This window comes from Scyliorhinus canicula, chromosome 3, assembly GCF_902713615.1.
Source record: "Scyliorhinus canicula chromosome 3, sScyCan1.1, whole genome shotgun sequence".
Lineage (NCBI taxonomy): Eukaryota > Metazoa > Chordata > Chondrichthyes > Carcharhiniformes > Scyliorhinidae > Scyliorhinus > Scyliorhinus canicula.
Window position 1 is genome coordinate 154,831,071 of NC_052148.1, and position 72,089 is coordinate 154,903,159.

Below are 72,089 nucleotides of genomic sequence, written 5' to 3' on the forward strand. Positions count from 1 at the left end.
ACAGTAACCCTTAAAGTTGCAGGTTGACACTGGAATGGTAAGTCCTGCCATTCTTATTCATTTTGTTAGTGATTTGGAAAGAGTAGGAATGCTGTTGCCAGCCATTGCTTGCCTCACGCCCTTGTATACGTTGAGACTCATAGCTGTAACCTGACTCACCCAAATTTGTGGTCCCTCTGTGGCTTGTGAGCTTACTTGTGGGCTGCGACTGAAGTCGCCTGTTAGTTGGTTACAACAGGTGAGGCCGGAGGACCAATTTACCATGATCCAGCTGTTGCTCTTATTAGGCCATGCGGCATTCACAGCATCAGGGTCACATTTGGGTACCCACTTGGCACCATCGCTGAAGTTCCTAACATGGACAGTGTCACCTGGTATGAACTGTCTGGCCTATTTACACCTGTCTGGGCAACAGCCTTGTTGCTCTTGACCGCGCCATATTTTCCCACTAATATTTGGAAAAGCCAGGCTGAGGCGGGTCCAATGTCTGCAGCCCATCAAAAGTTCAGCCGATGCTATGTCGGTCATGGCATGTGTACTGGTACTTTAACAAAATAAGAAAGTGGCCAGGTGTATGTTGAGAGAGCCCAAGGCCTTCTTTTTTAATCTGCTCTTTCGGCTAGCCCATTTGAAGCTGGGTGATACATCCCATGCAGACGTGCCTCACCCCGTTAGTCTTCATGAAACTCCCAAACTCTTCACCAGTGAATGATGTGTCGTTGTCAGCGACAAACACTTCTGGGATATAGTGTGTGCTAAATATGAGTCGCAGTTTCTCAATCGTTGCCCTTGAAGTCATGGACAACATCCTGTGGACCTTCAGCTATTCAGAATGCACATTGATAATGATGAGAAACATAGGGCGCGATTCTCCGCTCCCCACGCCACGTGGGAGAATCGCGGGAGGGCCCCCCGACTAATTTCACGACCCCCGGCGCCCTCCGCGATTCGTAAAAATCGCCGCTCGCTGTCCAACCCGGATGGGCCGAGCGGCCTGCCGTTCGCGACCGGTTCACGACGGCGGCAACCACACCTGGTCGCTGGCGTTGTGAAAACTCCGTGAAATGCCCGTTTGGGGCTTGTAGGGGGCCTGGTGGGGAATGAACACCACGACTGTGCTCGGGAGCGGACAGGCCCGCGATCGGTGCCCACCGATCGTCGGGCCGGCGTCTCAATCAGACGCACCTCCGCTGCCCCGCAAGATCAAGCCACCACATCTTGCGGGGCGGCTGAGGGGAAAGACGGCCACTGCGCATGCGCAGGTTCGAGCTGTCAGCCGTCGTGACGTCAGCCTCGCATGCGCGGGTTGGAGCCGTCCAACCTGCGCATGTGTGGCTGACGTCACATAGGCGCCGCCGTCGCGTCTCTCTCAGCGTGCCGCCCAGCGGCCGAGAGTTACGGAGCGCCACTCCTAGCCCCGCAGGGAGGGGAGAATAGGGGGTGAGGAGCGGCCTCCGAAGCTGTCGTGAAACTTGGCCGAGTTCACGACGGCCCTCCCGATTTTTCCTGGGAGCAGAGAATCACGCCCATAGAGCCTTGAAAATTGCCGACAAAATCAGCATGAGGCCGTACCCAACGATGTCCTGGGCACTCCCAGAACGAACTTTCCTGGGCGGAAAGGAGGCATAGTGGTTAGCACTTCTGATCCACAGCTCCAAGGTCCCGTGTTCAATTCCAGCTTTGGGTGACTGTGTGGAGTTTGCATTTTCTCCCCGTGCCTGTGTGGGTTTCCTCCGGATGGTCCGGTTTCCTCCCACAGTCCAAGGATGTGCAGGTTAGGTGGATTGGCCATGATAAATTGCCCTTAGTGACCAAGACATGAGGTAGGATTACTGGGTTACACGGATAGGATGGAGGTGTGGGCTTAACTAGGATGCTCTTTCCAAGGGCTAGTGCAGTCCCGATGGGCTGAATGGCCTCCTTCTGCACTTTAGGGATTCTGTGGATTCAATGAAGAGGTGCAGCAGGTGGGAGCTACTGTAGTTCCTGGCACACACAACATTGTTAGACCAGCGATCTGTTTTCCCATCCAGCCCAGGCGCCAGACATAGCTGCGGGCAAGCATTTTCATTTTGGATACACCCGGTTGTCTGTTATGAAGGTCCCTCTGTATGGGGTCCTGACCCTTGTACGGGACCACGGCACGAATCCCCCTGAGGAGGATGCCGTCTTCCACACTGAACTCAGATATTTGATGGTAAAAGCCTTCAACTCGCTGGGCAGTTTCTGATACTAGCCCCCCTGTAGTCTATATGGCAAACTTTAACAAAAAGGGGTCTGTTTGTGCCCACTCACGTACTTGGGCTACGGTAACTGGCAACCTATCCATGAAGTGCATCACTGCTACTACTTTGTAGGCTCTGGTGGACATTGGTGGTCTTGTCGGCAGTGGAAGTCTACTCAATACATCCACATTTATGATCAGCGGGTCTGGTCGTTGCTCCAACTATACTGGTAGGCCACAGTAAGATGGCCGACCTCTGGATTTTTGGCCGATACCGTGGGCGGAATGGCCTTATCTTCCTTATAGATTCCCAACAGTGGTTTGTGGGCCATCAACACCATGAACCGACGCCCATAGACGTACTGATAGAACGCCTTTCTCGATTTGCGCACAGTTAAGTTGTGTTCTGGAGGCTAATGCGAGCGGTCACCCCGACCGTTTTCCATACAATGTGACAAAATGGTGGTGATGTCATATACTTGGTCGTAGTGTGTTAGCAGGCCGGATGAAGTCAGCTGCCGTTTCACAGAGGGAGCACAAATCAATAGCAATTCAACTCCAGTGGGAGAACATAGGGCTAGATTCTACGCAGCCCCGCGTCAAAATCATCCAACTTCACGCTGAAACTGGGCCTACGCCGGTCCGGTGATTCTCCGGGACCCGAGAATCGGCGTGATCGCGGAGTACGCTGTGCAGCTGGGGGTCCATTGACTGTGGCCAGCCCAGCGATCCTCTGCTCTCGACCGGTTGAGTTCCCGACGGCGGGGAACTAACCTACTATTCCTGATCAGGAAACTCACATGGTGGCTGGGACTCAGTCCGCGGCCGCCCTGGTAAGGGGCGGGGGGATCTGCCACCGGATGAGGCCTTATAGGCGGCCAGGATTAATATCCACGCAGTCAGATCCGCAGGCGCGTGGCTGTTCGGCGGGGGGTCGAAGTTTTCAGTCTGCCTTCGCAGTCCGGGTCTGCCATGGAGCTCAGTGCGGCCGCTGGAGGCCGCCGGCATGCGCGTGCACGGACTCAAAACTGGGGGCACGAATCCGCAGCTAAAGCTGCATGAATTACTGGGTCCCTGCTAGGCCCCTGTAGAGCATTAATTTAGCTACTCCTTTTTGCAGGAATCTTCAGAGTAAAACTGCAGCTTTTTTCCGCTGGCATGGGGACACAGTCCCATTTTGGGCGAGTCCAGCCCATATACTCCCAAACCAGAGTGTTTTGCCTTGCATTCCTTTGACACCGGATTTCTGTGCAGTTCTCTCCTATTTGCACGTGAACTACCTGGGTCCCACTCTAGAATTACCCCAAACATTTCCACTTTTAATCTCTCTTTGTTCCTTTAAAAATCTTCAGAAGTCCTCTCTTTTCAATCAAACCTTTAGACCTCCCTTGTAATCTCTCCCTTCCTGCCTGCCATTTATTCTCTTTATGCCTATCTGTTAAACATCTTGGAATATTTCTTCCATCAAAAGTTTTATATAAAGGCAAGTTTTTGTTTGCTTACATATTTATTGAGTCAGTAATATAACTTTCAAAAACTTGTGAACACGTACACTATGGTCGGGATTCTCTGGTCTGCCAGATGCATTTTCCGGCACGGCTTGCCACCGCCGGCAGCGGGATTCTCCGTTCCTGCAGCTAGCCAATGGGTTTTCCCATTGTGGCCAACTCATGCGTCAGGAAATCCACGGACGTCGGTGCGCCGCCGCTAGAGCGAAGGATCTCGCTGACGGAGTATTCCGCTGCATGTCTTTAAAGCTCAGCTGCCTGCAATTATTCATTTTCCAACTGCTGGATGTGTATTCATGCTAAATATATAGTCTAAAACCTGCAAAAATAAAATAGGTATTGTTATTTCTATATTTCTAAATTTCCATGTCAGTTCATGTTGTAACCTCCAGTTGCGTTGGCAGAATTACTGATTTATTTTCTGTTGTGTATCATACCTCCTGTTATATATCAGAGTAATCCCATTGGCTGGTGTAATGTCGCGTGTTACGCAGTGACACCTTCAGAGAGTTTTGTGGGTTTTTGTGGAATTCACCGTTGTACCCTGTCTGAGCAGCATCTTGTTAATAAACCCCTTGCACTATGTTATACAAACTCAATGTGTGAAACTTCTGATTAATTCCCTTTGCGGCTACAACATAGAACATAACACTTAACCAACTTATCACTTATCACCAACAACCACTTATCTTACACTTTGATGATCCTTGGAAGGCAAAAATGAAATAATATGAAGATTAGGGATGATGGTTTGTGTGAGTCACTGAGCCACTGTCATTCAGCCATGAGTCACACATTATGGGCGCCATTAAAGATCTTGCTATTCAATGGCACTTTGCTGGATTTTTTGCCCTCGGCAAGGAACTGCCCATCGAGGCCACACTTCGGTCATTTCCTGCACTGTGTAGGAAGACTACTCACGAATCCAGGCTCCATTTTTAAAGGCAACTCTGATCTTTCAACCCCCCTCCCCCCTCAGCAACCCCACCATGGTCTCTGGACCCCCTACTTAACCCAACCCACCTCTTCTGGAGTCCTCAAACACCCCCTTACCCCACCTCTTATGGGCAAGGCCCTCAGGGGTCCGATCCCTGGAATGGGAAACATGGCACCTGGGTGCCTTGGCACTGCCAGTCTGCCACCCTGGCATTGCCACTTGTACACCCTGGCAATGCCAGGCTGGCACTGCCAGGGTGCCTGGTGGCAGAGCCAATGTGCCAAAATGCCAGCAGCAGTGCCAGATTGCCACCCTGCCGAATGCCCGACCACCCAGGCGTGTCCAATGGCCTGGGAGATCCACACAGGTGCTATTACGACTGGTCCATATTTGTGTTGACCAGTACTAAATGGCGTTTGGTTGAGATCTCCCAGGCGCAGCCAATGAATCCCAGGCCCTGGGAGAATCTAGTGAACGTGTACTTAAATAAGCTTATTGGTTATTTAAATATGCATTCCTGGATCTTGCCCAGTGAGAGCGAGATTCAGATCGCATTGCCTCACGAGATTCAACAGAATCCTGCGAGAAGTTTTGGAGCGTTCCAAATCTTGCAAGAGGCCTCTCGTGAGATTCAACGGCCTCATCCCAACACCACATTGGGCACGACAAGGCCGCTGAATTGTGCCCCATGAAACTTGAATTAACCTTTGTATTGCTGGCAGTTCCAGTGGCATTTAAAGGTCTCATGGACATTTTTTTGCAGTTTTCAGATGATCACTGTGTATTGATACAAACGCTAATTATGTTAAAAGCTACAAACATCAAGTGTACTTTATTTATTGTAATATTAACCTTGTATCATAAAAGCAAATACTTCAATGTAATTTTATTTAAATTGCTTGTTCATGATAAATTCTGACTCATCTTTTGCTGTAGATTTATAACCCTTGGGGACAGAGTTCCTGATTTTTAAAAGGTTTAAAAAGATACAGTTTTCATGAAAAGCCACAAAACCAAAGATCAGCACCTTCACCCTATAAATGCCACTCATACTTAAATCCAGGTCTCACAGATAAGGACATGAAACACTGCATTCACATTCTGGTCACTTCTGCGGGCATTTGGCTCCATCCTCAATCATAAAATAACCTCCCCAAACTGGCCGGTGACCAACCTCTCTGAAATTTTGCTCAAGTCACTTCTGAATGATACATTTAAACATAAACACATCAGAGAGTTAATTCTGTATGCAATGCTCCAGCAATTAAACCGTGCTCTGAGGGAGCAGCATTGTAACCTTGATTCTCTAAGCTGTGATATCCGCTCGGAGAGCCCAACACTGGGAGTGCAAAATCTTGGAAATAGCCCTTACAACAACATCTTGTAAACTCTGTAAATATGAGACTCGTTTACCCTGCAAAATGAAACCACATTCATATTACTGAAACACTTTTACACTTATAAAACTGCTTCAATCAATGCTTATTGTGTGGTATATTTAGATTTCCTTGCTGTTAATATTGTCTCTCCCCATTACATTAAGTTCACTTGAGTTATAATGGATATGTGTGAATATACAGGGAGGACTACATAAGCTGGTATTATGTAGGTAAATGTGAAGTTCAAAGGTTGGTGTGGGACAAATGGGTTCAATTTCATTGGACATTCGCACCGATACTGGGGAAGGAGGGAAGCTGTTCCGATGGGATGGTCTTCACCTGAATCAAGCTGGGACCAGAGCCCTGGCGAATCACCCTGTAGATGGGCTTTAACCTAAATAGTTGTTGTGGAGGGGGGGGTTCAGTTGCATGGAAAATTAGAAAATCACAGTTAAAGGGGAAGGCCAAAGTGCAGGTTCATGATAAGGACTTTAAACTAGCTAAAAGGTCAAGGGCTCAGGAGAGATTAGTACAGTTTCCAAAACATGTAATAGAACAGAGAGTATAGAAAGCGGCAGGAATCTAACTTCAGGCAGAGCAAAAATGGGAACAACTATGAGAAGAGAGGCAGTCAACACAGGACTGAGGGTGTTGTAGCTAAATGTGCGCAATATACGGAACAAGGTAAATGAGCTTGTTGCGCACATTAAATTGACCAGTACGATGTTGTGTGCATCACAGAGATGTGGCTGCAAGGGGATCAGGCTGGGATCTAAATATCCAAGAATATGTGTCCTATCGAAAGGACAGACAGATGGCAAACGGGGCGGGGTTGCATTATTCGTAAGAAATGAACTTAAATCGATAGCAAGAAGTGATATAAGTTCAGAAGGCATAGAATCATGTGGGTAGAGTTAAGGAATCGCAACGGAAAAAGTACCCTGATGGGAGTTATGTACAGGCCCCCTAGCCGTAGTCAGTATGTGGGTCAGAAAATAAATCAGGAGATAGAAAAGGCACATAAGAACATAAATGCTACAATAATCATGAGGGACTTCAATATGCAGATGGACTGGGAAAATCAGGTTGGTAGCAGATCCCAAGAAAAGGAATCTGTGGAATGTCTACAAGATGATTTATTGGAACAGCTTGTGGTAAAGGCCACTCGGGAGCAAGCAATTCTGGATTTGGTGATGTGTAGAGGTAGATTTGATTACGGGACTTAAGGTGAAGGAACCCTTAGGAAGCAGTGACACAATATGATAGAATTTACCCTGCAGTTTGAGAGGGAGAAGCTGCAATCAGATGTAACGGTACTACAATTAAATAAGGGTAACGACAAAGACATGAGGGAGGAGCTGGCTAGAGTTGATTGGAAGGAGAGCCTAGCAGGGAAGACAGTGGAACAGCAATGCCAGGTGTTTTTGAGGATTATTCGGGAGGCACAACAGAAATTCATCCTAAGGAGGAGGAAACATGTTAAGGGAAGGACAAGACATCCATGGCTGACAAGGCAAGTCAAGGACAGCATAAAAGCAAAGGAAGAAACATACAATGTGGCGAGTATTAGTGGGATCCAGAGGATTGGGAAACCTTTATAAGCGAGCAGAGGACAACTAAAAAAGTAATAAGGGGTAGAAGAAGAAATATGAGTGGAAGCTAGCTAGGAATATAGAAGATTGCAAGAGTTTATTTCGATATATAAAATGTATAAAATACATTGGAAAATGAGGCTGGAAAAGTAATAGGGAACAGAGAAATGGCTGAGGAACTGAATAGGTACTTTGCATCAGTCTTCAGAGTGGAAGACACCAGTGGCATACCAAAACTTTAAGAGTGTCAGGGGCAGAAATGAGTGTAGCAGTCATCATGAATGAGGTGTTTGGGAAACCGAAAGGCCTGGAGGTGGATAAATCACCCGTACCGGATGGACTACACCCCAGGGTTCTAAAAGAGATACCTGAGGAGATTGTGGAGGCATTGGTGCTGATCTTTCTGGAGGCAGGGCTTGTTCCAGAGAATTGGAAAATGGCTCATGTAACACCCTTGTTTAAAAAGGGAGTGGGTGCAGAAGACAGGAAATCATAGGCGGGTTAGCCTGACTTCGGTTGTTGGTAAGATTTTAGGTCTATTATTAAGCTTGGGATTAAAGAGTATTTAGGAGTGCATGGTAAAATAGGACTGAGTCAGCACGGATTCGTCAAGGGGAGGTCTTGCCTGACAAATCCGTTAGAATTCTTTGAGGAGGTAATGACGAACTTAGATAAAGCAGAGCCAGTGGATGTGACCTATTTGGATTTCCAGAAGGCCTTTGACAAGGCTAAATAAGATAAGAGCCCATGGCGTTAGGGGCAAGGTACTGGATAGATGATTGGCTGACTGGCAGAAGGCAGACAGTTGGGATAAATGGGTTATTTTCAGGATGGCAGCCGGTGACTAGCGGTGTGCCTCAGGGGTCAGTGTTGGGTCAACAGTTAATCACAATGTGCATTAATGATCTGGAAGAAGGAACTGAGGCCATTCCTGCTAAGGTTGCAGATGATACAAAGATATGTAGAGGGACAGATTGTGTTGAAGAAGCAGGGAGGCTGCAGAAGGACTTGGACAGGCTAGGAGAGTGGGCAAAGAAGTGGCAGATGGAATACAATGTGGAAAAGTGTGAGGTTATGCACTTTGTTTGGAAGAATAGAGGCATAGACTCTTTTCTAAATGGGAAAAGGCTTTGGAAATCAGAAGCACAAGGGGACTTAGGAGTCCTAGTTCAGGATTCTCTTTAGGTTAATATGCGGGTTCAGTTGCAGTTGCAGTTAGCAAGGTAAATGCAATGTTAGGGCTAGAATACAAGACAATAGTTGTACTTTTGAGGCTGTATATGGCTCTGGTCAGACACTATTAGGAGTATTGTGAGCAGTTTGGGGCCCTGTATCTAAGGAAGGATGTGCTGGCCTTGGAGAGGCCTTGGAGAGGGCCCAGAGGTTCACAAGAATGATTCCCGGAATAAAGGACTTGTCATTTGAGGAGCAGTTGAGGACTCTGGGTCTGTACTCAATGGAGTTTAGAAGGATGAGGGGGGATCTTCTGGAAACTTATAGAATACTGAGCGGCTCAGATAAAGTGAATTTGGAGAGGATGTTTCTACTTGTAGGAAAAACTAAAACCCGAGGACACAGCCTCAGACTGAAAGGATGCCCCTTTAAAACTGGGATGAGGAGGAATTTCTTCAGCCAGAGAGTGGTGAATCTGTTGAACTCTTTGCTGCAGAAGGCTGTGGTGGTCAAATTAACTGTCTTTAAGACAGAGATAGATAGGTTGTTGATTAATAAGGGGATCAGGGGTTATGGGGAGAAGGCAGGAGAATGGGGATGAATGGTGGAGCAGACTCAATGGGCCGAATGGCCTAATTCGGCTCCTATGTCTTATGGTCCTATGGTATTGTGAAATGGTGTGAGATTCCAAACCCATATACTCTGCCATCCAAAGACCTCCTGGACATATGTAACAAATTGTCTCTGTCTGCCCCGCTCCAGTCCATCTACTTTGGAAACTCTCATCCATATTTTGTCATTTCCAGACTCAATTTTTCCAATGTTCTCTTATCCAGTTTCTTATTTTCCATACTCCATAAACTTGAACTCATCAAAAATTCTGAAGTCTATACCCTGCCCTGCACCATGTCCTGTTCCCCACCATCACTCTATGCTTCCACACCTACATTCGTTCCTGTTCACCGACACCTAAAATTTAAAATGCTCATCCCTATGTTGAAATCCTTCTTTTGCCTCACCTCTTGTTAATTCTTTCTCCTCCAGCCCTACAACTCTCTGCATTTCTTCAACTCCTGCACAACCCTACTCCTTTTACCTCACCATCGGTTTCCGTGGCTTCAACCATTCGGATCTTAAAGCTTGAAAATGTGCTCCCTAAACCTCCCATTTCCCTCTCTCGATCCCCTTCTCCTCCTGTAAAACCACCCTCTTTCTGCAAACTTTTACTCAGCCCCATCTATATCCTTTTTTTGCCTCAATGTCTATTTTTGTCTTATTTCAGCTCTGTGAAGCAGCTTGATGTTTCCCTAAACGAAAGATAAAACATAATTGTTGTTTCTGCCTTTTACCACTTCCTGTGGTTAGGCCAAAAATGGTGAACTACACCATAATGACATCATAAACCTTGTGACAAGAACCACCAATTCAATTATGAGGTGTCTTGGTGTCGTCACTGGTACCGACATCGTTCTGTTTACTTCCTTGGACTGCTTCTGAGAAATCTTGTTCGTCCATAACAAATTGTTAGAAATTAAAGCTGAAATTTTATGTCAACAGGCGGTGTTGCAGAGGCGGAACCAGAAATGGATGGCGAAGGCTCTCCCACTCTGATCGCTGTTGACGACTCTGCTTCCAGGGTTGGACTTCCAGGTTGTCGCCGTGCCATTACCTGCCACTGCTGGAGGTGCTGGCACTATATGGCACCAGGGGCTGGTTTAGCTCACCAGGCTAAATCGCTGGCTTTTAAAGCAGACCAAGCAGGCCAGCAGCACGGTTCGATTCCCGTACCAGCCTCCCCGGACAGGCGCCGGAATGTGGCGACTAGGGGCTTTTCACAGTAACTTCATTGAAGCCTACTCGTGACAATAAGCGATTTTCATTTTCATTTCATTTTCATATGTAAAGGGCCACCAGCACTCTAGCTCTGATTCAGGCAGAGGCCAGCAGGAAGCCTGCAGTGTGAGATCAACTTCTCTCATTTGAGACTAGCCCCGTTTCAATCTGAGATCACCCCCTCTTCAGACTGGCTGAAGAATCTCCATCAGCTTCATACTAACAGTTGTAAAATAGCCAGACAACTGTGATTACATTAGAACCCATTTGTTTAAAAAAAAATTTAGAGTGCCCAATTAATTTTTTCCAATTAAGGGGCAATTTAGCATGGCCAATCCACCTACCCTGCACATCTTTTGGGTTGTGGAGGCGAAACCCACGCAAACACAGGGAGAATGTGCAAACACCACACGGACAGTGACCCAGAGCCGTGATCGAACCTGGGACCTCGGTGCCGTGAGGCAGCAATGTTAACCACTGTGCTGCCCGTAGAACCCATTTGTGGACATGGCATCAGCAAGATTGCGGGTTGTCCCACATTTCAGTGAAACCTCCCTGCAGATTCTCCTATGGACTCCGAGAACAGGAAAAGGAGACCTCCCTGCTTAATCATGCAAGCAAGCCTGATGGGAGGCTGCAGAAGGGGTTAGCTGTAGAGGGTGGATTGCTGAAGGTTGCTGATTGTAGTACTACAAAGGGGTCAAAATGTTCCATGCTCTGTCCAGGTTAGTAATAGACCTCAGTCCCCTTTGTGTGTCAGAAAAGGGGTACGTGTGATGGTGCAAATACTTGGGTGGGAAAGCCCATCATGTTGGGAAAGGACTGACAGCAGTTCAGTCACACTCGCATGAGCAGCTGTCGGAGGGTGTGATAGCCAAGGCCACTAACAATCAGAGAATTGTGGGAGGCCAGGCCCATGCTGAGCCCCAGGCTGAAGCCACACCACTGGAGTAATGCATGCGTTGCAGATGCTGGAAGTTTAGTAGGAGGGGAATGAAGATATGGTTGGGCTCCCAGAGGATATCCATGCTCTGGTTCGAACAATGGAGGAGCCTATCCAGGTCACGGGTGCTGTGATCGCCATCTTGTTGGCACACGTGCAGTCTCCTCCATTGAGAAATTAGTGACTCTCATGGACACTACATCCATCCATCAGTGGATGCCGGAGATGAATGCTGACTCACATGCCATGGCCTTGTTTATGAGCTCAATAAGATATTGAAAAAGCGAGAGGGGTCAAGGTGCCTGAAGTCTCCCCCAGCTCCTTGTATATATCTGATCAGCATGGAAGTACAAATGTGTCATACGAGAAAGGAAAAGTGGCTGCCTTCTGCTTCTCCTAGTGTGGACAGTAGCTCCTCAGCCCCTCTGCCGGTGACATATTGCTGCAATGTCAGAAGAGCATCCTGTACCCATGCAGGACACCCTCAGCATTGCAAGGGTTTTCCAGATTTCAGGAAACCAGAAGAACCTCCGCCAATCCAAGCCAAAAGGCAGCAAGGTCAGCAGTCTGCTTCCACCAAAGCCTGTAGCGAATGGGGAGGATCCCACAGGAGCACCTGTAAGGAATTGAAGAAAACACATTTGATGCATTTGAGCGTGTGCGCTCATCACTTCCACTTTGCAGAACAGGTGCTAATGGACTTGGGATCTGTGTTCCAGCAGGAGTGAGTGGCTTTAAAGGCTTGGGTTGTGGATCTTTATGTGGCTGGATGGCTGAGGCGCGAAGGGTCAGCTAAAGCGAATTGGTATAAGCTCCTCCTGGTTCTGGCTCCCTTACTTTCATCATTATCAGACGGTGCTTTGTATTCCATTATGTCTTCAGCAGCCAGGGCCTCCCCCACTTTGCAGTGCTAAGTTGTGGAAAGCACAGCAGACTACCACAATCTGGGCAATCCTTACTGTGAGGGGCATATTGAAGAGCACCACACCCAATCAGTCCTGGTACCAGAATCCAAATTTGAAGAGAGGGGAGGTCTGCTTGATGGTGACTTTGGTTAGAGCATGGCTTACGTTTTGGCGCTCCAATTTCTGTCCTTGTGTTCTTTACTGCTGTCAGCAGCCATCTCTTCTTGGGTAAACCATAGCAGCAAATATCCATCTGTACAGGTGTGGGTAGATTACAAGTTGTGGCACATGGAGTTATGGCATCTGGGGCGGCATAGTGGCACAGTGGTTAGCACTGCTGCCTCACAGCACTAGGGACCGGGGTTCAATTCCGACTCTGGTGACTGTCTGTATGGAGTTTGCACTTTCTCCCCATGTCTGCATGGGTTTCCTCCGGTTTCTTCCCACAGCCCAAAGGTCGGGTTAGGTGGATTGGTCATGATAAATTCCCCCTTGATGTCCAAAAGGTTAGGTGGGGTTACTGGGATAGGCTGAGGGTGTAGGCCTAGGTTGGGTGCTCCAAGGGCTGGTTCAGACTCGATGGGTGGAATGGACTCCTGCACTGCAGCGATTCTATGAAGTGCCAGAGGATGTAAGTGTCATGGCTGCTCCCAGGAATGAATCCAAATCTGCACAATCTGCTGGAGGTGGTTGAGGACCAGTTGAACATTGACAAAATTAAATCCGTTCCAGTCGATGAAAGCCACTGGCTGGCCTATGGGAGCCTTGATAGACACATGCTTGCAGCCAAATGAGACCTTGCACCCAGGGGAATCTAACAATGGTGCTAAAGCCTCTGGCTCTCTTGGCCTGGACTGTCTACAGTAATTTGGATATACTGGTTTGCCCTCCTGAAGAGGGCATCTGTCACTATCTTGATGCAGTGATGTGTTGTTGATTGGAACATGCTTCACATATATGCAGTTAGCCACTGGACTGAGCCTGAGGCATAGAAATTCAAGACTGCAATGACCTTGAGAGATAATGACATTGAATGCTGGCTAATGCAATTGGAGCTCACTTCCTCTGCTATCACAGCACACAGATTGATCACAGCCTCTCAGGAGAGCTGCTGTCTTCAGTGTCACTATTATTCTGACATCTGGAGGAAGTTTATCCATCTGTCTGTAAACCCTGGTCATAAGGCACCCCCCTCTCCACACCGGTTTATGCAGCCGGTCCTCTCTCTCTGACCCTCTGTCACTTCCCCATCACGCGACTGCTTCCGCTAGTTGCTGATGTCCAGTTCCGTTTACCTGCTCCTCCCTCTCTCTCAGGTTCTTCTCACTGGGGGGAGAAATCTCTTCCGGAATACATGGTGACGATGCCACCTGAACACTGCCTCTATAATGGGGTCCACCATTTCAGTAGTTTAGTTCTCTTAGATCCTACTTCAGTGACCCCTTTGCCAGGGGGCCTCAGGCCCAAACACATGTTTGCCCAACTCCTTCCTCACAATGAAGGGAAAACGCCTCAGTGAATGACTTCCCAGTGCAGCAAAACCAACAGCTACCACCTCGTTGTCACCTCTTAAATGCTTCTGAGGCTTCCGAGTCCCACCTCCCCCACCGGTCACCCACACATTACAGTCAAATTTTAAGGACATGTAAAATCACTTTCAGTCACTTTCTCAATCATCTTAATTACCTCTTACTTGCTCATTTCGAAATTGTGAGTAAAATCTCCAAGCGACTTACCGTCAGTGAAATTCTGTCTTGGTGCGATAATGTTGGGGATCTGACCAAACACCATCTCCGCACAAGTTCATAGCTGCCCCTTTCCATCGCCATCCATTTTCCCAGGATAAAATCCGGGCCTATATCAGTGTCTCAAGAATTGAGATCAGGACCAGTATTCTGGTAATTAAATTGTGATTATGAGAACCCAAATTCTTCATTCTCACATGCAACACAAAGGTTCCACCACTAAGCTAACAGAACGAGAGCTAGATTGAATTGTTAAACTATGAAATAAGCAACTAAATTAGATTTTCTCGACTATAAATTCCCTGACTAAATTGGATTTCCAAAGCTTTCAAGTAGAGAACTTGAACCAGATCCTCTGTGGCACATTTACATATGAAGATCCTATTTCTTGAGGTCTGCTTGAATACATGCCGAGGCTTTCCCCTTCTCCTGCCGGCCTGTTTTGATCATGTCTTGTCTGGTTCGTTAATAATTCATCAGTGGCAGAAGTTAAAAGAATTGGCTGTATTGTTTTTAAAAGATTAAACTCTATGTTATTGAGGTTTGTATGAAAACCACAACAAGGAAAACATTGAAATAAAACGGAGAATAATAAACATGAAGGAACAGCAGAAAGAAGCCATTAAAACAAAAGGATATAATGAGAGATAAATAGGAAATGACCTACTTTAGAAGCCATGAACAACTTAACTCATGATTATGTTGCTCTTTGAATAAAAGATTCCCAATCCTAAAATTCATATTCTCCTTTTGAGATTTTCTGGGTAAATGCATTGCACAAGAAATCAGCCTGGGTGCAATTCTCCGCAAATGCGGAGAGTCGTAAAGGCTGCCGTGAAACTGGCCGTGTTTTACGGCAGCCTCCGCGCCCCCTCCTGGGACCCGATTCTCCTCCCCGGGCGGGGCTAGCATCGTGGCCCCGCGAAGCACGGCATCGCAGGCTTAGCGACCGTCAAGGGTCACGGCGGCTGACGCGCACGATGACGTCAGCCGCGCATGCGCGGATTGGACGGCTCCAACCCGCGCATGCGCAGATGACGTCATCACGCATATGCGTCAAAGCCACGCATGCGCGGGCCGTCATGCCCCTCAGCCGCCCCGTGGACTGATCCTGCGGGGTGGCGGAGGAACAAAGATTGCGCGGGTTTCGGACCCGCTGCCCACGATTGGTGCCCACCGATCGCGGGCCCATGCCACCCTTGCCACGGCCGTGCCAATCGGTGCCATGGTTGTCGGGAACGACACTTACGGCCGTTTTCACGAACGGTGAGAGCAGGTGTGTTTGCGTTCGTGAAAACGGCCGTAAAGGCCTGGGAACTCGGCCCATCGGCCAGGGGAGAATCGCTGTTCGCCGTAAAAAATGGCGAGCAGCGATTCGTGTCGTGGGGCGGCCGTGGGGGGGGGGGGGGGGGGGGAGAATAGGGGGAGGTCGGTAAAAATGTCAGGAAGGCCCTCCCGCTATTCTCCGACCCGTCGTGGGCAGCGGAGAATCGCGCCCCCTGTATTTACTGTCACCAATTAAATTCTGAGATTACGTTTCCATGTTCTAGATTCTCCTCCTCAAGACGGAATTTATTAACTATTCACAATTATTCTTATCCATGCCATTCTTTAATGGACCAAAATATTAAGATCTGAACCACTCAAACGTTGCTTCACATTACCCTCAGGAATTTCACATTGCACAGCATCTTCAAGGATACCAAATGATGCTCTTATCTTCAATTTGCTGACTCCAGATCCAGTGGCAAGAAAGGCATTTCTGGCAGCAGAGACCTCTCCCAAGCCAACATACCCAGTAATGAGGCTGTAATCACTTAAACCAGCTCCACTGAGCAGGACAGGTCATTAGTATGCCTGACAGCAAACCTCTGAAGCAATTGCTGTACTTGGAATGCAGTCATGGCAGCATACGCCCAGGAGGACAATGGAAATCACAGAATTCTTATGGCGCAGAAGAAGACCATTTGGCCAATTGTGTGTGCACCAGCAAACAATTCGGGAACGTCCTCAGAGCATCCCTGGAGAGGCGAAACAACCCCACCTATTCATGGGAAATCTTGGCTTTTGACTGACCAAAATACAGAAGGCTCATTCGGAAAGACACCAAACGCATCGGAAGACTTTATCGGGAATGATGTAAAGTCAAGGTATTGGAGAGAGCAGACAACCCACTCAATAACTCACTGACGCCCCCCCCCCCCCCCTCCCCCCCCCCCCCCCCCCACCCACACCAAGCATCACCTGCCTGACATGTACAGAGTCTACAAACTGCCCATTTGACTTATCAGCCATCTTCATATTCATTGCACTAAAGTGTAAGCAAATCATCTTCAATCCTGGGAGACTGCCTTATGAGAGTATTGGAATAAAAAGAACAGCCTCATGATCAGCCATACATGATCAAATGCATTAGGGCACTGATCCACAATGCCAGTTTTATTACTGCATGATAGGTTGAAAATTCCACCCTGCTATTTACTCTGATTTGTCAGCTGATTAATGTTTTGTTGGGATGGTTTGTACTTATATGTAGAAAAACCATTGACATGCAACAAGTTGCTATTGTAAGTGGAAAACCGGGAAGAAAAATGGCATCAAATCCTCCTTATTCCTTCTCACTTCGTCCCTGTAGAGCAAACGGCAGCTTGTTTTCACCAGCTATGCATCACTCTCTGCTGGGACTTCGCACTGAAAGTTAATTCGTAACCCTCCCTTCCATTTCAAGTGCTGAAAATGGTAAAACTCCATTACCGATTCAGAAAGAGGTCAGCCTTCCCACAATCCGCGCATAGAAAGTACTAGATCAGGGACTAGAACCATGAGTACTTTAAAGGATAGCCTGATTTGATTTGATTTGATTTATTATTGTCACATGTATTAGTACACGGTGAAAAGTATTGTTTCTTGCATGCTGCACAAACAATGCATACCGTACATAAGGAAGGAAGGGGAGAATGCAGAAAATAATGTTTCAGTTATAGCAAGGTGTAGAGAAAAGATCAACTTAATACGAGGTAGGTCCATTCAAAATTCTGATGGCAGCAGGAAGAAGCTGTTCTTGAGTCGGTTACTGCCTGACTTCAAACTTTGGTGTCTTTTTCCTGACGGAAGGAGGTGGAAGAGAGTATGTCTGGGGTGCGTGGGGTCCTTAATTATGCTGGCTGCCTTTCTGAGGCAGTGGGAATTATAGATAGAGTCAACGGATAGGAGGCTGGTTTGCCTGATGGACTGGGCTACATTCACGACCTTTTGTAGTTTCCTGCGTTCTTGGGTAGAGCAGGCTCCATACCAAGCTGTGATACAACCAGAAAGAATGCTTTCTATGGTGCATCTGTGAACGTTGGTGAGGGTCATAGGTGACATGCCAAATTTTCTCAGTCTTCTGAGAAAGTAGAGTCGTTGGTCGGCTTTCTTAACTATAGTGTTGGCATGGGGGGACCAAGACAGGTTGTTGATGATCTGTACACCTAAAAACATGAAGCTCTCGACCCTTTCTACTTCGTTCCCATTGATGTAGACAGGGGCATGTTCTCCACTATGCTTCCTGAAGTCAATGACAATCTCCTTTGTTTTGTTGACATTGAGGGAGAGATTATTGTTGTTGCACCAGTTCACCAGATTCTCTATCTCATTCCTATACTCTGTCTCGTCGTTGTTTGAAATCCGACCCACTACGGTGTAATCAGCAAATTTGAAAATCGAGTTGAAGGGGAATTTGGCCACACACTCATAGGTGTATAAGGAGTATAGTAAGGGGCTGAGGACACTGCCTTCTGGGGCACCGGTGTTGAGGATGATCGTGGAGGAGGTGTTGTTGCCTATCTTTACTGTTTGTGGTCTGTGGGTTAGAAAGTTCAGGATCCAGTCACAGAGGGAGGAGCCAAGGCCAAGGCCACGTGAGTTTGGAGATGAGTTTCTTGGAATGATGGTGTTGAAGGCTGAGCTGTATTCGATCAATAGGAGTCTGACATAGGTGCCTTTGTTATCTAGGTGTTCCAGGGTAGAGTGCAGGGCCATGGAGATGGCGTCTGCTGTGGAACTGTTGCAGCGGTAGGCGAACTGTAGTGGATCAAGGCAATCTGGGAGGCTGGAGTTGATTTGTGCCATGAGTAACCTTTCGATAGGGACCTTCATGTGGTGAATGTGTGGAGACTGTGGCATAATGGTATTGTAATATCCTGCACTGGACATCCGGGGCAGGAATGCTTGTCTTCCCCGTGCTCTTTGAGGAGAATGAGTTCTCCTGCTCGGGGTGGGATATCTTAATTACCAAATTTATACAAGGTCAGCCAGTAAGCCACCGACCAAGCAAGATCCCAGCAGGGGTATACCAGGAGGTGTGTATATATATATATAAATCGTTTGTAAATAAAAGTTTTTTTTTTACTTGGTGTGGACTCCCTGGGCGGGATTCTCTCAGCCCACACTGGTTCGGAGAATTGCCGAACCAGGCGCAATTCACATGACGCTGGTCCACTGATTCTCCGGTAACCGGAGAATTGCCACCATTGCCGTCGGCGCAGTCGGCTCAGCGCTAGTCGGGGCCGTTCTACGTGCCCCTCCCCTCCCGCCGATTCTCCGCCCGGGATGGCCCGAGTTGCCGCCAAAAATGCCCGAGTCCTGCCGGCACCGTTCACATCTGGTCTTACCCGGTGGGACATCAACGTCCATCCTGTCGGGGACGGCCTGGTGGGGGGGGAGGGGGGATCCGACCCCGGGGGGGCCTCCACTGTGGCCTGGCCCGTGATCGGGGCCTACCAATCGGTGGGCCAGCCTCTCCTGGTGGGGGCCTGTTTTACTCCGTGCCGGCCCATGTAGCTCTATGCCATGTTGCGTTGGGGCTGGCGAGGAGAAGGAAGTTACCGCGCATGCTCGCATTCGCGCCAGTCACAGTGCACATGCGCAGACCTGCGGCGCTCGTTTGATGGTGGTATCGGCAGCTGGAGCGGCGTGGGTCGTTCCAGTGCCCTGCTCACCTTCTGTAGGGCAGAGGATCGCTACACTTAGCGGTCCTATGACGCCGTTGTTTAACTCTCCAGTTTTTACGACGGCGTCAACACTCTGCCGTCAGAAGGGAGAATCCCGCCCCCTGTGCCCTTATTGAAGTATTGTCACTGGACGAGTAATCCAGAGACCCAGAGTAATGTTCTGGAGACCCAGGTTTGAATCGCACCATGGCAGATGGCGAAATTAGAATTCAACAAATATCTGGAATTCATGTCATGATGACCATGAAACCATTGTCGATTATTGTAAAAACCCATCTGGTTCACTAATGGCCTTTGGGGAAGGAAATCTGCCATCCATACCTGGTCTGGCCTACATGTGACTCCGGGTCCACAGCAATGTGGTTGACTCTTAATTGGCCATCCGGGATAGGCAATAAATGCTGATCAGCCAGCGACACCCATATCACATGAACGAATAAAGCGAAAGCACCAGCCACCCAGCCACAAGTGTGTAGTAGCCAGGGTGGGTGGTGGCGGGCGCAGATAGGATGCCACAGGTGTCAGTTCATCAGACAGTGAGATGACACAATAACAATGCGACAGAAAACTCAGAAACTACCGAAAGCTGCTGAATAGGCAGCAGATGGTGCAAGGGGCATGGGATAGCTTGCCAGTGAGCTAGACAGCATGGAATATTCCAACTCCACCTTGTGTTGGGACTTCAGACAGAATAGTAGACTATTTTGTCTCACAAAATGTATGTGGTCACCCATTGTGGACGGACTAAGAATGCGACGTCTCGCGAGATCTGGTTAGATCTCATGAGGCATAACGGCCATCGGCAATCCTGGGGTGCCCTCTCCCAGGATTGACCTGTCGCATCCTGCTCCAATTCAGGTGGGACACAGTCGGTTAAAAGCTCCCAATGTTTTCCCAGCTCAGACTGTATCCATAGAAGCTCACACTTTCACCACGGATACTCATCTTGGCTCTGACAGATTCTGGCAGGTTTTTATACTTCCTCTCCAAATAAAGTTAAATTAAATTGGCTTTCCTGCTGGTCATCAGAAGAGGAATTTTCAAATAAAGTCAAGGAAAACAGTAAATCACCAACTGCCATTTAGCAAGTTCTCTCTCTGACATGGTAACAGTTCTAGCTTTGAAGTAATATAATCTCTGAACTGGTGCGAAAGGACGTTTTTAAAATGCCCATTTTTAAAAAGTATTTTTATTATAGGCACTTTGCATATGTAGATAGAAATATCAGAAGACAAAAGAGACCACAGGAACTAAGAACACAGGCCCACATATCCCCCTACAAACCAAACACCACAACTCTCCCTTCCCTCTGCCCTCGGTAATATCCCCCCCCCCCCCCCCCCCACCCCCCATCTCCCCCCCAAACCCAGGGCCATCCCTACACCTAGAATCTTGGGATATGACATCCAGAACGCCCTCAACTTTGGACATACCCAGATATATGGTCGTGATCTGCGGGCCCCCCCGACACCACCGTCAACACCTACCCTCCATCCCTGCAAAGAACCGGCTCATCCTCGCAACCATCATGTGGGCCTATGCACCACCATAAACTGGATGAGGCTTAACCTCGCACACGATGAGGACACGTTCACCTTCTGCAGGGCCTCTTTCCATGGCCTGGCCCAACCCAACTCCTCCTTCCATTTGCACTTGATCTTCTCTCCCAGAGCGCCTTCCTGCTCCCTCAACTCTCTGTAAATGTCTGACATTCTCGCCTCCCCAATGTCATCCCTGGACAACAGCTTATGTTTCAGCACCAGAGATGACACCCCCCCCGGGAAGGACAGCATCTCTCTCCTTACAAAGTCCCTCACTTACTGGTATCTGAAGACATTGCCCTTGGGCAACTCATACATTTCCTCCAACTCTTCGAGGCCTGCAAACCTGTCCCCTATCAGCAAGTCCCCACCTGTCGCCACTCCTGGAACCTTGCATCCAGTCACACTGGCACAAACCTATGATTATCACATATCAGCACTCACAATATCATGTCCTCGACCCCAAAACGTTGCCTGCACACGTTCCAAACCCTCAACGCTGAAACCACCATTGGGCTGACCGGACCGGCAAAACTGAAGGAGCGCCAACAACAGTGCCCTCAAAACCCGTCCTTCTACATGACACTACTTTCATCTTCCCCCACACTGATCCCTCCTTTACTGCCCATTTCCTCACCATTGCGATATTCACAGCCCAATAATAGTTCATCAAAATCGGCAACGCCAGCACCCCCCCTCGCCCCCTCTCTAACGCACCCTCCTCACCCATGGGTTCTTCCCCACCCACACAAACTCCAAAATTATACCGTTCACTTCCTAAAAAAAGTCTTGGAAGAAAGATGGGCAAGTTTTGGAACACGACAAGAACATGGGCAGCACCATCATTTTAACTGCACGCGCCCTGCCAGTGACAACACATCCCACCTCTTAAAGTCCGCCTTTATTCCCTCCACCAGTCATGCCAAATTTAATTTGTGCAGCTGCACCCAGCTCCGTGCTACCTGAATTCCCAGATACCGAAAATGTGCCCCCACCACCTAGAACTACAACTCCCCTAGCCTTCTCTCTTGCCCCCCCCAGCAGTAATCGGGAACACATCGCTTTTTCCCATGTTCAATCTATACCCCAAGAACCGGCCAAATACCCTCAGGAATTCCATGATCCTTTCAAAGCTGTCCACTGGGTCTGAAATATATTTTTAAAAAATCGTCCACATACAATGAAACTTTGTGCTTGACTGCACATCGCTCCATCACTTTCCAACCCCTCATGTCCTAAGTGCCATTGCCAGCGGCTTCAACACCAAAGCAAAAAGCTACGGGGAAAGCGGAAACCCCTGCCTCATTCCCCAATGCAGCCCGTGTAGTGATCTTTGTGTTGTTCATTCAGGATGAATTGCGTCATGTTCCACAAAGACCACAGTATAGCTTTTACTCAAACAAAGCTATGATTTTATTTACACTGCTAAACTGGGTTTCTACACGTAGAATACAGAATACACTTTAGAATACAGAATTGATCAATAACATCTAACTACACTCACCTACTGCTAAACTCACTCACTGATATAACTTTAATCTAACCTTCTCACACTAACTGCTCTCTTATGACCCCACTCTAGCTGTCTCCTGCTTACTCCTCCCCTAAGGTCATTCCTTACATAGTAGTCTCTGCAGCTCCCTCTCGTGGCTATTCATGGTACCACATTAACCCTTGTAATGCTGATAGTTATGACAAAACACATTCTCCTTCCTTTGTGAAAGAAAATTTTATTACAGTTGTTGTGATATTTTCTTTTATAACTAACCTAACAGTATTGTTATCTAAATGATTAGTAACTATCAATATCTTATCATCATACAATACAGTATTTGTTTGCATTATTACAGTTACATCACTTAGATGAGATAGTTTAAATTACAATCACAAGTTCAGTCTCTCTGGAGATCATTTTCTTTTGGTAGAACATCTCAGTGGAATATTCAAGGCACTAGATTGCTCTAGTCCATCCTCTAGCTGTGTTATTGCTAAACTTGGATCTGGTAAGGCAATATTCTGAAACATGTTGTTTCGTGGAACAACTTTTTCCAGTTGAGCTTGAACCTTGTACTTGACACGAAGTAATGCTCATCTGTCCGGTCTGAACAGCGTTCCTCGTTCTGTTCGCACTAGGTAGGATCTGGGTGCTACCTGTTCAAGAACTGTGATAAGATTTGGCCAACCCACCTTCTGGATCTTGAATCCTCACAAAGTCCCCTTCGTGAAAGCTCAGGCAAAGGCCTAGTATGTCTGTTGTATACCTCTTATTGTTTCTTCTTTGGCTTAGTGATTCTTTTGCTTATCTTCTTGTTATCGTTTCTGGACTGATGTTCTGTGGTACTTTGTTATTTAAAGATTTCCATGACTGATAATCATGTGATAACGAGGGTTCGAAGTCTTCTTCCCAGCAGCATTTGTGGTGGTGAGAGACCTGGACTGGTCCCAATTTCCATTTGTTGCATGGTTTCCTTGCTCTGTGCAGATTGATGCATCTGACAAGTAGAACATGCCTTGGCACATATGGTCGATCTCACTGTTATATTCCTGGCCAATACACGACTGTGGCTCGCCTATGACACTTCCCTTTTATGGTCTGTAGTTTGCGAGCATTACTGGTAGTATCTCAAAAATTAAATGAGCTTGCGATTTCTCTATTCGGACTAACTCAGGTTCTGATGTTTCAGCATCAGTGGTTTCTTGTTACTGATGTCTCAAGCAACAGTGGTAGCTTTGACTTCTGATGTTTCAGCAATCAGTCGAAGCTTTGTTTCCTGATGTGCCATCCTCATTCTGAACTTTGGAGAGGTCGTCACTCACCTAGGTCTTCCCTGGACTCTTCGTCTGTGTCATCTGAGGCATCCTTTCCACTAGTTGCAATCTTTCACAAGCAGCAATACTAATCAATGAAGATTTCGGACCCTCTGCGACCTCAAAGTCGATGGGTAACTCTATTGCCTATTCTTTCACAAGCCAGCATGACCGCTTTGTAGCTATCCTGTTACCATTGTAATCTCTGAGTTTACAGGTGGACTGCTTTATCTGATTGCTTGCTGTAAAGAGCAGAACATGATAATATTTGCCTGCACTCCTGTGTCTATCTTGAATGGCATCACTCCACCATTTATTTCAAGTCAGACAGTACACTCCTTTATTATCTTTGAGGGTATGTTTATTGGTCAATCTTCCTGATCCAATAAATCAATCTTGGTAATGACTTGAATCAGGAAGGTATCTGACAATGCATAAGATGAGCAATCCTCTATATCTTCTGTGATTTTGGATTTGTTTTCAGCACTTTGCACATTTTGGATCCTTCTGCCATCCCAATGTTGCTGTTTAAATTTGGTTACTGGAACAATTGGTTCAAAACACACTGCTGCGAAATGATTCAGTCTACCACACTTGGAACAATGTTTCCCTCTTGCCGGACAATTCTTTTTACTGTAAGCGTGACCACAGCGTGTGCACATCATCCTGATCGTGATGTCACACTCAAAATGGCTGCGCCTGTTGTACTCAGTTGCTTTGCTGCGACACAGCTTCAATTGCGTTAAGCATGTTTATCGATTTCACGCCCTTTTCCTTAGCCATGAAGTCGGCATATTTGCGGATGCCTGCTCACTGGCTTTACACATATTTATAGTGTTTCAGTCAACACACCCGGTTTCTCAACATTTTCACGTGCAGCCGTTCATCGTTAATACAGACCAACTGGTCCTGCAGCATAGACGCGTTTGGGATTGAGGAGCGTGACCAAAGGAATCCCTGGCTCTCCCCTAACTGCAGCCTTTCGCAACATTTAGTTCTCATATAGTTTCATTCATCTGTTTCTTACCGTGATGGTCAACACTTCTGGGGCCACCATGCTTCGTAATTGTTTTTATCCTCATCTGGCACCTAAATTCAAACAAATTGCATAACTCCAATACCTTGCGGCCAGCCAAGTTTAGTAGGTGAGCTATCTTATGCTAGTCTGATGCAGTTTTCTAGCAACGGAGGCTGAAATAAAGAACTTCAAAGTGTTGCTCAAGAAAGCCCAATTTGGCTACTTTACTGTGTGTCTGGAAGTGGTCTGGCTTCCCTGAGAACTTTCATCTTCTGATCAGTCTTCAATGTACATTTTTCTGAGATATTGCTTCTGGTTTACTTTCTTCAATCTCCACTGCTATTCTACACTGAAACTAATTACTGTTTCTTTCAAGGAAAAACAGCCCTGATACCATGTGGTGTTTTTGTGTGCTTATACAGGATGGATTGCGTAGTGTTCCACAAGACCACAGTAGGCTTTACTTAACCAAAGCTATGATTTTATTATACTACTAAACTGGGTTTCGACATTTAGTCCTTATTAGAATACAGAATGATAATAAATCTAACTACAGTCACCTACTGCTAATCTCATTCACTGGTATTACTTTAATCTAACCTATCTCACATTAACTGCTCTTATGACCTCACTCTAGCTGTCTACTGTTTACTCCTTCCCTAAGGTTCTAGCATCACTGCTTCATATAGTACTCTCTGCAGCACACTCTAGTGGCCATTCATGGTACTACATTGACCCTGGTAATGCTGATAGTTATGATAATATCACAGCTCGAAGTGCCTCGAGCTATATCCCATTCATTGGTTGCCCTGTGCAGCAGCTGAACCCCAATCCATGTAACCCATGCGCCTAAACCGAAACCAACCCAGCACCCTCCAACAAACGGAGCATACTCATACGATCAAAACTCTTCTCTGCATCCATCTGCCACCACTACTTCCATCTCCTGCCCTCCTAGAGGATCATAGTGACATGGAACAGCACAACAGCACCCTAACTGTCTCAGTGTTGATAAAGTGTGCCAATGCTTCATCAAAATGAGTTAGCAAAGTTCTCCTCGCCTTTTGAGCTGAGGATTATTGTGGTAGCGTGGCCCGATTAAGGGGTGATTCTTTGCTGGCCAACAGCCACCTTGGTGGACCACATAAAAATAGAGTGTATGGGGACACAGTGTGTGAACATAAGGTGATCAGGAGTCTAGGTGTGGTTCTGGCCATTGGGACTTGGTCAGAGTTAGCCCGGGTGTTGTGGGAACAAGACATTACTTGCTGTTTGCAGCCCACAAACATGTAACCTCATGCAAAGTTTAACGTCTGCGGAGGCGTTGGACTCCAAGTCCTTTGATCATTTGGTATAGTTGTTGAGGAACCATTATAGCTCCCAACCCTCTATCTTTATGCTGAGATACAAGCTTCAAACAGCCAGAGGTCTGAATGAAACAGAATCTGCTTTCATAGCCAGGCTTTGACAAATATCTGAACATTGTGAATTCTACAGTTTTCTCAGTGACTTGGTGTTTGGGATCATCTTTAATACCCAGGAGAATTGCTGGCAGATACCAAGATATCCCTGCGCAAGGGGGTTGAGTTGGCTTTTTCGATTCCAAAGCATGCTGACCGAGGTGAACCAGTTATGGCGGGAAAGGATGGTTGCTAAAGGTTCCTGAAATGAAGGAGCAACTGAGCCTGAAAAGAAGAAAAGTGACAGGCAGTCACAAAGCTTAGAGCTTTTTTACCATTGTGGGGGAGAACGCTCCAAGGACAGATACAACTACAAAGAGTTCAGATGTTTCAGATACAATAAGAAAGGCCATTTGCAAGCCAGGTGCAGAGGGGGACAGTCTAATTAAAATTTCCTTCAATAGACGATGGCAACTCCAGTCAACAAGCTTGAGGAAGACCCTGAAGAAACAACAGGGACGGGATTCTCCCCTACACGGTGGAGCGGGGGGTCCCGGTGGGATGGAGTGGCGTGAACCACTCCAGTGTCGGGCCGCTCCAAAGGTGCGGAATCCTCCGCACCTTTAGGGGCCATGCCCTCACCTTTAGGGGCTAGGCCCGCGCCGGAGTGGTTGGCGTGCCGCCAGCCGGCGGGAAAGTCCTTTGGCACTACGCCACCCGGGGCCGAAGGGACCCTGCCGGCCGGCGGTAGTCCGTGCAGGCGCGGGTGCATCAGCGGCCGCTGATGTCATCCCTGCGCATGTGCAGGGGCCGGGTCACCTCAGCGTCGGCCATCGTGGAGGTTGATGGCCGACGCGGAGGAGAAAAGTGTGCCCGCACGGCACAGGCCCGCCCGTGGATCGGTGGGCCCCGATCGCGGGCCAGGCCACCGTGGGGGAAACCCCCGGGGCCAGATCGCCCCGTGCCCCCCCAACACCCCGGAGCTCGCCCACGCCGCCTGGTACCGCCGGTAAGGGAGGTGGTTTAATTCACGCCGGCGGGACTGGCATTACAGCAGCGGGACTTCGGCCCATCGCGGGCCGTAGAATCGGCGGTGGGGGGGGGCCTGCCAACCGGCGCGGCCAATTCCCGCCCCTGCTGAATCTCCGGTGCTGGAGAATTCGGCGGCCGGCGGGGGCGGGATTCACGCCGCCCCCACCGCCGATTCTCCGACCCGGCGGGGGGTCGGAGAATCCTGCCCCAGAAGTACACAATCTTAGTATGGTGAAATTAAGTAATTGCAGCATTGTAGCACAGTGGTTAGCACAGTTACTTCACAGCTCCAGGGTCTCAGTTTCGATTCCTGTCTTGGGTCACTGTCTGTGCGGAGTCTGCACATTCTCCCCGTGTCTGTGTGGGTTTCCTCCGGGTGCTCCGGTTTCCTCCTACAGTACAAAGATGTGCAGGTTAGGTGGATTGGACATGATAAATTGCCCTTAGTGTCCAAAAAGGTTAGGTGGGGTTACTGGGTTACGGGACAGGGTAGAGGTGTGGGCTTAAGTGGGGTGTTCTATCCAAGGGCTGGTGCAGACTCAATGGGTCGAATGGCCTCCTTCTGCACTGTAAATTCTAAGATTAAGATCACCCTCATTGTCAATGGCCATCCACACAAAATGGAGGTCAGTACAAGAGTGGCTGTCACAGTGGTGGGTGAGCAGATATTTGAGTACCTGCAGGGAGGGTTCCAGCCTGTGAATCTCAGCCATTCTTCGGCGACCTTAGCCACCTATACTGGAGAGGCACTGAAGATATTGAGAATGATGTTCATACCAGTATTGCACCAACAGCAGTCAGCCTAGTTTCCACTGTGGATGGAAATAGACTGAACCTCATGGGGCATGATTGGCTGAAGAAAATCAAATTGAATTGGTTCGAAAAATTCAGTTTCACCGAAGGGGTTTTCCACCAAGGGGCTGGTTTAGCACACTGGGCTAAATCGCTGGCTTTTAAAGCAGACCAAGGCAGGCCAGCAGCACGGTTCAATTCCCGTACCAGCCTCCCCAAACAGGTGCCGGAATGTGGCGACTAGGGGCTTTTCACAGTAACTTCATTGCAGCCTACTCGTGACAATAAGCGATTTGCATTTCATTTCATTTTCATTCAGGAGCTTCTACAGAAATCCCCCAAGATCTTCCAGAGAGAATCTGGATGCATCGAAGGTGTGAAGGCAAAGATCCAAGTAGAGCCGGAAGCAACAACAAAATGTTTTGTGCCAGACCGGCACCTTCTGCTCTGCAGAAAGTAGAGATTGAGTTGAAGCGTCCAGAGGACCTGGAGGTAATTACCCCAGTACAATGGAGTGAATTCTATTCAATAGTTAATAATAATAATCTATATTATTGTCACAAGTAGGCTTACATTAACACTGCGATGATGTTACTGTGAAAATCCCCTTGTCATCACTTTCCGGCGCCTGTCGGGTACACGGAGAGAGAATTCAGAATGTCTAAATGACCTAACAGTACCTCTTTTGGGACTTATGGGAGGAAACAGGAGCACCCGGAGGAAACCCATGCAGACACGGGGAGAACAGTGACCCAAGGCCGGAATAGAACCTGGGACCCTGGAGCAGTGAAGCAACAGTGCTACCAATGTGCTACCATGCCGCCCATTAAGGTGCAGGCATTACTGATCTGGAGAGTGATGCTGAAATGGGACACTCACTGTGATCTTAAGGTAACACGCTAAACCTTTGAGGCCCAGGACACAATCAATTTCCATTAGTGTGCACAGGAACCAAGGTTTCACACCTGATTGACATTCATCATAAGAAGCAGGCACACACATGAAATGATTGGGAGTGTATTTACATTTGTGAACATTATGTACAAGTGTTTAACACATTTTGTAACAACACCTTTTTTACTTTTCTTCCATGGCTGCTATGTTTTGGTGCTCCCCTGACATCCACAACTGAGGTGAAGGCATCCTGCTCTCATGATTTTGGCAGACATCTTCTGGAGATTACATCCCTGGCCTGTGCTGTGTATTCTACTGTGGGACTGTGGTTGTTACCACTGTTGTATTGTATTGTATTTACCGCATATGAGGTGTATTACGGTAAGGCCCTGGAGTACAGGTATGGGGGTAGATCCCTGCCTGCTGGCTCCGTCCAGTAGGCGGAGTATAAGTGTGTGGGCTCTCCGAGCTGCAGCCATTTCGGCAGCAGCTGCGGGAGGCTCTACATCTCTGCGTAATAAAGTCTCGATTACACTCTACTCTTGTCTCATCGTAATTGATAGTGCATCAGGGACATGGGAATCCTCCTCAGCCTGTGAAGCTGGAGGAGATGGGTTCACAGGAAGAGGGGATTTCAATCGATGGACAGTCCTGGAGTCAGCTGGGTAGATGGCCCCAGGATGTCGAATTGCTGGTTCTCCTCCCTATGGGTGCCTAAGGGCCCAAGGGCCCCCGACTGACTCCTTGAGGAGAAGAGACACCTGGAATGAGTTTGAGGTGCCCAACCCCCCTCTCACATTGACACTGCTGGAAGCCATTAGGAGCTTCAGTAATGGAATGCACCTCCTGCAACAGTGCTGATCGATGTTCTGGAACAAAGTGTCCATGGCAGCCGCCAATCTACCCGTGTTGACCTCGGTGCGTTGACCTGTGGCACTATCACCTCAGACTGAAAGTGGACTGATTCCTCAACGTGGTTACAATCTCATGAGTGCAGCTGGCATCAAGCTGACAGCTTGAATGTTGCTGAAGCTCCACCATCTGATTTAGGGCCAAGCCCAGAGACTGGTCATCTGACTTGGACACAGCAGATTGCTGGCCTCCAGCAGCTCTCTGTGTACCGGCAACCTGGGATGACTCTACCTCTACCTGCTGTTGATCAGATAGTGCACTGCATTCACCAGGTTATGACATTGAGGCTACTGTAGAACTAGGTCTCACCGAAGTGTGTCTATCAGTGGTTGAAGAGGATGTGGGTGAGTTCTGTAATGGGTCTTCAAAGTGCCTCCCTCAGATCCTCCATCAGGTTTGGAGGTGATGATCTGTCTCATGCCTGGTCTCAGCACTTTCCACAGGGGCCTGGGAATGGAAGGAGGGACAATTAGTGCATGACAGAAGGACGATGAAACAGGAGACATCACTCACAATATGACTGACTGATAGATGCTGTAGTTCAAGATCCTCACTTGATTGAGCACCACCGACCTCATTCTCAGTCCAGGCACTGTTCACATTCTCACCACCCAACTGGATGGCTCTGTTCTCAAAGTCGGAGAGGAGTGATCTTGGTGACTGCTTGTCCTGCACGAAAGCAGATGAAGGGAGTGTGAGCAAGGTGCACGTGAGGGCAGATGATAAGGATGCCTGGCCTCTGTCGTTGGTGAGTAGAGCCCTGGACAGAATAAGGACACAAGCTCCAGAGGAGATGAAACCAGATGAATATATCAGGGTGTGGGCAAGTGAGTGGTGATGTTCCTTGAGGTTGCAGATGTAACGTTCTCTGTATGCACAGATAGCGAGGTCTTTGTAGTTGAAGTGATCAAAGAACATACGGCTTTGTTAATGAACAAAACTGTTTATTAATTAATTAAAACACTAAAGGGTTTCTATGATGTTTACTAAGATTACAGTTGGATATGATGGCTAAATACCAACAACTATGATTAATTATTATTAATTACTGTTGACTCAGGAGCTGCTTGATCTGTGACTGCACTCTGTGCCTGCTGTCCAGCTTGTGTCTCTCTATGCTGTCCAGGAGAATACATCTCCCACATGTGGGTGTCTTCCAGTGACCTTCTCCTGTAGCCACGCCGCCTATGGTTGGATGCTAGAATGCGTCCTGTCTCACCATGTGGCCATCTTCCAGTAACCTTCTCCTGTTGTCACGCCACTTGTGGTCGGATGCTAGAATACTAATCTATACATACAGGCACTAATGTTTACATACGGATTGGCTATTATATTATATATATATATAGATGATGGATCACATATCATCACAATCTCCTCTTTTTCAAAATGATTGTTAAATCATTGACATGCACATATAAGCTATTTACAGATACATGAATTTTAAATGGGTCAAATAGAATGACTGCAAATTTTAAATGTCCATCATTTTAAAATGTCTCTATCAGCCTCTTGGCTGATTCTGCTGTTGCACCGCCATCGATGTGTATGGTGTTCTTTGTCATGAGCTTGTGGCGTTTAAATGTGTTACCGGCTTTTGTTCACAGCGCAGCTTCCTGATTACGTTTTGAAGGAAGTGGCTCCGTTTTATCTGGCTTCAGGGATTTCCTTGCTATACCAGGGCTCAGCATTGTGCTGTTCAATATCGGCTGGTGTCCATGTGCTGAAAGGGATATCAGCTGGTGTGCATGTGCTGCAAGGGCAGTCATCGCAATGCTTTGCTGCTTTATGATTAGCTGATTGTTTTTTATGATTCTTTGGTTTTGGTTTAGTTGTTCTTGTCGCTGTTGAAATATGCGTTGCATTGTGTTTATTATCTCATTTGACTCAAGCTTGGTTGCTGGTTGTTGCACGCTCTCAGATGGCAACCATGTCTTCTGGGCCCATCATGTTTAACAGCAGCAGCTTGATAGTGCTTTTTGTTCTGAGCACAGCTGTGGCCTGAACTTTGGACTTGTTCTCCGGCGTCGGTTATGGCAGTTCATCTATGGCTGCCGTGGCGCCATCTGTATGCAGTTGGTGTCTGTGTCTTGAATTTCTGTGTTGCCGATTGCATAGTCCGCTGAGCAATTCGTCGTGTTCAAAGAAATTGGCGTCTTGGTCTATAGGCGCTGGACTAGGTTGGTAGGGGCTCAACAATGATGTCGTGCCTAGCAGTGATCACATATCCACCTCAACACCGCGAATTCCACCAAATAATAATAATCGCTTAGTGTCATGAGTAGGCATCAAGGAAGTTACTGTGAAAGCCCTAGTCGCCACATTCGGCGCCTGTTCGGGGAGGCTGGTACGGGAATTTAACCCAGCGCTGCTGCATTATATCAATGCATTACAAGCCAACTGTTTAGCCCACTGTGCTAAACAGCTGGCTTGTAATGCAGAACATGACTGATACATATAAATTACGAGAGGGCATAGATGGAGTAGACAGGAAGAAATGCTTCCCCTTGGTAGAGGGCCAGAGGGCATAGATTTAAGGTAAGGGTCAGGCAGAGTGTGTGAGGAGCAATCTTTTCACCCAGAGGTAATGGGAGTTTGGAATTTGCTAGCCTGAAGGGTGGTGGTGGCAGAGACGCCATAACATTGAAGAAGTAATTAGATGTACACTTGCAATGCCAAGGCATACCAGGTGATGGAAAATGGGATTAGAATGGTTAGGTGGTTGTTTTGATAGGCACAGAAATGATGGGCCGAAGTGCCTTTTCTGTGCTGTGGACCTCCATGACTAAATATAAGGTGAGGCCTTTGAGAGGAGAACATAACGAGTCAGTAAAGTGCAAGTGTAAATTGATGAGGAGGTATTTAACAATTACTTTACATTCTTTCAAAAAAGAAGGATAATAACAATAATAAAAATAATATTAAAATCTTTATTATTGTCACAAGTAGGCTTACAGTAACACTGCAATGAAGTTACTGTGAAAATCCTCTGGTCGCCACACTCCGGCACCTGTTTGGGTACACTGAGTAAGATTCAGAATGTCCAATTCACGAACAGGATGTCTTTCGGGACTTGTGGGAGGAAACCGGAGCGCCGGGAGGTCGCATGGAGAGGTAAATTGTGAATTGTTTAAAAGTGACATTGAGATGAACTTGGAACTTTCTGCCTGTTGGTTCCATAACAATGATGTAATGATAGCTTGGACATTATTCCATTGATTGGAATTTGAGTGGATAATGACCGTCAGTGAATTGTGCAATTGTTTACACTGCATTATAGTTTCATGGATTCTTTGCACCACTACAGTGATACCTTCGCCGGGCATGGTCGCAAGATATTAAAGCTGTACACAAATGATAAAGTCTGGAAAAAGTTAATGGGAAATTGGAAGAAAAAACCAGTGATCTGAATGGTGAGTGGCACATAAGAGGTGCAGGTAAGTGACCGAGCTGCTGTCTGCTCCTGAGGAAGTTCAACATTTACTCAGCAAATAATTTTTTGTGTCTTCCAGTTTTATGACAAGAAGCGACAGTGAAGCTGTAATATTGAACAGTGTTCAATCTTAGCTGGAATACTGCATGCAGTTTTGGGCTTCAAACAACAATTTGCATTTATATAGGTGTCCTTGACATTGAAAGCTTTCCAAGGCACTTCACTTGAGCCTTATTTGTATGATAGGGACAGAAAAAAGAAGAGCTTGCATTATGGGTGCACGAGACAGATATTGTTTGATCCAAGCAATTTCTTCCTGGAACAGGTCGCTAGCCTATCACCAAAGATTATAGTTGAGGAGCTCCACCTGACATCAAGCGCGGCTGGCCAGACATCTATCCCACTCTTATGCATACCATTGATGTGTTGGAAGGACTTTATAGGTTGATACACAACCACTGTATCTATGCATTAAACAGTCAATTACACATACCACCAAAAAACAATGAACCTGTTATTTATGGCATTTTTTATTTCTGGGATTTTGCTATGCGAATGAAATGAAAATCACTTATTGTCATGAGTAGGCGTCAATGAAGTGACTGTGAAAAGCCCCTAGTCGCCACATTCCGGCGCCTTCCCGTACTGGCCTATCCGAACAGGTGCCGGATGTGGCGACTAAGGGCTTTTCACAGTCACTTCATTGAAGCCTACTCATGACATCAGCGATTTTCATTCATTTCACATAGCAAAATCCCAGAATAAAAAATGCCATAAATACAGGTTCATTGGTTTTTGGTGGTATTGCCTGATGTCAACCAGAGCACAGAAGAGCCTCCTTTTCCTATTTCAAATCGCATCATAGGATAATTTACATCTACCTGAAATGGTTGACAAAAGCTTAGTTTGATCACACCCTTTGGGAGTGGTGATTCAAAAGCCTCCTAAACATTGACTTTACTTCCCTCAACCACTTTCACCTCTTTGCACTGTGTCCACTGCTTTTTAATTCAAGGATTATCATCTTCCTATGGAGGAACACCACAGAAATTAAGTTGTAAAAGGTTTTTTGTTTCCCCAAGATAAGATTTACTCCATAAGAAGAATCACTCAGTCAGCACGTCACAATGGATCACGCTTAGCAGAGCATCAAATAAAACACTCATTTCATACCTTATATTTCACAGATCTGGCCAGAGGCATTCATGCGGGGGGGGGGGGGGGATTGGGGGGTGGGGGGGGGGGGACAGCACATCTGGCAAAGGGGAAAAAAGATTGTTTGTTGTACTATAAGCTGGCCAAAGTTCAGTTGTGTAAAATACAGAATCCAGCGTAAACCTGGGAAAAATTTAACACTCATTATTACATTCTGTAATTCTGGGCATCATAAGAAAGAAGAGATAAATACACCTGGGAGAGAAAGCAAGCTTTCAATCGCAGCAGTGGTTGGTTATTTTCAATTCCCTTGTTTCTGAGAACTTTCCATAATTTACTAATTATAGACTATATTTAGAGTCCTGAGATTGGTTATAATAATAGAATATTATATGACCAAAGGGATTTTCTTTGTGGCTCCCACAGAGCCGAATGTTTATTTTATGCATCCCTAAAGACTTGCCTTACTTTAATAATAAATGTGGAGAACCTGTAAATGTACTAGTGCAATCGTATTACATAGTAGTTACAACACGAAACAGGCTTATTGGCACAGTGTGTCCATGCAGGTGTAAATGCTCCATATTAACCTCCTCTCACCCTTCTTCCTTTAACCCCTCAACATCTCCTTCTGTTTCATTTCTTCTAAATGTTTATCTAGCTTCCCCTTAAATGCATCTATATTTTAACCTTGATGGGTCGTGAGTTCCACATTCTAACCACTTTCTGGTTGTTAGGTTTTTTTGAATGCTCCAGTGAAATGAAATGAAAATGCTTCTTGTCACAAGTAGGCTTCAAATGAAGTTACTGTGGAAAGCCCCTAGTCGCCACATTCCGGCGCTCGTCGGGTGGATTTATTTATGTGAGCGACTAATCACTGTTCCAACCTTTCCACCTCCCCTTGTATGTGACCATGTTTTGCCCTCTCATTAGTTCTGAAGTAGGGTCATGTGGACTTTAACGTTAACACTGTTTATCTCTCCCTACGGAATGCTGCCCAACACTGTTGGATTTTTCCAGCTTTCTCTGGTTTTTGTTTTGAGATTTCAGGTAGTCACAGTATTTTATATATTTTGGATTTATTTTATATTTATGCCTTGACTTCGGTCTCCCCATACTGACAACATATAATGCTAATAATCTTCATTATTGTCACAAGTCGGCTGAACTAAAACTGCAATGAAGTTACTGTGAAAACATCTTCTCTACATAAAGCCTCTCAAAAGCTTTCATAATCTTAAAGACCTCGATCAAGTCCTCGACCTTTTGTTTTCTATTGAAATGACCCTCAGTCTGTTCAGTCTTTCCAGATGGGTGAAGCCTCTAAATTTTGGTATTCTGCTGGGGAAATCCTTTTTTCAGTGTTCTTGGTGTCTCTGTAATCTCTTTTAATATAAGGGCTGGGATGGAGAGCGGCCTCTTCACCCGGTGCCCTGGCGTGGCGAGGGGACCTGTTGGAATACTTGACCCTTGAGAAGGTTAAGTTCGAACTGAGGGGAAGCTCGGAGGGGTTCTACAAGCCATGGGCACTATTTATTATACACTTTCAGGAACTGGATAACATCAAACATTCGTTGGGGGTAGATGGGTGGGTGAGTTGGGGGGGGGAGGGGGGCTATGTATGTTAAAGATGGCTATGGGGTAATCCCTGATCCTTTTTTGCCATTTGTTTATGTAACCTGCGGGCTGATGTCTGGGGGTTGGTGGGAGGATGGGATCGTTGTTATGTTATGGGGTTTGAGATATTTGTTGTTGGTTATTGTTTGTTGTTGGTGGGTGTAAATCCGGGGAGAAATTGTGAAAAGGAGGAGAATAAAAATATTTTTTTTTAAATATAGGGGCCAGAAATGTTTACAGTACTGCATTGTGGTCTAAACAGGTTTTCATGCAAGTTTAACCAAACTTCTCTGCTTTCCTGTTCTAAACCCTCTTGAAATGAACCTCAGCACTTGTTTTTGTTTTAAATGGCTTCATTATCCGGCATTGCTAATTTCAGTAATTTTTAAGGTTGTGAGGACAGCTCATTTTGTTGACCAGGTGGGTCTGGAACAAAGCTTCTTTAGCGCAAAGGAGGATCCTCTCTGGATCTACAGCCTCTTATTTCAAGTCCTAATCACCCCTTCTCAAGGTGTTCATGTTAACGTCTATCTCAGAGTGAAAGGACAGATGTTGGAAAGGCAAAACAGAGTCGGTTGTTACATGAAGGCAACATTTACAAGTATTTGGTACTTTTAGTGGATACAACACAATGCAATGCAGTGTAAACTGTGGCAAAGAGTGAAGGGAGAGAAACACCCTGTACCAGCTAACCACTACAGCTCCCAAACTACCTAGATGTCTTGGATCTTTGCCTCTGGGAGCATTCAAAGTTGCTGAGAGATTGAGTGTAGCAGCACCCACCTTTGCTCCAGTATAATCAAGTAACTTGGCGTAGGTTTAGCTTAAAGTGTGACTCCTACCGCCATGTCTTTTGCTTCTCTACCCCATTCAGATATATATTTTTCAGGGTGTATGTTAATTTCTTATTCTATGACCTCGCAGCCACCTACAATACCATTTGACACGCTGGCCTCCTCCTGATGCTGTTGTAGGCTCATTCCCGCCATCCTGGGTGACCAAAAACCTTGGAACACTGTTGAACAATCAAAGGCTCTGAATTCACCTTGGACAGGCACAAAGTACATGAAAAGACTGTTCTGGGCCAGGGTTTAGAAAACTCCAAAGTATATCATGGAGTTCACCTGACTACAACTGTTTATCGATTTTGGTTACGGTGAGCATAAAGGCCTATCTTTCAGGTGTTATTCGACAGAGGCCTTAAGCACTTTTAATCAAAAACAAGCTTTATTCTACGAATTTAGTTAACATTTTTATAAACACACACAGTAAGTATTTTTATCAACTACAAACATAAATACCCCACACAGCTACAGTATTCTATATATCACCCTTAATAAATTTCTCCCTTTAACTGTTCCAATTTAATAACAATATCCCATCAACCAGAAACTCCTTTTCAAAGGTGTGGTCCAGCATATGGCACTCTTATTGTCTTTAAAACTTGGTATTAATACTCTGTTTCCCTTCTCAAACAGCAGGTTTGAATTCCTTCCGGAAAGCAATTATCTCTTTTCAAGTTATCGAGCAGTCTGGAAACAGCTTTTAAAATGAATATAGAGAGATACTTCTTTACAACCTGTGCAGAAGAAAACCAGGTCAAACTCAAAGCGAACGTAAAGCTCAGAGCCACAGCCAGCTCCCAACTCAAAAACAAAAGTAAAAAGAACTCAGAGCCACAGCCCAGTTCCACACACACTATGACATCACTGAAGACATGTGATGAGACAAAAACATTTCTTAAAGGGACACTCCCATGAAAAGACAAACTGGAGTCCCCCATGGCTCCAACTGGCCCCAACACTGTTCAACAGGTACACAAAAGATCTTCCAAAAACTACCTCCCAAAAATCCATATATGCCAATAACATCTGCCTCGCAACTCAAGTCACTGACTTCGACAACTTGGATGGACCCTAAACGAGGACTTGTCAAAACCTGAACTATGCTGCAACATATGCAGCGGGATTCTCCGACCCGACGGGGGGTCCCCAGGGAGCGGCGCAAATCCAGCCCCGCCGCCCCAATGGCAGCTGCTGTATTCTCCGGCGCTGGTTTTCGGGCGGGAGCGAGGGTCACGCCATGCCAGTCGGGGGCCGTTGGCAGCACCGCCCCGGTAATTGTCCAGGCACTGATAGGCCGAGTGGCCGTCTGTTTCAGTCCAGTACCGTCAACGTGGGTTAGACATGGTCCCACACGGCGGGACCTGGCAGGTAAGTCGGCTGGGGCGGTCCTTGGGGGGGGGCGCAGGGAGATCCGACCCCGGGGGGGCCCCCACAGTGGCCTGGCCCACGATCGGGGCCCACTGATCTGCGGGCGGGCCTGTGGCATGGGGGCACTCCTTCCTTCCACACTGGCCCCTGCCATGGCCGGCGTGGAGAAGACAACCCCCTGCGCATGTACCAGAATACATCGGCCGGTCTGCGCATGCGCGAAACCATGTCGGCAGTTCCGCGCATTTGGAGATCACGCCGGTCCTTCGGCGCATGCGCTAACTTGCGCAGTTCCTTTGCCGTTTCCGCACTGGCGCTTGCACGTGGTTGCCGTCTCCACGTTGGCCCCCGGGCAACATGGCGGAGCCCTACATGGGCCCCTCGTGGAGGAACATAGGCCCGCCCTGAAAGAGTGCGCTCGCCGATCGGTAGTTTCCGATCACGGGCCTGGCCACCATGGAGGCCTTCCCTTCAGTCGGACCCCAGGACGGCCCCCACAGTCAGAACGCCGAGATCCCACTGGGTGGGACTACATGTAAACCACGCTGGCGCCACCTGGCGGAACTTGGCGGGCACTCGGTCTGTCGATCTCGGGGAATCACCGCGGGTCAACTTTCAACAGCCCCCGACCGGCGCCGCAGCGACCGCCCCAATTCTCCGGTCGCTGGAGAATCAGCTGCCCTGTGTCGGAGAATCGGCATGTCGGGATTCTTGTGCCCCTGCCCCCCCCCCGCCCCCCACCCCCTCCCCCCGGCGATTCTCCGACCGGGCGTGGGCTCGGAGAATCCCGGCTAAGGAATTGAAATAACATTATAGCCTCCATTTTGCAATATTGGTGGAAGTTTGACTTTTCCAAATTAAATGGGGAAAACTATCCTATTCAGCGTAACAGACATGCACCTGAAAACAGTCTCAAAGAACCTGGCCAGAAGTACGAGTGGCTGGAGTGAGGGGGTTGCAGTGACACAGGTGCAGGACATACAGCAAGGCACCTATTCCTCAAGTGTTTATGTTCACCATAAAAAGAGAGAGGAGGTTTTGTGCTGGCAAACCGGTGTTGAGGAGAGGAACATGAACCAGCTGCAAGGAAAATGTCTGGAGAAACACGCATCGAAAATATTTGGCCGTAAGAATGTGAAAAGAATTCCACGTTTTACTGAGGCTTTGATAGTTAGATGCAGGAGGTACAGGAAAAGAGTATTAGTCCATTCCCCTGCCAATGAAGATCGTTACGCTGTTCAGATGGAATAAAATGCAATTAAAAGAAACTGCTAGATCCATTGGACCTGGATGACAAAGTTTTGTTGCTTTAGCATTAGTACCATCAAAGTAAATATGCCGATGTTTGCGCATTATTTTAATGCATGATTTGTGTGGTATACATTTAAACCAAAGCACCCTCAAGGATTTACATTTAAATCATGCAGACAACTTTTCCTGCATTCCTGACTGCAGAGAAGGGGCAGGCCACAGATTTTGCAACAAACAGATAGCTTTCACTGTGGAACCCCACTGCCAGCACGACCAATGGACCTGCTGCATTGGAAGTATCCCACATAAGGCAGGATCCGGAATGATATCAGGGTGACCATCTGGATGCTTGTACCAGCTTCTAATTCTCAATGTCTCGCATGTGCTTCAAGGAGAAGGCTGCTAACAGTCACCAAGTGCAGGAACAGCCTAGTGAGGGACCTCCTAATGTTAGGCAGCTGTCCCCATCCAAGGAAAGGATTTTGGGCTTTAATTTAAGCGGGAGCATTTGCTTAAACTTTATGTGTGGTTCATGGGGCTACATGTTAAGCAGCCTGCAGATAAAAAATACTCCTGCCTGAGAGGTAGTGCTGTGAAAATCTAGCTTTAAAGTACGTCTGCCCTTCTATCTATAAACAGAAAAAAATCAAACAAAGTGAAAAAATATATTTCAATTTGGCCCTGCTATTTACATGGAGGCAGGGATAAAGCACGAGAGCCTCGTAGACCAGAGTAAAGGGAAAACTGGATATCCCAGGCTGAATATAATGGCAGGATAGTGGTAGGTGAGGCAGTGGCATAGTGGTATTGTTGCTGAATTAGTGATCCAGAAACGTAGGATAATGCTCTGGGGAATTGGGTTTGAATCCTACCAGGGCAGAGGGTGGAATTAGAATTTAATAATCTAATCTGAAATTAAACGGTGACCTGCAACCATTGTTGTAAAAGCTCATCTGGTTCACTAATGTCTTTTAGGGAAGGAAATCTGTCGTCATTACCTGGTCTGGCCGGCATGTGACTCCAGACCCACAGCAATGTGGTTGACTCTTATATACCTTCAGGGATGGACAATAAATGCTGGCCCAGACAGCGACACCCACACCCCGTGAATGAATAAAGAAATCTAATTATTTCCTCTAGCTCGTGGCATTGATGGAAAACCCCAACACATATGAGCAGCTGCATATAGCAGGAGCCATTTTGCTCCATGGAAAGCCATCAATCATTGTGTAAAGCTTCCCCTGCCTTGAGCACACTGGAAAAACCCTGCAGTAATCACCAGCAAACAAATTTGTGCTAGTCTGCTGCATCATGTACAACCTGATCATCTTTAACGTACATCCCTCGACACCAGGTATATGGTGAGCAGCTGAGGAGGGGGAAGAGGAAGTGAGGAGGCGACCAAGATATCCCTTCTCCAGCAGGGTGATCTGTGACCAGGTCAGCCAACCACAGTATCGGTGAACACAGCCCCAATTCACATTCAACAACAGTCCCACACCTTACCTTCCTCCTATTACTGACCATTACAGTGTCCTCTTGGCCAGAATGTTGAAATAAAACCCACCACAAAACATGTATTCCTACCAAATTTATCAAACAAATTATTCAATATTCCATATATAAAAATCAACTAATCACCCTTGTGCATTCCCTTAATGCCTCTCTTCTGTGTGATTTTGCCTGTATTGTATGATTTAGCCTGCACTGTACCTGTGCTGTGTTACCACAGTGGCTACATAAGACCATAAGATATAGGAGCAGAATTAGGCCACTCGGCCCATCGAGTCTGCTCCGCTATTTAATCATGGCTGATATTTTCTCATTCCATTATCCTGCCTTCTCCCCATAACCCCTGACCTTCTTATTAATCAAGAACCTATCTAGTAGCACAAGTGGATAGCACTGTGGCTTCACAGCGCCAGGGTCCCAGGTTCGATTACCTGCTGGGTCACTGTCTGTGCGGAGTCTGCATGTTCTCCCCGTGTCTGCATGGGTTTCCGCCGGGTGCTCCGGTTTCCTCCCACAGTCCAAAGACATGCAGGTCAGGTGGATTGGCCATGATAAATTGCCCTTCGTGACCAAGAAGGTTAGGAGGGGTTATTGGGTTACGGGGATAGGGTGGAAGTGAGGGCTTAAGTGGGTCGGTGCAGACTCGATGGGCCTAATGGCCTCCTTCTGCACTGTATGTTCTTAAAAAAAAGCTCTGCCTTAAAGACACTCAATGATTTGGCCTCCACAGCCGTCTGCGGTAAAGGGTTCCACAGATGTGAAAGTACAGTATGGCTATCAGAAGGCTTTCACTGCAGAAGACTGCTGGTGGCAGTCATGTTCTGTAAACTGGCTGAAGTGAATGATGAACTACAGAACATTTAGTTCAAATAATGTATTATAGAACAACGGCCTGGTGAGATAACAAAGATAAATAACATAATAAACTGCTAACCTTATTAGCTATTATGGAACTACTGCAAAATATGTCTCTCCTCTAGCACGACCTCCTCTCAACTCCCAGACCACAGGGTAATGTGATGGGTTTACACTGCCACCTAGTGGCTGGATGTCATGCATAATATTATGTGCAAACTTGCCTTATGCATATCAGCATATCCCCTTTCCTTTGTAAAAGTGAAATGATTTACTTGCATTAAATTACTTTTTTACATTTCATCATGATATGCATAACTATATACATGCTCAGAATTTTTTTTTAACAGTCTTTCACAAGTTAAATCTTTCTGGCTTGTGCCTTATTCTTGCAGACCTTCTCAGTGTCTGCTGCATTGGCAAAGGTTCTTCAGTTTCTTTCGTGTTTGTTGCTTGAGTTTGATTCTCTTTGTGTATTGATGTGCCATCCTCTTGTTGTGTTTGTTCCATGTGCCCTTCAGATGTTTTAGGACTGTTGTATGCTTCTTCTGGTGGTTGCATCACAATGGTTTGAGACTTTTCGTAGACCCATCGTCAAACCTCTTTGTGGTTTTAGTTTGAAATCTCTCCCTTGCCCCCTTTTTTGACAGAATGGTTGCCTCTCTGCTTTTGGATCAGCAATTTCTCCAACACAGTTCGCCCCATGTGCTTTTTGTTTGCTTCCTGCACTGTGTGCAGACATTCACTGTCTTGCACATTGTGTGCAGTTTGATATCCTGGAGGATGCCCGGCCAATAGACCTTCTTTGGCTTTCTTTGTACAATTTTTATTTCCAAAGACTGGAGTTCATTCAGAACCACTGATCTTAAATATTTCGGAATTGCTATTTGCTTTTTTCGCAGCAAACATTCATCTGCAACATTCAACTCTGCTCTCACATTGTAGAAACTGGAGCAGGATTCTCTGGGCCATCCTTTGCGAAGATATCGTCTCACATTTTGCAACATTGGGTCCTTCTTAGATTCTTCTCTTAATTTGACATCATCAATGCAGGTCATCCATTGTGGAGTTTCCTTATTGCGCTTCTTAATATATATCATGGACTTAATCCAGTTGTTGAGGGCTTCAATGCACTTAATGACACCCAAGGCAGTCATTCTCTTTAGCTCTGCCTTTAGTTTATCCCTCAGTGGTTCCGGCACTCGTCTCGGTCCATGAATCACAGGCTTCACATCTTCCTTTAATTGAATCTTTTACGTGTATGGTAATGTACCAAAACTTTGGAAAACTTCAGAGAAATTATTCAGTATGGAGTCTCCTGAGGAATTAGGGCCTGCTGCAGCATTTTCTGCACTGTAGATTTGTCAGACAGTGGTAGCTCCTCACACACCTCAACTCCAATTAAAGACCGCCACCACCACCACAGAAAATTTTAACTTGGAAATTTTGTTTTTGGCATTGACATCAAGCTCACATGCTCTGAGAATTCGTCACCATTATAATCTCTTAATAATACCGTTCTGGTAACTATTTTGATTGAATTTGCAGCTTTTTTTTACAACAGACAGGTTGATGAGATTGGCTTTCACACCCGTGTCGAGCTTGACTATTATCACTGGGTCATTTAGCTTTAATGCCAGTTTCCATTTATCTTTATGATTATCTGCCTTCAATTCACTATTGCTGCAGATTGGTACAAATGCATTCCTGCCTGTTATAACTTGAGTCTCCTTGTCTTCACTGGAGATCATGGCTACAAAGAATATATCCTTGAGGCACACCTCATCAATAGCGCTGATACTCTTTGTTTGTACAGGCTTTTTCCTTGTATAAAATTGGGTCGCAAAATGATTCCTGCCGTTATAGGTGGCACATGTTTTTCCATAAGCAGGGCATTGCTGTGGCAAATGCCATTTCCCAAAGACGAACACAAAATGGAGGATCAGGTGGGCCACTTAAAATGGCCATCCGCATTGGATGCTTGTTTCTTTTTCAGCTGCAACACCTCACTAATGGCATCTGGGGCAGCACGGTGGTGCAGTGGTTAGCATTGCTGCCTCACGGCACTGAGGTCCCAGGTTCAATCACGGCTCTGGGTCACTGTCCGTGTGAAGTTTGCACATTCTCCCCGTGTTTGCGTGGGTTTTGTCCCCATAACCAAAAGATGTGCAGGGTAGGTGAATTGGCCACGCTAAATTGCCCCTTAATTGGAAAAAAATAATAATTGGGCACTCTAAACCGCCTCTTCTGCCTTCACACCAAAATTACAGAGATTCAACTTGTTGAGCTGCTTTGCAGCAAGCTCAGTAGTGTGACATATTTGAATCATATTTTCAAGTTACATGTCTGTTTCCGCAGAAGCCACTTGCACACTTTATCATTGGAGAGTCGGAAAACTACTTGATCTCGTATCATTGATGACTGGAGTGTGTTGAAGTTTCACGACTGCGCCTTCAATCACAAGTCAGTGAGGAAGGTATCAAAAGCCTCTCGCACATTCTGGATGCACGTACGGAATATATAGTGCTCAAAGGTTTAATTTTTTTCAAAGGAGCAGTGCCGATCAAATTGTTTGAGCACTTGAAGCTTTTGCTGTCTGCCTCGTTTTCAAATACAAGAGTGCTGAAGATTTCAATTGCCTGGGGAAGCGCTACACTGAGCAGCAATGAGATACACCTCTGCAGACCAAGGGCTGCGACATAGAGGTTGAACTGTGGCTGAAACACCCTCCAATTCTCACCTACGTTATCGGTAATGCGAAGATGTTGAGGTGCCTTCATACCTTCCATCCCGGGCTTTGACGTTTTACTGCGCGTTGAGCACCAGATGCCAGTATCTTTCAAGGTTGGCAGCAAAGATGCGTTTCCTTCCTTATCCTTCAAAGTTATCTTTAGTGGTTTGGATTTGTTCGTGCAGAATCTTTTAGTTCTTGTTAAATCATCAATCCTTGTACCATGTCATGTTCTGTGGACTGGTAAAGTGAATGATGAACTACAGAACATTTAGTTTAAATAATTTATTGTAGAAAAACTGCGTGGTAAGATATCTAGGATAAATAAAATAATAAACTACTGACACTAATTAACTATATGGTTATCACATGACTGCAAAATACGTCTATCCTCCAGCATGATCTACTCCCAACTCCCAAACCACAGGGTCATGTGATGGGTTTACACTGCCACCTAGTGGTCAGAGGTCATGCACAGCATTATGTGCAAACTTGCCTTATGCATATCATCACAGTGGCCTTGAAGATAGTTCTGTGGCAAGAAGGCCTGGCTTCGGACTGCACCACCTTGGAGTGAATGGCAGCAGCCTGGTATAACTGGTGGACAGAAAACAGCAAGGACACTTGTGGAGTGGCAACAATGAAAGGCTGAATGCTGTAATCTTGAGAAAGGAGAGCCAGGTTTTTCTCCACAGAGTCACTGGCATTCCTTGGGGTGATGTCGTAGCAATCCTAGCAACCTCTTCAGACCCCTTTGAACACTGGTACCCACAGCCATGATGGCAGCTGGCTGAACATGTGTGGCACCAGGCTGCACATGGCACCAAACTAAACTTGCATTAATTCAGTCTGCGTTCTCATTTCAACACTCAAATGTTAGGTGGCTTCTGTTTGTGCAATACATTTAGAAGAGGACCCCGCTAAGCCTACTGTGCGCACTCAATGGCATGCCACAATATGGGGGGGGGGGTTCTACCATCCTGGCAAAGCCACATGAATGCTCCACCAGATTTTCTCTGGCCAGTGAGAACATAATGGATTCATCTCGCTTGGCATCAGAAAGTTTGGACATCAAGCTCTACACAAAGATTTGTGCCAAGTTGATCCTGAATTCCTCCATGCTCCTTGACAGTGACACAGTTATTTGGCCAGACCTGCAAATACACCAAGCATTCATCGTGCATTCCCATTAGGGTTTTTTCCTTATGCTACATAGCTCTATTCTCTGGGAAACTGGGACCAGAGCCTTTTCCCCACTCATGCCCTGTGAGTAATTATGTGCAGATTCCACCATTTTACTACTTTCTAAGTACATGCAATGTCAGTATCTGAGCTGGTAGCTTTCAGTGTAAGATTGAGCGACAGTCTTTAATTACCATCAGTGTTTTCTTCCTCTTGCACTTACTTCACAAACCTGCACCACTGACAGTCCAGGTTGCACCTTCTTGGATATTTGAAAGAAGAAACACACAAGGGTAGGGTTATGTGTGCGAAGTGTGGAAAAAATGGTGCCTCTTACGTCGTCTGCAGCTTAGGAATCAGATGATATTGTGGAATGTGAGTGTAGGTGGGATCATACAACCCGTACAGTGCTGAAGAAGGCCATTTGGCCCATTGAGTCTGCACCGGCATCTCTGAAAGGGAACCCTACCTAGGCCCACACCCCACCCTATCCCCATAATCCCACCCAATCTTTGAGAACCTTGGGCAATTTAGCATGGCCAATTCACCTAACCTGCACATCTTTGGACTGTGGGAAGAAACCTCAACACTTGGAGGAAACCCACACAGGCATAGGGAGAACGTGCAAACTCCACACAGTCACCCAAAGCCTGAATTGAATCTGGTTCTTGACGCTGTGAGGCAGCGGTGCTAACCATTGTTCTTGCATGCCGTAGGATGTGAGAAGGAGGGTTAGATACTAGCATATTGTCATCGGAAAACATTTCAGGCCTGCCACTGACCATGGCCTTAGTTGTGGTCACACCAAAGATGGCAAACACAGCCACCTTCATCGGGGTGATGACATTAAACTGTCCCGTATGCGTTAGCTGCCTCCAATTGCGCACCATCCCGTCCTGAAAAGGAGAAGCAAGTGTGCCACTAAATGTAGTGTAATCTGTTGAGTGATGTGGCTTTCATGTTTGAATAGCTGGCAGCGTGCACAAGGTGTGAGATGCGAGTGTGAGGTTTGCAGCAGCATTAAGAATATAAGGGTGAGGAAAAGCTATAATTATAGAATCGGAGACATGCTTTCTGGAAATTGTTGGTAGATGAGTGAACAACATGTGATGTTAATCATGCACTTTTGAGACATGACATTTGAAGATGCATTCACAGGCTTTGACCACTCATGTGAGGACACTGAACTTCCTTTAGCACTGCATCTCTCAGCCATCAGGTCAACACTGCTGACAATGATATGCATGACTTTTACTGGGTCTACCATCTACAACAAAGCCTCCAGTTATGCGCGAAGAACCTTGGAGCCCATTTTCTTCTATGTTCTGTCATTACTTTGTCTTTCCAAGGTGCAAGTCACTTGCATAATAAATTCTAGCTCTTGTTCAAGCCAAAATCCAATTCACCTTGAGGTGATGCAGGGCTACATTAATTAGCGTATCTTAACCTCTTAAGAATTTGTATCCTGTATTCAGGGGTGCAGCCACACAACTGTATGTTTAGGTTTGATTGTATGCTGCAATCATTATAACAAGTTAGCAGCATCAAGTTTGGGTGCTGTTCTGCATTGTAATAACTCGTGTGGGTTAATCACACAATTCAATCCTCAGCTCCTTTCTCAGGCCTTATCCAATTTTCCCCTTAGATTGTTAACAATATCACCATAGTGATCAGAGCAATTTTCTGTGTGAACATAAAATAAATCTCAAAGTAAATACTTGAAAAAAATATGCAAAGGCAGAAAGACTACTTTTTTGATTAAAATCAATGAGATGATGAACTTAATGCTCATCCTTGATGTGTGATTGTTAGTGCAAAGATAAGCCCAAGTAAGTATAAGTACCAAGAGGCTCACCTTTAAAATATTGGATAGTTTTCAGAATTCAACTGCAAAATAAGTCTCTATTACTACAACACAGATGTGAAAACCTGTCCCTTAACTTTTATTCTGTATCAAATGCATTGAGAAATACTGAGTTCGGTATTAATCAAGAGTACGGTAGCCATAGATTGACTGAATATTTGGCGGTAAGAATTAATGATGCATGCCATTGTTTTAAAAAGCAACTAACATCAGGAAAATAAAGTTATCTGCTCATTATCTCATTGTTTATGGTGCATTGTTGTGCATAAATTGACTGCCAAATTTCCAATACAAGGATGCCTACACTTCAAAAATTCTTCATTAGTCTGTCCTTTCCCCTTTCGCCATGGTGCACTGCACAGCCTTTAGCTCAGTTATTCAGTGTGCTAACATGACATAGGCTAACGCCTGCATATAGGGCATGTAACTGGCAAGTTCAAAGGTCAATAGTGGACCATCTTGTCTGTTTCTGCCTCTGTCAGTACCGACTGAGTATTTCCTGTGCTCTTGATTGCACTTGATGGATATTAAGGGAAACTGAAACAGACAACTTTAAATTGGTCAGCAGACAGAGTGATGATGATGACTTGCTTGATGTGAAGCAGAGGAGCACTTCAGAATCTCTTTGGCATACATCATGCCAGGAGGTCCACTCCACTGCTGCAATAGAGATTACACAGAGCACCATGGCGGAGCCGTGTAAATAGGAATAGTGGTAAAATTAATTGCATTTTAAAATTAAAGTGCCTAGAAATCCTTTAAGGCTAAGTACATGGCACCATATTGAAGTACCTCCTTGCTGATCAGGGTTCAATTTTATATGCTGAAGTCATAATAGAAAGTCAAACGCTTACCCATTTTCCTGAGTGAATCCTTTATGAGTTCACATTCCAACTACTTTTAGAATCATAAACTGAATTTTAATATTGGATATTTTCAGGTTACGATCCTTGCAAATAACAAATTAATTGTCCTTCTATTTAAATTTCAAAATTAGGTAGAATGAGATCAAATTTTAAAAGTACTAATTAATTAAACACAGCAGGTGCCTTTAATGACTCAGCATAGGTTTTTCCCCTCCTCCTCTTCTCAATTTATCTCTCTGTTTCTGATGTTGATAATATTGCTATCCACCCACATCCCCTCTTATCCCACCTGGTGGCTTTTCCAAGTGGTTGTATGGCTGTACCTTATATATGATGACCTGGAGCGAGATCGAGCAATTTTAAAATTATAGTCATTTTAATACTCTTTGTATGAAATTTCACCAACCTGAAATGCTAACTTTGCTACAGAGGCCTTGTAGTGAAGTGTAGTGAAATCCCACAGGACTTACAGGGTGAGACTGATTGTATTGCCTGTGGTTCTCGCGGAGTACAAGCCTGCTGAGGGGCGTGGGAACTCCATTTAGCATTGCATAAAAGATCAGCCCGTAAGGCACCGAGCAGAGAGGAACCTGGTAGGGATCTACCAGGAAGTGTATATGCCATTATTGTAAATAAATCAAATCTCTTTATTTTACTCGGTTATGAATCCCCATGTCCTTATTAAAGCCCCAAACACTCAATCAGAAAATCTGAGTTCAAGTCCAACTGTTCAATGGGGCTGGTAAGCAGCTTGTTAATTTTTGCAACACTTTCCTGGCTATTCCTTCAAAGGACAAAACAAAAACCAGTATGGGTATGAAGAACTGCCAAATCACAAACTAACTCTGCTTCTCTCTCCACAAATGCTGCCTGTCCTGCTGGGCATTTCTAGCATTTTCTGTTTTTAGTTCAGACCTTTAGCATCTGCAGTGCTTGGGTAGAAATATGTTTGGGGGTGTATCACAAACCAGACAGCAGTAAACTACCAGCCCAATTTAAACTTCACAGGAAAATCAGGCTGAGGATTAAACAGACAGCAAACCCCTCGCATCCACTCTGAGCTGAAGCCCAAACTAAATTCAAACCCCAAATATACAAAACAACAGCGTGGCATCCAAGTCATATCCAACCAAATCTTTCTTGTAATTTGTAAACAATATACCTTTAAGAAGCTGTATCATGAGACTCACTGTGTGGAGTCTGCACGTTCTCCCCGTGTGTGCGTGGGTTTCCTCCGGGTGCTCCAGTTTCCTCCCACAGTCCAAAGATGTGCAGGTTAGGTGGATTGGCCATTCTAAATTGCCCTGAGTGTCCAAAAAGGTTAGGTTGGGTTACAGGAATAAAGGGGATAGGGTGGAGGAGTGGGGCTCAAGTAGGGTGCTCTTCCAAGGGCCGGTACAGACTTGATGGGCTGAATGGCCTCCTTCTGCACTGTAAATTCTATGATGACATCACTATGACAGGATCATGTGTAAGGCTGGAAGATAAAAGATAGACTCCATGTTAGATGTTCACTATTGCCTGTGATCCTTACTGCAGATGTTCACTGCTGTCTGTGACTCTGTATCAGTAAGACATCATGGGCAGAGACCCGTGACAAGCACTTTTAGCCAGGTGTTTCCCAGTGCTCGCAAACCGAAAAACACGCTATCAGGACCCTATTTCTCGGTGGGGAGCTCTCGGCCGAGGCTACACTTAGTCCCGTTTCCTGCAGTGAGAAGTTAAAAAAATGTCATCTTGATCTCTTGACCACCCCAATGCAACCCCGGAAACCCTGCCATCCTAGAAGTGCCCTTGCCAATGCCACCTGGGCAATGCCAGCCTAGCAATGCCCTTGCAAATGCCACCTGGGCAGTGCCAGGTGGCACCAGCAGTGCCAGGTTGCCACCCTGCCCAGAGGGCAACCACCTGGGAGCCTCCAATCTCCTGGGAGACCCACCAAGTACCATTCCCTCTAGTCCCCTTTTGTGGGGACCAGCGCTAAACAGTGCTTGCCCGAGGTCTCCAAGACGAAAGGATTAGAGTCCTGTGCCTCAGTAGATCTGGTGAGGGCATATTAGAGTGAGACTAGCTGTCTCGGCCTAATATGCAGATTTGCGGGCGGGATCACGTCAGATCTCCCGAGACGTGGCAAGCTGGGTAGATCCCAGAAGAGGGAACTCCCAGCAGCTACTGACCATGCTACCTTTTGGGCAGAATGCAGCTGGTAAGTCATGCCCCATGTATATCTTATGAGTCAAGCATAGAGTCAAGTAACCTACCTATTTGACATTTAGGACCCAGCTAGATCAAGGTCTGTGTAGAGGTGTAGATAATTGTTGCTAGTTATAAATTTCATGTAACTGTATTCAATCAGAACCCTTGTCATTCTGAATATCTTGCTTAGCATAGTGTCATGACCCCCTGTGCTAGTGCGTGGCCACTTCCAGCCCCACTTGACCTGAAGTCGCAACACAAGTGAAATTAGATGTTATTTTTAAAAATTCTTTCACAGGATGTGGGCATTGCTGGTTAAGCCAGCATTTATTGCCCATCCCTAGTTGCCCTCTAGAAGGTGGTGGTGAGTTGCCTTCTCGAACCGCTGTAGACCAGCAGACTTCAAGCGACCATGACATGGTTGGCAGCAGTTGTTACTTCTAAAGATCTTGCAGTGACGGAGATACTTCTGAAGCTATCAGAACATAAGGCAGAAAAATACATCGACAGCAACATCTACTGTAGTGATTCCACTTACCAGCTCCAACATTTATTGTCCATTTTGAATTGCCCTTGAAAATGTGCTGGTGAGCTGCTTTCTTGAACCACTCCAGTCCATGTGATGTAGAAACACCCACAGCAATGTTAGGAAGAGAGTTCCGGGATTTTGACCGAGCGACAGTGAAGGAACAACAATATATTTCCAGCTTGAATGGTGAATGGCTTGGAAGCGAACGTCCAGGTGGTGGTGCTCCATGTATCTGCTGCTGTTGTCCTTCTAGAGGTTGTGGTCGTGAGTTTGGAAGGTGTTGCTTAAGGAGTCTTGGCGAGTTTCTGCAATGCATCTTTAATATAAGTATTCAAAACCATGAGGGTCTTGGACATGGTAGATAGGGAGAAACTGTTCCCATTGGAAAAGGGTTGAGAACCAGAGGGCACAGATTTAAGGTGATTGGTCTTTTACACTTATCTAGGCCAGGCAACATCCAGCATATTTCCATATGAGCCAACTGTGCTCTGCTAAAGGACATTGGGCAAAAATGTGTCAGAAATGCAGAAACCAGACATATCCAAAATACACAATTCACCACAAAGAAAGATTCCACAGAATTCCGACACTAAATGTTGCACGTTTTACTGTGGGCGTAAAACGCGTTTATTGGAGTGTATTAACACGCCTCCGAGTTCGACGTGTGCTTAACACTACTAGGCTCTGTTCTATGTAATTATTTAGCTCTGGAGTCGCCAGTTGCCGTATAGGCAACGTCACAAGTATTCCAAGGTCAAGTTCAAAGTAATAAAGACGATACACCGATTAGTAAGGTTCAAACGATCAATATTTATTATACAGTTATAATAAATACTCATGCACACTAAGAGACTAAGCTATAACTAAACTTAAGCAAACAGAATACTTATCTAACAGGAACAGGCAAGGTCAGAGAACGAGGCCTTCGTCCTGGTCTTGTACTGCAGCCTTCAGCAAGCGTTCTGGTACTTGGGAGTCTAGTGGGCTTGGATCGCGTAGCGAGCGTTGAACTTACGGTTTCGGCGGCTGGTGCTCAACGGCTGGAGTCAGGATGCAAGATGTCAGTCAGAGCCGGAGCACGAGTTTAACAGACCGGGCTCTGTGGGGAATTTGCTTTTATACCCCTCTCTAATGTCCTTGCCCCCTTCTAGGCGGGCTCTACCTTTCGGTACCGATTGGAACGTTTCCAAACGGCTACCTTCGAAATCCTCCAATGCGGGGGCTTCCCTCGATGTTGGGGGGTGGTTTCGATATTTGTTACTCTGGTGCCATCCTGTCTGCTCCACCAATTAAGTGCTACATTGAGATGGAAATGTTGCCATTGTGTGTGCCTGGATCTGGGCTGCCTCATCAGAATGTTAAGCGCTTTGCCATTAACACCTTTGGCTTGGAGATCTGCACCTGGCCAGAAAACTGGTTTGCTGCTTGCAAAATGCTAATTAGTTGAGAGCAGGCTGTCTGTTCTCACTAAACAGGCTTTCCCTGCTGTCTTCCATTTTAGTTTGGCTCAGTGTCCATTTTGCGTGGCCAGCATGGCTACATTCCCTCCTTGTGATCCTCACAATCATACTATTGTGAAGGATCACCTATGTACTTTGCCTTCCTTGTGTTCTGACCTCTTGCCAGTTCCTGTTCTACTCTATCTTAAACTATGGGAAGAAGAAAAATTTTTTAACTAACATCTCTACTTGGCCCTATGTCAAAGGGACATGCATTACTACAACTGGGAACCTCTACCTATCACTATTAACCTTAACCTTAACTTAACATTTCATCACTCTAAAATCTTAACCATTCACACCACAACATCACACTTCCCAACTCGGCAGTCGAGTATGGAACAATATAATACATGGCTGAACCTTTTATTTACAGAGTGTTGTAATCAGTGAGGGGTTGAGGGGTTTGGTGGAATCCGAAGATGGGGGATTGAACTCTATAGATGGGTGAGGTGCTGGACCGAGAGGCTCTCCTCTTCCATTTCCTCAACCTGAGGGTCTGCACTAGTATGATGAGGATCGCGATCACCAACAGTGATTCGATTATATAGGACATGGAGTACCACGTCATGAATTTAGTACACCAGGTCTGAACCTCGCTGATCAGAGCTGAGCACTGGGGGTTTGCTGTAATTGAAACATTTACGGTGGGGGTTGTGGGGGAAACGTGTCTTGTTTCCACACATATACATATGACATTAAACAGTAATAAGTGGGCTTCCATCATTTTGCTGTTCTTCTTCTTTCTCTTCCTTCTTCCTCCGGTATTGACAATCCTGGCTTCGACCTCTGTCTCGTCCTTTGAAACCTTTGGGATCAAGCACAGTATCTGTCAATACACAGTTTAAGACCTTTACTTGTTAGTGCATCTGTCTTTCAAAACCCAATTGACCCTTTAAAATGACTGGCTAAGTCACACCCTGTGACTCCCCTCATTTTTTTTTTTTCAAAAAGCGAATTTAAAGACCAGCATACACCTAACAATCCTTCCTTCTGCGAGCCGTCTCGCAGGCTTTGCTGATTTACCATCCGAATGTTCCCGGATGTAAATAGCATGTGGGATGGTGGCCGAAGGGCTACCTAACTTAAAATGAAAACAAACTTTGAAACAAACATCCGAATGAGTTGCGTATGGGCCGCGACGGGTACGAGTTGGATGGGATCCCCGGGTAGGGCGTGCTGTGCCATACCCGAGCTTGGCTGACCAAGGGTTGGTTCTCAGACAGGGCGGGTCCTCAGTGCCGTTTGTCCACTGCCTGAGTAACCTGGAAAGAAACGGGTACGAATGTGTTGACCATGACTTGCAGCCTCTATTTCGCCGAATAGAGGGGCACCTAAAAAACCAAGGGAGCCAAGATGCTCCAACTGAGGACATCACTGAAGTTCTCAGAGATATCTGCGGACAAGCTATTTGGCGTGTGGCCTTACAACTTTGGAAAAGATCTCCAATCAAACCGAAGTTCTCAAAAGTATCTGCGGACAAACTAACGTGTATGTGAGGTGGTCACAATCTTTTCAGCTGAAAAGAAGATGTCCATCCTCCAGCTGAACAATGTACAATCCTGAGACAAACAAACATAAAACGAAGACAAACATACGTGCAGGTTCCATCAGAAAGGACATCGTTTCCCTCAAACGATTCCTATCTTACATCATCTGGACACCTCACTTTGATTCTGCCTCTGTGAACAGGGTCACAAAGGGGTTGCCGTGTCGGGATTCAGACATTGCGTCGTCCTGCTCTCCCGGATCCCACACCCTTGTGTGGATCAGGCATGCTATTTTGGAATTGTGTGACCGGGGGTCACTCTCGTCATTGCGGACAAGTCTGTATGAGTTGTCCCTGTGCCATTGTGTAGTGTCGAGTGTGTTGTCGGGGTAGTCGGGGTCGGGTGGTGGTTCTGGGTTTTTAAGGTAAGTGAGTTCCATGGGGTCACTGGAGTCGGGGTCGTAGTTGGTGCAGTGTGGGCTGTATGGCTGTGTGCTGTCGCTGTCTTCAGAGTCAGTGTCAGTCCTGCTGTCTCTGCTGTGGCAGCTTGTGGGCGTGTCGGGGCGTGGTCTGTTGTGGTCTGGGGGCGGAGTCGTGGGCGAGTCCGTGGATGAACTGGTCTGTGAGGGGGATGGTGGAAAAGTGTCTCTGGTGGGCGGGGTGAAGTGTTCTGCTGCATCCAGCAGGACATGGTGAGCATGGTTGGCCTGTGTTCCATATGCCTTTAACTGGTTTATATGGAACCACGCGGTCTTCCCATTAGGATACTTTATTCTGTAAACGGAGGGGCTAATTTTGTCCGAAATTGAGTAGGGACCGGAATATTTTGGAGCCAAAAAACTGCTGGGGTTATAAACAGATTACATTACCTGTTGCCCAACCTGGAATTCTGTGGTGTGTACGGTCTTATTGAAACAGGCAGTACGTTGCTGTCGGCGTTTCCCTAGCTGGACTGCGGCTGCGATCTGTGCAGACCTCACAGTCTCAACTAGATCTTTAACTGCCTTTTCATGTGTGAGGGCCGTCACTTCGGGGCTTGTCATGTCCAGTGCTAAAAGGAATTCTGTACCTTTCATAGGGCGTCCGGTCATGAGTGTATGTGGTGTGTATCCTGCAGATGTGGAGACAGTGTTCCTTATGAACATGAGTGCAAAGGGGAGCACTGAATCCCATGTGGAATTATTCTCTTGAACCATTTTCCTGAGGGTCGTTTTTAGGGTCCGATTCATGCGCTCCACAATCCCGCTGGACTGTGGATGATACGCAATATGGAAGTTTTCTTTGATACCGAATATTGTCAGGACGTTCCTCATGACCCGTCCTGTAAAGTGAGATCCCTGGTCCGAATCGATACTTCGGGGTAAACCCCATCTCGTGAAGATGTGGTGGGTCAGGATCTTTGCAGCTGTCTTTGCTGTGTTTGTTCGTGAGGGAAATGCCTCTACCCATTTGGTAAAGGTGTCGATGACCACCAGAACGTATTTATAGCCATTCCTACAAGGAGGCAATGGACCTATAAAATCGATCTGGAGGTTTGTCCAAGGGCCGTTAACTGGGCGAGTATGCCGAAGTTGTGCCTTCTTAGAATACCTCTCCGGGTTATTCTGAGCACAAATCAGGCAATTCTCAATGTAGTGTGTGACATCAGTCCTGAGATTAGGCCACCAACAGAGTTGCCTGAGGTGCCTCGTTGTTGCATCAATTCCCTGATGCCCGTGTCCGTCATGGAACAAGGCAATCATCTGATTCCTGTCCTGCTTCGGGACCACATAAAGTTGGTCCTTAATGATCACACCCTCATGTGTGGTCAGTGTGTGTTTAAAGTGCTCGTACGCAGGCACAAAGTTTCCCTTGAAAACCTCCCTGAGGTCTCCGTCCTGTTTCTGTGCTGCTACGAGATCTTTAACCTCTGTTTGTGAGACTTGTACTGCGCTCACAGGGGCGCTAGCTGGTGCGCTAGCTGGGGGGGTCCATAAGTGTCCTCTCCTGGAACCTGCCTTAGCCAATGCGTCGGCTTTTACATTCCCAGGGGGTGATGACCTATGGTGGCTGCGAACTTTTATTATGCCGAAGGTCCTGTCCTTCGCTTTCTCTAGGATATGCTGGAGTAAGGGGGCTGATGGAAGGGGTTTTCCGTCTGCGGATACAAAACCTCGTGTCCTCCACAGGGGCAGAAAATCTGTTAGGCTATTGCATACATATAAGCTGTCTGAATATATGTCTGCTGGGCTGGGGAAAGAATCGGGGTGGTCCACTATATACGCTATGGCTGCTAGCTCTGCTGCCTGCGCGCCTAAGTGACCTGGTAACTTAAGAGCTATCTCTTCGAGAGCGCGCCCCTGCGCGTCCTCGACATAGATGCCGCATCCTGTGATACGCTCACCATTTAAAACTGTGGAGGAACCGTCTACATAAATCCTCAAGGGTCCACACGTGTCTGTGGGCTGGGGGCTTTGTTTCGGGTTCCCTATCTTCCTGGGGGGTGTTTTTGCTAAAAAGGGTCCTGTGTTATGCAGGGGAGCTACAATTTCACAGTCATGGGGCTGTCCGGGGTATTGGAGGTTGTCTGCTAAATATGTGTGTGTGCGTGTCCGTTTTACTGTAATGTCCCGTGCTTGCCTAGCTGCCCTAATCTGGCTAACTGAACCGTCCTTCAGTCGACCGTCTAGTAGTAGCTGTGTGGGTGTATGTTCGGTTAGAATGGTGATGGGGTTTAGTCCGGTTATGTATGAAAAGTACTGTACTGCCCAGAAGACAGCAAGGAGGTGCCTCTCACAGGCTGAAAATCCTTGCTCTACCGGGTCTAACCGTCGGGAGGCATAAGCCACTGGTCTTAGCTGCTCGTGCCGTTCCTGAAGCAACACGGCCGAGAGGGTCAGATCTGTGCTAGCTACCTCGATTGCGTACGGGGAAAGTTGGTCGGGGACTAGCAGCGCGGGTGCTGCACTAAGGGCTCGTTTCAACTCTTCCACAGCGCCGGTATGCTGCGGAAGCCATTCCCAGGGGGCTCCTTTCTTAAGGAGGTCTCAAAGTGGGGCGGCTTTTGTCGCGAATCCGTCTATGTGGTTCCGACAATAGCCAACCAGTCCTAAAAACGACCGGAGGGCTGAAACATTCTGGGGAAGGGGCAATTTGACGATCGAATCAATTCTTTTGAATTCGATCTCATGTTTGCCGTGCGTGATGACTGTTCCCAAATACATCACTTTATCTGCCAAAATCTGGGCCTTTTTCGGGTTAACTTTACAGCCAATTTCAGTCAAGAGTTCCAGGAGTTCGGCCAGAAGCAAAATGTGCTCTGCCTTTGTGTCTGTCTGCAGTAGTAGGTCGTCTACATACTGTACCAGACATTCGGGTCGGGAAAATTTCTCTAATCCACTTGCCAGCTGTCGGTGGAAAATGGAGGGTGAATTGTGGAATCCTTGTGGGAGGCATGTCCACGTGTACTGCTGAGTTTTAAAAGTGAATGCGAATTTGTATTGGCACGCTTTTGCCAATGGTATGGACCAGAATCCGTTACTGATATCCAATACCGTGAAGTACTTGGCGTTGAGACCCTGCTTGAGCATGGTCTCGGGACTAGTAGCTACCGTTGGGGCTACTGCGGGGGTTACTTTGTTGAGTTCCCGATAATCGATGGTCAGACGCCATGATCCATCGGGCTTCCTCACTGGCCAAATAGGGGCATTGTTGGTGGAGGCTACCGTTCTCAGTACACCTTGGTCCAACAAGCTACCTATAACTTTTTCTATTTCCACCTCTGCTTCAAGGGGAAATCTATATTGCTTTTGCGGTCGGGGGTCCTGTCCGGTAACATGAACTTGTCCAGTCATTCTGCCACAGTCATGACGGTGACTTGCAAATGCTGTCCTGTGTTTGTTTAGTAGGGCCTTAATTTGTCGGTCGGTGTGGAGTGTAGTCAGGTCGAATGAGTACTCTCCCACTGCGCTAATCCGATTAGCGTAGTCTCCTACTGTGAGGGTGGCTGGGGCTCTGTCTGATCTAGCCATTCGCCAGACACACTGGTTCACTGGGTCGAACGACAAGCTATGAGCGTTCATAAAATCTATCCCCAGGATGTGTTCTGCTGTCCGGGGAAGATTTACTAAAACTACGGGGTGTCTTGTGGAAATGTTCCCTAGCTGGATCGCTACGGGTGCTGTGATATGTCCCTGCTGCGAGTGTCCGGTGAACCCGCTAAGTGTGATGGTGGAGGTGGTCGGCCACGTGTCTGCGTGTGCCGTGGTTGTGGAGTTAATGGTGGTGCGGGATCCTCCTGTGTCCCACAGTAACTCTATGGGCTTCCCTTTGACTTTCGCTGTGACTACGGGCCTCCCTGATGAGTCCCATAGTGTGTCACAGACCCAAGTGGGGGAGCCCGAACACCGTCAGTTCGTCTCGTCCACATTGGTGGGTCCTGACTGTACTGTCACATTATGGATCGGTTTTGACTTATTGCGGTTCAGAGTGCCTGTCTGCTGGCCTCTCTGAGATCGCTGGGGTGCATTGCACTCTTTAGCCCAATGCCCTAACTGTCCACAGTTGTAGCATTCCTGTCCTTTCTGTTGAGGGCTGTTCTTGCCTTCATTTACCCATGCGGGCTTCTGGTGCTCTCTGACTGCTTGGATATCTGCAGCAGCCTGAGCCTCTTCTGGGGATCTAACTTTTCCTTTTCCCTGAAGCGATTGCTCCCAAGCGCGGGACAATCTTTTCAGGACCCATTTTTCGTTATGGGCCTCTTCTGAGGGGTCATAGCTATTGCAAGCGCTCTGTCCTGCTTCTGTTGCGTGTGAGATAATTGTGCGCGTCCACTTAACCATGTTTTCGCGGGTTAAATGCGCTCTATCTAACTGTCCGAAAACTGCGCTGAAATGAATCCACAGCCTTCCTGCGAATGCTGTGGGGTGTTCGGATCTTTTCTGCCTGCACTTATTCAATCCTTCTACGGGGTCACCTCTATTGTACCCTATGGCATCTAAAATGGCGGTGTGCATCTCCTCTAGGCTGCCTCCTGCCACGTTCTGTGGGTCGGGGAGGGCTGCTACTACACTCTGGTCTAAACTCAGCACGGTGAGCTTAACCTGCTCTCTCTCATCCAGGCCGTACATGGTAGCCTGCTGTTTTACTTTAGCGAAAAACTGGTGGGGGTCTGCGGTGGGGAGGAACGGAGTGATCTTTTCACAAGCGTCCCTTAGCTGGGTTACTGTTAAAGGGGTGGTGTAAGTTATGTCTGGGGCGCCTTCTGATTCGGCTTTTCTCTGCGTGGTTACGGGATTCATGGGTGCGGTTATGGTCTGAGCTGTGGGGGGTTGGGGTGCCTGTCGTTTCTGCTGAGCTGCGGGCGCACATGTTCCCTGAACATAACGCTGTGCTGTCTCGCTTAATTCCTGCCAATCTGGGGCGTTTTCTCCATCTAACTGTGCTCCAAAGGTGCTTTGGAAGCCATTCTGCACCGAAAGCAGAGATTGCAGTTCCGCAATCTGTTTCCTGCATTTCGCGTGGTCAACTGTGCTTTGTCTTTGTTCGGTCGTTGCAGCATGGAGTGCTCTCAAAGCTGCTTTGAGATCAGAACATTGCCTCTGCAATGCCTCCACCTGCTTTTCCGATTCCTGTCTTATCAGAACGGCACGTTGCACGTCCTGATAGGCTTTCTCATACTGGGTCTGGGAACTGTTCAGATGAGCTAAACAAGACTGGTGAGCCCTCTTGGCATCATCCACCTCTCTATCCTTCTCTGCCAACTTCCCTTTGAGATCCAGGTTCTCCTTCTCGATGTCCCTGACATCGACCTTACTCATCCTATTCCTCTCTTCTAAATCTGTCCGGAGCGTCCTGATGACCTCCTCTGCGCCTCGCAACTGTGCCAAGCAGGACACAATCGCCATCGGCTTGCGTGCTTTACCTAGATTCTTTTTGTGTATTTGAGAGAGGTTCTCCCACCAAGTATGACCTATACTCCCGGGACCTGTCTCCTCATTTGCACAAAACTCTTTCCAAAGGGGCCATCCCTTTCCCTGCAGATATTTGCGGAGTTCCAGCTCCCACGTGGGACACTGGCCTACTCTGCTACTGCTGCTGGTCGCTGCGACCACAAACTTTGCTGGATCCATCAGACGTTCCATTGCCTGCATGGCCATTTCCTCTGACTCTCTTTGTATAATTTGGAACAGGGGGTTGCTGGGGTGGTGTTTCGAGAAAAGGGTACGGCTTACGCTATTTTCCGATCACAAAACTACCGAAAGTTTGTCGCAACAAAAAGCTTTCAGTTTTACCTTACAGCCCTGTTAGTACGCATGCACTAAACACACTTCCGAATTTCGCTTATTATTTTGAACACCTTGAATACTTGTGATCTCTTTCTTTCTCTGCAATTTGGAGTTCTAATTCAAATTTCAGGGTCCTGGACGGTGTGGGGTTTCCACTTACAACCGTGTCCCGCCAGGAAGTCGCCACTAAATGTTGCACGAAACACAGGTCCTCAAGGGTTCAAACGAATAAAAGCTATACACCGATTAGTAAGGTTCAAACGATCAATATTTATTATACAGTTATAATAAATACTCATGCACACTAAGAGACTAAGCTATAACTAAACTTAAGCAAACAGAATACTTATCTAACAGGAACAGGCAAGGTCAGAGAACGAGGCCTTCGTCCTGGTCTTGTACTGCAGCCTTCAGCAAGCGTTCTGGTACTTGGGAGTCTAGTGGGCTTGGATCGCGTAGCGAGCGTTGAACTTACGGTTTCGGCGGCTGGTGCTCAACGGCTGGAGTCAGGATGCAAGATGTCAGTCAGAGCCGGAGCACGAGTTTAACAGACCGGGCTCTGTGGGGAATTTGCTTTTATACCCCTCTCTAATGTCCTTGCCCCCTTCTAGGCGGGCTCTACCTTTCGGTACCGATTGGAACGTTTCCAAACGGCTACCTTCGAAATCCTCCAATGCGGGGGCTTCCCTCGATGTTGGGGGGTGGTTTCGATATTCGTTACTCTGGTGCCATCCTGTCTGCTCCACCAATTAAGTGCTACATTGAGATGGAAATGTTGCCATTGTGTGTGCCTGGATCTGGGCTGCCTCATCAGAATGTTAAGCGCTTTGCCATTAACACCTTTGGCTTGGAGATCTGCACCTGGCCAGAAAACTGGTTTGCTGCTTGCAAAATGCTAATTAGTTGAGAGCAGGCTGTCTGTTCTCACTAAACAGGCTTTCCCTGCTGTCTTCCATTTTAGTTTGGCTCAGTGTCCATTTTGCGTGGCCAGCATGGCTACAAACTGAAAGTCCTAGGGCTCGTCCCACAAAATGTAAATATATCAATGAAGTGAAAGACACCCCCAATACATCACAGTGGACTGATCCAAGCCGATATATACTGTCAACATATCTGAACTTTTTGGGTAATATACCAAACATGCAAAAAACAATACCGGTGCAAGTGCCGACATCTTACCATTGCATGTTCTCAACACCACGTATACCTGAAAATGGCATGGCGTAGTCCAATCAACATCTGACAGGCTTACTGTCTACTATTGGTCTGACATCCCATACCGGCCTCCGTGAACAGGCACCGGAATGTGGCTACCAGGGGTTTTTCACAGTAAACTTCATTGAAGCCTACTTGTGACAATAAGCGATTATTATTACATTCCATTCATTTAGCATTACTACAATAAAATGCCAATACAGGAGATCCAAGTGGACATCAGAATTTGTTTATGTTGTGGAAATGAGGGACCGGCAATCATTGGTCTACCATGGTGCAATGACATGCACATGGTTACTAGCCGTGTTGCTACTGCACAGGACAGCATCAAAGGAAGGATTAAGAGAATAAAGGGCGCCACAGCCATCTACCCAGATCATTTCAACATCATTGGGCACATAAGGGGTGCTGCAGATAAACGACAATCCAGCATCGATCGACCTCAAAAGTGTAGCATCCATATCCAAGACAAGTTGAAAGCAGAGTTGGACATGAGGGTCCGCAATTAAAACATCCAGAATGTTGAGCGCCACACAGACTGCTGCAATTCCCTGACTGCGTACTAAAGGATGGTTTACAACATTATGCCTGGATCAGAGATTGCTCATCATGGCACCAAAGCAATGGTCCTCACAAAATCCTTCAACTTGAGGAATTGAATCTCAGGTTTGCAGCAGACCGATACTTCTCAAAATTGGACAGGAAGAATGGTTGGTGGTCCATCCATCTGGCATCAACATCACAGGAGGTCACCATTTTTTGTACCCCTTTTGGATGGTATTGATTCTTGCACTTGCCATTTGGGCTTTTGGTGAGTCAAGATGTGTTTCAACAACACATGGACCCCATTATAGAAGACATGCACACACGCCTGTGCATCGCCACCTTATATGGTGGCAGCAGATCGCAAGCAACCATGACAAGGATTGTTATGAATGTAATTTACTGATGACTGCACTGTGTTCATTCATACATTGCATATAAAGTAAACTGTCTTGTTTGTTTACCATTACCTTCATTTCATTGACATGGAAGGTTTTGGCCCTGAAGTCACAGGTTACCCAAAAGGAGGACCCAGTTCATAAGTGATGTGAAGGTAGTTTATGAAGAAGCAACAGTTTAAAAGAAGGCATAAACTAAATGGACAGAAAAAAAACATACGACTTGTGACGGGTGAGAGCAGTTTACTGGTTCTGGAGCTGGATAGCATAAAGTGCGAGCAGATCTCCGTAGCTGCTGGCAGTGCTTGTTCTCTCAGCCTCCTTGAGCTAACCAAAGTGTTAGGAAGCTCTCGCCCAGAAGGTTGAATACTGCCTGAGTGCCTGTTTATATACCTTATTTTTAAGGGCTGGCAGCTACCGCAAGCCAATCACCAGTTTGATTCAATTTTCACTGAGGAACAGGAACCTCAAGGTAAAGCTTTCCCCTGTCCATCATACAGCCTCCTGGTCATCTTACATCCTCAATCTCTGCCAGACACTTGTCTAGATTCTCCTTGGCTAATATCTCAGTTTCTGACTGCTAACAATTGTTTTGTTTCTGAAGGAGAGAGAGGGAGGACCTCACCAGTGGCTACATGTTAGATTATAATTTCCAGGTCAAACAATAAGAGGGGTATTTATTATAAACCCCCAATCTAGTGTCGACGTATTGGCCACTAAATGTACATGCATGGTTGTATGGAATTCAGACCTGCATGTAGGTGAAGCCACAGTTATTAAAACCAAGAGAATATCCAATACAGATCCAAATGTAGCAGACACCAATGCCCCCTTGATCACTTTAATCAAGGGGAGCATTGGCAGGCATATTTGGCTGCTTTTTCTACTCAGAAACCAGGTGGAAGAAAATAACTCTAAAACTAAATTTACTACATTTTGAATAATTCCTTTACAAGCTAGTAAATATTGCCTGGCTAGAGCAGTGTCTGAAGTTTCAATCAATAACATTGAAGCCCTATAACAGCCAAGTGTCAAAATTATCTTTCAGATCCACTAATGAATTATACCATGATGAGATTGTATTATGAAATAAATTAATAGACGTGCACTTTCAGGATTGCATGAACATATTTCCTCAATATTACAGCATTTAAGAATAATTCTATCAAATAAACAAATTTGAAGGGACGTGAGCACAATTGTCAGATTTCCAATAGGAAGAGCTTGAAAAAGCTACTATGAGAGAAATTGTGCGCTGTCGACACAAAAGGATTGTTTATCAAAAGTTGTTTTTCGAGGAAAACACTGAGAGATCAAAGATTAATTTATTCTATGTATTAGCCTTGGGAAAATATTTGAAGAGTTACTCAATGTTCAGACAAACTTTTTCTGAACTTGTACAAAACCACTTTTAATAGAATCATAGGACGTGATTCTCCGCTCCCCACGCCGGGTGGGAAAATCGCGGCAGGGCCGGGCGACTTATTTCACACACCCCTGGCACTCCCCGTGATTCTCCCACCCCCCGCTCGGAAGAATCGTCGACCAACCCAAAATTTGGCAAGACTTGGCATCAGGCAGCGTGTCGGTCTTGAGGTTGCCAGTTTTGAAGCCCTGTACTTGTGGTCATTGAGAAAGAGCTAATTTTCACGGTAACTTCATTGCAGTGTTGATGCAAGCCTACTTGTGACACTGATAAAGATTATTATTATTATTATCAGTAGATAATAACCAAAAGAATCAGACGCATCAAAGAAAACTGTCATAACCCCCACGAGACCCATGGAAAATCATTATCAGTCTCCCTGTGGGGCCCGTGGAGTACGAGCTTCCCAGTTAGAGGGCGGAGGCCCACCCAGCTGGGGCTCATTAAACCGAGCATAAAGCCGGCCCGAGCAGGGACCGGAACGTTGGTTGTCGCAACAGGTACTGCGATTGTAGATAGTTACTGCTGTGGCAGATTATTATTAAAGATGAATAAATCTTTTCCTTCCTACCGCTGGTGTCTTCGGTCATTAAAAAAAACAATAGGTAAAACTCCCCCTGCTATTTGTAGCAAAGTTGAACAAACAGTCTTAAGAGAAGATTTATGGTGACACCAAGCCATCCATAAATATACTTATGCCACATGGAGAGCAACAACATTAACATTGGGCACCAAGTTCCTCACCCTGGAACTGCGGAGTGCTGCAAAACGTTCCAAGGCTCAGCAGACAAGATGACAGACAACACATCTGCATTTTGTTCCATGCCCACTGTGGACACCAGCAAATGCATCAGCCTTTTAAAGCAACACTTCCACAATTACCCTTTCATGTTACTTGCTTGTTAAGGCTGCGGCTTTAGATTTGACATCCTGCATTCTGGCAGCGCTGCTCCACTCACCTACACTTACATGGAAAACGTTGAAATCTCTTGTTGCATTTAACAACCTCATATTCCCATGTTTCTTACCTCAGTTACTCAGCTTTTGTTGTGATAGGCAACAAGGTCAGTGGGATTTTGCCATCTCCAGATAACTGCAATGAAGTTACTGTGAAAAGCCCCTAGTCACCACATTCCAGCGCCTGTTCTGGTTAAACAGAGGGAGAATTCAGAATGTCCACATTACCTAACAGCACGTCTTTCGGGACTTGTGGGAGGAAACCGGAGCACCCAGAAGAAACCCACACAGACACGGGGAGAACGTGCAGACTCCGCAGACAGTGGCCCAGGCCGGGAATCGGACCTGGGATACTGGAGCTGTGAAGGAACAGTGCTACCCACTGTGCTACCATGCTGCCCTACTGGCTGACTTAGTAACTGCACCGTCAACTCGGTATTCCTCTGAAGCATTATTCAGCCACAACTTTCATCTCCTCTGTATCCTTAACCTCAAGGGAATATTCTTGATGTTGAAGCTCGCTTCCCAAAGATACACCACAATAATTTTTTTACATTTTTTTTTAAATTTAGAGTACCCAATTCATTTTTTCCAATCCACCTAGCTTGCACATTTTTGGGTTGTGGGGGCGAAACCCACATAAACATGGGGAGAATGTGTAAACTCCACACGGACTGTGACCCAGAGCCGGGATCCAACCTGGGACCTCGGCGCTGTGAGGCCGCAGTGCTAACCCACTGCGCCACAGTGCTGCCCTAGATTCACCACACTAATAAGCAGAGCAGGAGGTGGATGGTGATGATGATGACAAAGAGCATGATGATTTCCAAATGGACCAGGATTGCAGCTGTACAATACAGTTGTCCCTCAGAAGAGTAGTGCATGCCAAAACTCCACCCATCCTTCTCAGAGCACCATGCCAGTGGGATATGCAAAGTGAATCCAGACTTATAGGAGTTGTCTTCAGAAATATGACCTACACTGTCTGAATGCTTTCCTGGCAATGGAACAAGATCTTCTAGATACAATGATCTTTATGGGTAGCATGAGCAGACAAACAAGTCTCGCAGTCCTGGCCCTTTTATCATATTAGAAGAAGCATAAAATAGGTACCCAAACAAAATGATGCATCCCTTTCTCATTATCAGAAATGTGGGAGGTCCAGAAATGTGATAGTATTTCAACTGCTTTGAGAAGCAAACAGAAGCAAGTGCACGTCACAATATGTGGATATTGTAGAGTACATAAAGGGTTAATGTAATGTGACTTCTCTAGTCACTATTTATATCCTCTTGATGTATTTCACTATTTAGTCTGCAATTCACAATACACGCAAATTCTGTATAGCATTGTTTAGGCTTTAGTTAATGTGAACAGTTTTGGTTATTCCATTAAATCTATCAAGAACCGATTTACGAGGGATGAAGTCAGTGCTGGAAGAGTAATTAATAAGGAGAGAGTAGGAATACCATGTTCATTTTGAGTGGGGTCAAGCATGATCATTGAAGCTCTTCATAATATTCAACATCTCTATTGATAACCTCAATATGGGAAGATTATTTACTTGAATTGGGGAGTCAATAATTATTTTTAAATTATTTTAAAGCAAGTGGAGAAAGATGATAGAAGAAATATCCTTATATAGGTGTTTTTTGGAGCATGAAATGCTTTGCCTTGAGGTATGGCAATGGAGCAGACCATTGCACCTTTTAGCAAAAAATGGAAAAATATTTGAAGCAAAGAAAAATGGAGAGCCATGGGAGGACAACAGGGTAGTGGGTGTAGTTTTGGATTGCTCTACCACTGTTTCTATACTGCTATGATTTTATTGTGACAGATACTTGGGTTTTTATCCTGAGGAGGAAGTTGAAAACACAGCTTTCAAAAATGACTATAATTTATGACAACCATAAAATCTACAGACGCAGCATAATGGGGGTCAAATATATTGCAGAGCATTAGACTGCATGACAGTTACATTTCTTCAACCGGCATCATATATTTGTTCAATATTTCCATGTCTTACCTGATTAATGTAACATGTTATCCCATTGAAGATCAATCATGTTGACATTGGAACAGTATCTAGAATAGAAATATTTGTATATGCATGTATTTTTTCAATTTAGATCCACCCAGCAAAGTCAGAATCAGTTCTAATGTTACAGAAAGCAGCTGGAACAATATTCTTGTATTTGGCAGGATCTGTGGCTCTCCAGAGAGCACACTGCTGGTTTCAATCCAGCTGGAATATCCAAGACAAATTCATCAATAAATATCATCAACTATTCATTAATAATATACAGGCAAGTGGAAAGGAATAAAGACTGGCTGCAGTTTGATTGAATCAGTCAAGCTCTTGCTGGGCATTGTCTCCAGAAGACAGAGCAGATGGACAGCATTGAGTTTGATAGAGTTCCAGGCAAACTGCTTGTGTAGGAAATCATTTGGACAGGCTTGTGTTGTACTGGGTGGAGCTTTTTAAATTTAATTTCAAGTTTATTTGACAAGCTAATTTAAATAAACAAATTACTGATATTAAAGGCCAAAAGTAATTTTGACTGTTAAGGCAAACTTCCCAAAATGTACAACTGGTTCCAATGCTAACTCCATAATTAATAACTCAAAAAGGTTCCACCAGTAGAATAGTACTATTGCAAATTGTATTCCAGGTTCTTGCATAGGAAAGCATTTTCTGTAAATTTGCAAATAAAGTGTAATTTAAGCACTAAATTCGTCATGAATCCACATGGAACTGATAGTACTGAAGTATTATTTGCACCAATACCCATAAAGATGCATGTTCACTTTGGGTACCAACATGAGTAACTGCTTTACTTACAGTTGGATATTTTCAATGGAATAATATTATTCTAACCACTGGTTCACATTGATTTTCAGCAGTCAGAATTTGAACTACTGGATGTGTTAACCTGAGCGTTGGTCCAGTAATTTGTATCGGTAAGCACTTTCTTCTTAAAACTTCCTTAGGAAATACATTTTTTGAAACAAATTAAACAGTTACAAATAACAAATAAAAATAAATCAATAAATATATTTTTTATTTGTACACACCTTGAGAACACAGGCACGTGCTTGTTTAATCCTTCACAGGCTATATTGGAAGCTAAATCTGGGCAGCACGGTAGCACAGTAGTTAGCACTGTTGCTTCTCAGCTCCACAGTCCCAGATTCGATTCCCGGCTTGGGTCACTGTCTGTGCGGAGTCTGCACAGACAGTGACCCTGTGTCTGCGCGAGTTTCCCCCGTGTGCTCTGGTTTCCTCCCACAGTCCAAAGATGTGTTGGTTAGATAGATTAGCCATGCTAAATTTCCCTAAGTATCCAAAAAGGTGAGGTGGGGTTACTGGGTTGCAGGGATGGGGTGGAGGTCTGGGCTTAAGTAGGGTGCTGTTTAGAAGGGCCGGTGCAGACCCAATGGGCCGAATGGCCTCCTTCTGCACTGTAGATTCTATGATTCTATGATAATTCTAACATGTTAAGTAGAGGGTTGCAATGTTAAGTGAAACCTCATTATATGCAATTTGTCACATAAAGGTACGGGCACAAATGATCCTGATCTTGATTGGGCCAGGAGTCAAAACTACACAGTGTGTGTGTGTGTGTGTGTGTGTGTGCTATTTTTTAGCTGGATCACTATCCAGAAGCCAACTTGATTGTAAAGTTTAGCTCCATTTTGTTGAGAAATACTGGAGAAGAGGCTTCAGACTCGGAGAAGGTAGGCTTCCTGCTGCTGGAGTGAAGATTGTGAAAGGGGTGAGAGATACAGAGTGAATTGAAGGATCAGGGAGGGATTACCGGCATCTGGGATAGATTGAGGTACAGTGGGATGGGCCAATCACAGTACGGGGAGAAATATGGGCGACATTTGATCCTGGTTGTGGTTTGATTGTGGGGATGGGTATCAGACAGCACACAGTGAAGCAGGCGAGCTTGAGAGCAAGGTGGAACACGCCACCTTCCCCTGGCACACAAGGCACCTAACTCTTCCAGGCAGCGGTGCTCACCTCTCTTTAGTTTCAGGGTTTCCCAGAGTTAAACCTGGAAAATGAACAAATATAAGGCATGGCGCCTCGTTAAAATATATAAATGAGCAACCTTTCTCCTGATAATAGTTGGTTAACCATCCCCCAGCCCCATCCCTCTATCAAAACTGGAAAAGAGAGAATTCCGGATCGGGTTGGTACTTGGTTTGAGATTTGTTTTAAGGATTACATTTCACCTGACCCCAACCCTTCCAATTTGGGGTATTAACATTCTCTTCCATACCTTTGTATCTTGAGACCACACACAGTTTCATATATTACAAGAAATCCTGTAAAACTGAATTTATGAAATGGAAGGAATAAGTACTTCTACCAGATGTGAGGGAAATAATTGCTCCGGTTGCTATGTGAAGCAACTTTTCAGTGAATTCAAAACTAAAGGTCAGAATTTTAACTACCAGCGTTTCACGCAGAACATCACACTGGTGAATACTAGCAACAGAAGGACACCTGGTTGATTTTATTTTACTGGCTAAAACTAAATGCCACAGAAGAGGCAGAAAATCATGTTGCCTGGAGTTCATACGTTAACATCAAGTAGGCTGCCATAGCTATTTCACAATCTGGATTCTTTCTGTGGGGTATGGTGGGGAGTGGTATTAGTGTCCAATGCAAGGATGGTGTAAGGGACTAAGACCTCACACTGTATATTTTTATTAAAACTATGTGGATATCCGGATGGCTATTAATAAAATAAACAAACTGAAAAAAATGACTTAAAATGTGACCCCCAGAACAAAAGAAGCTGTTTTTCAGTTTTGGATATCTCTAACCTTGTTATCTCTGAGGAACTGCCAATATCACCTGGGGGCTGCTTGACAGATGATTGCCAACTTCTTGGAAGATGCTTTATCTGTTTCACACTTCATTTGTCTTCAACTGCTAGTCTTCAGCATTGTATGGCAGCAGATTATGCAGTTCTACTTTCCATCTCTGCTGAGCATCAGGCGTAGATGCCGTAACACCGCTAATAACATGACCAACAGCACAGCACCAGCTGCCTTCTGTTCAGTCGCATATAGGGCAGAGAGGATAGATACTGAGGTCCAGATGGAAGGAGGATATGCCCTCAACACAGGCAGCGGGACTCTCCGACTCCCCGCCGGGTCGGACAATCCCCAGGGGGCTGCGCAAATCCCACCCCACCGCCCTGACGCCGGCTGACGTATTCTCCGGCACCGTTTATCGGCGGGGGCGGGACTCATGCCACACCGGTCGGGGACCGTTGATAGCGGTGCCCCTAGCAATTCTCCGGGCCCCAATGGGCCGAGCGGCCATCCGTTTTTGGTCAGTCCCGCCAGCGTGACTCACTCAGCTCACGTACCAGCGGGACCTGGCAGATAAGTCGGCCGGGGTGGTCCTCGGAGGGGGGGGGGGGGGTGGCGCGGGAGTATCCGACCCCGGGGGGGGGGGGCCCACACGGAGGCCTGGCACGCGATCAGGGCCCACCGATCTGCGGGTGGGCCTGTGCCGTGGTGACACTCCTTCCTTTCGTGCTAGCCCCTGGAGGGCTCCGCCATGGCCGGAGCGGAGAAGAGAACCCCGGCGCATGTGGCAAAACACGGCAGTGGTTCCGCGCATGCACGGGATCAGCCGGCCCTTTGGTGCATGTGCAAACCCACGCGGTCCCTGCAGCGCCAACCCCTCCAGCGTCCACCTAGCCCCCGCTTCTCTGAAAGAATTCCGCACTTTCGGGGGCTGTTGACGCCGGAGTGGTTGGCGCCAGCTTTCCTGCCTGCGTGGAGACTTAGTCCCCGGAAAGGAGAATCCCAGCCAGGATGTACATAGAGAGGATCAGCCCTCTCGACATGACGGAGCACCAGTGCCTCAGGAAGCTAAGGTTTTCACAGCAGGTTATTACTGATATCTGCAGTCTCTTGGAAAAAGACCCAGTGGACCATGTGGCCACATATTGCCAATAACTGATGCTGTGTCTGTTACTGGAGGGCCACTTCTACATCTCCATCCACACCCCTGCCCACCTCTCTCACCAGGTTGTGAACTCTCTTTTCCTGCAAGGAGACTGTGGTATTATCATAAGGTAATGCAAGAGTTAATGAAATGTATACAGACAGCCACTAGAGAGAGCTAATCCTATGAATATATCAAGATGATGCTAAGCCTTGTGGGTCAGAGAGAAAAAAAAACCAAAGAGTCAGACAGAAAATAGTGAGGCATGAGAGAGAGAGAGCAGTTGTGTACTTGAGAGTCTGCAGTTAGAGATAGCATAGTTTAATACAGTAACCTTCTGCTTTAGGAATGTGAATGAATCATAGTAAGTAGTGTAAAAACGTTTATAAGTTTTGTTTGTTAACGAAGCTTTCTGTTCTTTATTCAACATTACGAATCCAAACCATCCAGGTAAAGCAAAACAGAGAACAACACAGAGACAAATCACAGAGATGTGAGTGTTGATAATAGCTGATGTGCATAGGAGGGGAGGATATAATTTGTGAATGGTGACAGTGAGATCAAGAGGCTAATAGACTGAGCGTAAGCTTGAGTGTTGGCTGTTGAGATGTGGTTGTGATGCACCTGCAGACAAAGGGTTTGGTGCAGGATGTTCAGTCCTGAGATATAATGTGCAGGAGAATGCTGGGCAAATCAGAGTGTGGGGCTTGACAGGTCAAAAGCCACTTGGTTTTTCAGCACTCCTGTGGTCCTGGATCCTCTTGGTGCACTGTATCCAGGTTTGGGAGATGCTGACTTCCTTGACTACTTCCATCTATGCCTGCTTGGGTTGGAGCGACAGTCCCTTTCCTCTCATCCTTGGGAGAGCTGACATCACTGCAGCCCTCCAGATACTGGTCATGGGAGACACTGACCACTGTCCCACTGTTTGATAAGGGAATGTGGAGAGGTTTTTGCCCGATGTTTCTGCTCAACAAACTTTTGTCAGAACTAAAATTGCAGTTGTGCCCCCATCATTGAGACCACACATGCATATGCTGTCAATTTTGGGGGTGGGTGCAGGTGGTGTGGATTGGGAGTGGGTGTGGGTGGTGGGGTGGTGCGGGTGGTGGGGGTGGGTGCAGGTGGTGGGGATTGGGGGTGGGTGCGGGTGGTGGGGGTGGGTGTGGGTGGTGGGGGTGGGTGTGGGTGGTGGGTGTGGGTGGTGGGTGCGGGTGGTGGGGATTGGGGGTGGGTGCGGGTGGTGGGGGTGGGTGTGGGTGGTGGGGGTGGGTGTGGGTGCGGGTGG